Source organism: Camellia sinensis, chromosome 4 (genome assembly GCF_055761805.1).
Source record: "Camellia sinensis isolate YWXY chromosome 4, ASM5576180v1, whole genome shotgun sequence".
Taxonomy (NCBI): Eukaryota; Viridiplantae; Streptophyta; class Magnoliopsida; order Ericales; family Theaceae; genus Camellia; species Camellia sinensis.
This window is the reverse complement of record NC_138964.1, coordinates 157,611,896-157,683,984: the sequence shown is the minus strand read 5'-3', so window position 1 is coordinate 157,683,984 and position 72,089 is coordinate 157,611,896. Positions and strand designations below refer to the sequence as shown.

Here is a 72,089-nt window from a genome sequence, read left to right as displayed (position 1 = left end):
GTCCCGAACCGAGGCACACGGCCGACGGCTCCGAAAATCGGAAACTGGGCTCCAAACGGGAAAAATGGCCTACGACCACGAAACGTAGCCTATGGCCACTGAGAGATGGTCTACGAGACCTCTCCCTCCCTTCAGGAAGAAAAAAAAGAGAAAATAGGAACTGGTTTGCAAACCGAGGCAAAACACAAAAGAGACCCGAAGTCCGGAGGCAAGGCTCGCAGCCAAGACTCTGAAACCTCAGAACGAGCACAATATGCATCATCACCGAGCGCTCAATTGGTGACGTCTGAGTCTTAAGGTCGGTCAAAAATGGGTTGTCTACAGTTGCCCCTCTTTGACAGAACTCGAAAGTCATAAGTGACGGGAGTGAATGTCAAAGCCCAAAGACGACCCATTTTTGACAAGGCCGAAGACTTAGACAAATAGACAAGATAACACAGATGTGCCCGCAGACATGGGGCAAGATGCAAAATGATGTGCACGAAGCCGGACGTAACTCATGATCATGCAAAGCAGCAAGCTGTAATGAAGCGCATACGAAACAGTTTTAAGCAAGAATGCAAAGCAACAACTATATTTCATGCAGTTTAAGAATGCGGAGAATTATTCAATTCTCGCCACGTCTCACACGGAGAAGATACAATACCTGTGCGATTTGTCTGGTTACACCAGCTTCAAATGAACCGTACATACAATATCGTGCCTGTAAAAGAGAGAAACTTAACAAGCACAACATAGTTAGCAACACATGTTCAACGCTACATCGAATGCAGACATACAGGGCGCCGATGGGAAAGTGCATCGCAATGCGAGAGACACGTGCGTGTCAATGCAAGCTAAGCGTGAGGGTATGACAATACCAATGAAATGTGCACAACAATGCAAGTGGTATGCATGAGAATGCAAGTGACGTGCATAACAATGCAGGATAAGTGCAAATTCGAATACGTGTTTGACGCGAAACAACGAGCAAAAAAATGCAAGTTTCGACGAGTGCAACTCAATCGCGACCTCCGGTTTACCTCCCGGAAGGGTCATAACGTGCTCAAAAAGGATACATTTTGTTCTTGACGAGTGACGATGAAACACGCATCGAAAGTTGGAGTTGAAGTTCCCGCGAAGGGATTTCGCAGCGAAAAGTGCACTTTTCTTGTACTTTCTCGGGTGCCGGGGACTCCGATGACTACCAAAATTTGCAGAGACCTTGGAGACCCTCTTGGGAACACCACTGACCAGGTCTGGAGTCCACTGGAGGCCACCAACTAGGTTTGAGTGTAGGGGGTGGTTGGCCTACCAGAAAAGGTGGCCGGCCGACCACCTAGCCCAAATCCGGGGTAATTTGGTACTTTCACACTTGGATCTTTAAGTATACTCGGCCAAAGCTCTTTTTGCTCACATCTTTAGATCCGAAATCACCTTCTCCTCCTTCCTAAACTATTTTCTCCCTCAGATCTGCGCTCTATACGCGTTTTCCAACGCCCCAAGCCAAGTTATTTCGCGAAAACTTTCAGTTCTCTTCACTTTGAACCGATTAAATTTTGATTTCGGAGCTTCTTTTCTCATTTTCACCACTTGAGGTAAGTTTGTCTCAACATTTGGAAGATTTTCTCGAGAGTTGACTTTTATTGACTTTTTCCAATTTTGGCTCATTTCACTTATTTTGGCTCATTTTTGCAGATTCCCTGAGATGGCGAGTCAATTTCCCCATGGCGGAGGTTCTCCAGATGCTGGAGGCGATCCAGATGTCATGTCTCTGCCACCGAGGATTCGGCCATTCATTCTCGAGAGGTATGACCCTCTGGCACACGTCCTTCCTCAGGCGGTTTTCTATCACTTTACCGACTTCGATCCTCGAGCTCCTGTGGATCTGTTACTGCGGGAGCCGGAGTCTCATCTCTCTCATCAGGGACGAGAGGTACGTACTTCACTTTTTTACATTTCCTGCCTTAATTCTGCATTTTTCGTGCATTTCATGCTGTGTATGCTTATTGCTCGTTCTGAACACATTCGCATGCCATACTTCTGCTCATTTTGAACACGGAGCCCACACTATTTCCGAAATTTGAACACACAGCCCAAATTTGTTTGTGAACACACAGCCCACATTTGTTGAAAGTTGAACACGCAGCTCATATTTGATTTCTGAACACACAACTCATATTTGTTAGTGAACACGCAGCCCACACTTTAAATTTCTGAAATCTGAACACACAGCCCAAATTTGTTGAAAGTTGAACACGCCGCCCAAACTTTGAATTTTTGAAATCTGAACACACAGCCCAAATTTTAAATTGTAAACATGCAGCCCACATTTGTTGAAAGTTGAACACGCAGCCCAAACTTTAAATTTCTGAACACGCAGCTCATATTTGTTGGTGAACACGCAGCCCACACTTTAAATTTCTGAAATCTGAACACACAACCCAAATTTAATTGTGAACACGTAGCCCACATTTGTTGAAAGTTGAGCACGCAGCCCAAATTTTAAATTTCTGAAATCTGAACACACAGCACAAATTTGTTGAAAGTTGAACACGCAGCCCAAACTTTAAATTTCTGAACACGCAGCTCATATTTGTTGGTGAACACGCAGCCCACACTTTAAATTTCTGAAATCTGAACACACAACCCAAATTTAATTGTGAACACGCAGCCCGCATTTATTGAAAGTTGAACACGAAGCCCAAACTTTAAATTTCTGAAATCTGAACACACAGCCCAAATTTAATTGTGAACACGCAGCCCACATTTGTTGAAAGTTGAACACGCAGCCCAAACTTTAAATTTCTGAACACGCAGCCCACACTTTAAATTTCTGAAATCTGAACACACAGCTCAAATTTAATTGTGAACATGCAGCCCACATTTGTTGAAAGTTGAACACACAGCCCAAACTTTAAATTTCTGAAATCTGAACACACAGCCCAAATTTGTTGGTGAACACGCAGCCCACACTTTAAATTTCTGAAATCTAAACACACAGCCCAAATTTGTTGGTGAACACGCAGGCCACACTTTAAATTTCTGAAATCTGAACACACAGCCCAAATTTAATTGTGAACACGCAGCCCACACTTTAAATTTCTGAAATCTGAACACATAGCCCAAATTTGTTGGTGAACACGCAGGCCACACTTTAAATTTCTGAAATCTGAACACACAGCCCAAATTTAATTGTAAACACGCAGCCTACACTTAAAATTTATGAAATCTGAACACATAGCCCAAATTTGATTGAATTTGATTTGATTTGCACACAGCTCATATCTTTCATTTACACGCAGCTTATTCATTTCATTTTGAAACTAAATACATGTGTTCATTATGAATGCAGATGTCCTCCCGCGTTACACGGGGATACGGTTCCATTGCTGCGAGGGAGTGGTATGCGGAGCTCCCGGAGGCCGTCCGCGATTGGGTTGACCTAGCAAGGTTCGGGCCCTTTTGTATCGGGATATCTCGCTATCCAGCTAGCAGGACGTTGATGGGCGCCCTGGAGGAGAGGTGGTGGGACACCACCAACTCCTTTCATTTCTCATCTGTCGGGGATATGACTATGACCCCATTTGACTTCGCCGTATTGACAGGCCTCGACGTGGGAGGCTGGGCGATCCCCTACGATGAGGATATGGGTGAGTGGGAGGCTGCCTGGGTTTATCTATTGGGAGCTCGCCCACCGGTCGACCGACCTTCGGGCCGGGTCTGATACACCTGGTTTTCTACACAGTTCAGGCATATTGAGCCCGAGACTCCTGAAGAGATTGCACAGTACGCCCGAGGGTTTTTGATGTTCCTCTTCGGGACCACTCTGTTCGCCGATAGGGGGAACACCGTTAGGCTATTTCTGCTGAGTGCCCTGGTCGACATCTCGCAGGTTAGTCACTATGACTGGGGTGGCGTCAGCTTGGCTACCCTCTATTGCTACATGAGCGCGACCTCCCGCGGACGGGGGAACATAATCGGCGGCTACTGGAGAGCCTGGGAGGTACCTTCTGCCCTCTTGACTTACATTTCTGCTTTTCATTATCTGTACATTGCATGCACGGCACACTTTACATTCTGTACTCGCATTCTGCATTTAGCATTCTGTATTCTGATGGCTTTCAGCATTCTGTATTCTGATGGCTTTTGCCCTGTTTTTCACAGTTATGGGTTTTTGCGTACTTCCTGACACTAGCCCTAGAGCTCGAGGTGGAGGCACCCCTCATGACCCCCTACTCGCTCATTTTCGAGGGCCAGTACCGGCCGAGACCTCGGGAGACCCTCCCCTACCTGCGACAATATTTCGACACGGTGCGGCCGACAGAGGTATCAGAACTCTCAGTTCTCCATGTTTTCATCCTTGATTTATTTTGCACATCTATGATTTCTAATCGGCTTATGCATTGGTTATTTGTAGATTACATGGCAGCCTTGGGTGCCTTTGGGTGGGGACCTCCGATTTCAGCTTGCCGAATGATGAGCCGCCTCTCGGTATAGGATCCTGTTTGAGGGGCCGGTTGGTAGGGCTTGGTTCCTGGGGGAACGTTTCATGCGCCAGACGATGGGCTACCCTCATCAGGACATCCCCTCAGTACCTCCGGTCGACATGCGGACTTCTGGGAGGCTCACTCCCCAGGAGGTTACTAGTGCCATGCTGGGTACTGATGTATTACTACATTTGGAGGAGGGGGAGTACGCGACCTATCGTCACACATATTTGATGCCTCCATTGGCAGGTGTCGTACTCCCATGAGGAGGTCCACTGGCATGCCATCCTCGAGTCGCACCTGAGCTAGAGACATTCCTTCGACCAGTAAGGCTGGTACATCTAGGGGTGGGGCTAGACTGGTCCCCCCGATTCCCCCGACTTATCATTATACCGGATGGCCAGACATTCCAACTGAGGTGATGGGTTAGCGATACGGGACTTCCTACCCGATTTCGATAGAGCCTCCTATGCCTGATCATCGATATGTCAGTGATCCTGACTCACCACCGGTATGCCCCACTGCTTTTCATTTATCACTCAGATACTTAGACACTCATTTATTCATTGATGATTTGAGCTTGTATCTGCAGCCACCCAGAAAGTACATGGAGGGGATGCTCGGATTGGTGGCCTCACTCGAGGGTATGGTCTTGCGGAGAGAGGCGCGGCTATCCATAATGGGTGTCTCGGTACTCTTTAGTTTTCTTGTATTTTATCATACTTCTGATGACATACTGAACTTGATCATTTCACTACATTGAATGACTGTATATGTAGAGCATATCTGACACACACCACATTCATGTACTATATCCGCATACATCCACTCCATGTAGCTTTTTTATCTGTGCATCTGATATACATATTTTGGCTGATGCATTCGAATTGCACTCTTTCTTTTCAGATGCCTCCGCTATATACGGAGCCACAGGCCGGGCCATCTGGGCCTTCCCAAGGAGCTGGGCCATCTAGGCCTTCTCGAGGAGCTGGGAGAGGGGAGTCGTCTCGCAGACGAGGTGGGCGCAGAGCATATATCATCGAGGAGGGGTCCAGCGAGGAGGAGGAGTTCGCGCATCCTCAGTCAGAGACATCCGCCGGCAGAAAGGATGACTCTGAGTCCGGTTCCGAGGGCGGAGGTGATGCCGAGGAGGGTTCCGAGGACAGCCGCTTCGATTCAGATAGTGGTGCTGATGGGGATAACGCAGGGGCGGTTCCGCAGAAGATGACGAAGAGGGCCTCTTTTTCTCGTTCTTGAGAGCACAGATGTTCCTGCTTTATTTGCCCTTTTTTACTAGTAGTTGTAGCACATTGCACATTATTAGGCAGTTTTATTTTCTGTAAAACTTGTACCCTTATTGTAAAATGTTGTAACAAATGAAGCATGATGGAATGAAACAGCTTTTGTAAAAGTGTTGTATTTTATGTTCTTGCATCGCATCGCATCATTTTGCACAAAATGAGATTTGAATAAAAATTGAGCATCGAAAATTTGCCAAGTCAAGTAGTGAACCAACGCAACAAACAAAACAACTTATCTTACTAAGAAACAACAAAACCTTAGCAAGTTTACAACTCGATAAACAAGACACAACAACGTTGATTAAACAGAGAGTAACAACTCGATATACACAACTCGTCAACTCGACAAAACTTAATACCTCGATAAACTAAACAACTCAATAAGCAAAACAACAACTCAATAAGCAAAATAACAACTCAATAAGCAGGATTTAACAACAACTCAATAAACAAATGCATTTCGGACGATCTGGGTGACGGAACGCATCCGAAACAGAGGAAAACTCGCACCTTCAACACCCCCAATGCATGGAAATGCTAGGAACTTTCTTCTAGAAGCTAGAACAAGACCAAAGCCACCTTCCTCTCTATGACCGACCAGCTTTTTTGCATTGGAGGGGAGAGGGGTGGTCGGCCTACCAGAAAAGGTGGCCGGCTGACCACCTAGCTTGGCAGCCACTAATTTTTCGACACGTGTCCCCGAGCAGTGCCTCATCCTCTTTAAAAGCTCCAGCCTCATGGCTCTCTCATTTCATCTTAGTTTTGCATCAAAATGGAGGCGTTCTTCACCCAAAATCTCAAAGCTTGGATTGCTTCTCTAGACGGCTCGGAAAAGTTGAACTTCTGGGGCTTCGGCTTGAACGCACTATTCACGCTGGGCTGTACTCCGCTACATCTTCCTTTTCTCTATGCCGCGGCGAGGTTTTGGAATTCGGTAACACACGTCTTTAGCTTTAGCGGGCAAGCGATGTGTCCTACTTTCGAGGATTTCCAAGTTTTGATGGAATCCGAATGCAACGAGAAAATCTTGCCTCAATTCCGATTCGGCCACGTCCAAGCCTTAGAACAAATGTGCGGCCTCAGTTTGCATGATGCTCGATCATTGATTCATGATGGGGAGCTGGACATCCCAAGCTTGGTTTGCCGGTTTTCTGATGCTGGTGACTGCGGCGACCATCATTGGCAGGGCTATCGGCAACACGCGCTTTGCCTATGCTTGCTATCTCATTTCTTACTTGCCTCAGGTTCTAGAGGATCCAGTGTCCGGTTGATCGAGGTTGCCCAAGGTTTGAAGGAGGGCAAGAGCTGCATTGCTATGACATTGGCTGAGACATTGATGGGCTTAGACGCTTTTCACCGCCGGGAGACGGCTAGGCTTGCGGGGAGCCCACTACTATTACAAGTAATGTTTCCCACACAATCTCACACATGTATTGCTCACATCACTCGGCCCTCAGGCTCGGTTTTTCTCGCAAAGCCCTTTTCTTACTTTTCTCTCATCGTACATCTCTCTATTCTTTATTCTCTCATTTTTCAATCCCTCCACAGGTGTAGTTGATGGACAAATTACAGATTGTGGAGTCTTGCCCTGCATACTCAGCTCGCGGCTACTTTTTCCGACAACGCCTGGTCGATGCCCTTGATGAGGGATGGTGGTACAACTGGATGTGCAATTTGTCTGCAAACCGCATTGCTTAGCGCTGCTCTTGGCTCGATCTGCCGGCAATAAGTCACAACATGACTCGTCAACCTGGGATTCAATTGATTGACATGACACATTGTGTCTTCTATTTTTCGTTCCGGTTCCTGCGCCAATTTGAACATGATCAAACTTGCCCGCCAGAGGGGATAGAGTATCCTGCTGCATTCCCGGTTCGAGGCGCACAGCTTGCCCGGTATGCCACAGCATGGAGGACTAGAGAGCTCCTGGCCCCTGCTCCCACTTTCAGCTACACTTTGTCTGATGAGTGCTTGGATTGGCTCAATGAAGAGGCACAAGAAGGGCCCACTTTGGCATCAGAGGCTTCGACTAGCTCTGGGAGAGGGTGCAGGAACACCTGACCTAGCTATGCCTCGGATTTATTACTTTATTCGTACTTTCAATTTTTCTTTATGATTGTAATAAAAAACAACTTCAATTTGTATGCAAGAGCAGGAGAACTCTGTATTGAAATCAATGAAATTGAAGGTTGTGGGTACTGAAAAATTTCCACTTTGGTCAAAAAATGGTCTAAGTTGTAAAAAGATTAATCTTGAACAAAGTCAACTTTTATTAAAACTTTTCAAAACCATTTTCGATATGGATCAAAACTGGGCATGCCTGAAATCTGTCACTGAGATGCACAACCTCGGATCCCAGCAACTGGAAAGTTGCCCCTAGTCTGAATAGTACCGCAGCACTGCACAGCAACGGAAAGTTGCCCCTAGTCTGAAGAGCACTGCACTGGAGATCATAACCGAACTCTTGAATGCTGAATAGACAAAGAGGGTCGAGATGATCAAATGGACAAAGTTGATCGGGAAAAAGTTTATGGCTGAACTTCAGGATGAAGTTGCCTACGTATTCCAAAGATGGGAATCAAGCCTTACGTAGTTCAGGCTTAGGTTCACTCGAGTATTTTCACTCTCCTTTTACGCTCTAACTTTTGCCAAGGTCGCCCTTTGCGGGTTTTCAACCTTGCGAGCTCAGTTTTTATATTTTTCAATTTTTCAATGCTCTAACTTTTGCCTAGGTTGCCCTTTCGGGTTTTCGACCTAGCGAGTCTCTCAGGGATAATATTTCTTCAACTTGTCCATGTTGATCAGTTGTGAGGACTCTAGGCCATCTAGGTCCATTATAACCACAGCTCCACCTAACCAGATAGCTTTGATGATGTAGGGACCAGTCCAATTGGGTCTGAACTTGTCCCTTGGGTTGTGGATGGGAGCTCGGTTATCCTTGAGCACCAAATCTCCTTCTTTTAGATTCCTGGACTTAACTTTCTTGTTAAAAGCCCTGGTAATTCTGCGTTGATAGCCTTGAACATGGTACAGTGCTTTCAGTTTGCGCTCGTCAAAAAGCATGAGTTCTTCAAATCTGTTTTGTTGTCAATCTGCTTCGGCTATTTGACACTCAGCCAATACTCGCAAAGACGGAACCTCAATTTCAATAGGTAGAACGACCTCCATCCCATAAACTAATGAATATGGAGTCGCCCCAGTAGAAGCTCTAATTGAAGTCTGGAACCCCAACAGAGCAAACGACAGCTTGTCTGGCCAATCCTGGTAGGTTTCCACCATCTTCTGCAATATATGTTTGACATTCTTGTTGGCAGCCTCGACCGCTCCATTGGTTTGCGGCCGATATGTAGACGACTTATGAAAAGCCACGTTGTATTTCTCCAACAAGTCAATCACTTCCTTCTTGAAGTGGGAACCATTATCTGAAATGACCTCGTTTGGGACCCCATAACGACAGATGATGTTGTTTCTGATGAATTTTGCAACATGTGACGCCTTCAACACCGCATAGGATTGGGCCTCAACCCACTTCGTGAAATAATCTATCGCGACCAGGATGAACTCATGCCTGTTAGACTGCTTCGGAGTGACAGCACCAATCACATCGATTCTCCAAACTGAAAATGGCCATGGCGAAGTCATATTGTACAACTTCGACGACGGGATGTTCATGCGGTTTGCATGGATCTAACATTTGTGGCATCACCGAACAAAGCTGATACAATCCTCCTCCATGGTGGACCAGTAGTAACCCTGTCTGAGGATCTTCCGTGCCAGTATTACCCCATTCATATGCGCACCGTATTCCCCTCCATGGATAGCCTCCATCAGGCGTTTTGATTCTTCAGTTTCAACATACAGCTTGTGCATTCCCAGATGACCTCTCTTATACAATTTACCTCCACAGATGATGAATTGAACGACTATTCTTCTGATTGCCCTTTTATCCTTGGCATTTACCCCTGGTGGATATGCTTCATTCTCCAAGAAATTCCAAATATCGTAATACCAGGGGTTCTCATCTTGAACCTCATCTATAGCAGCAATTGACTCGTAAGCCGGTACAAACTTCTGATCAATGATGACTGGACGCATCCGGACTCCAAATGGGATGTCTATCATGGAAGATAGAGTTGCTAGTGAATCTGCGAACCTATTGTTCTCTCTTAACAGGTGAGCGAAGTTTAACTTCTCAAACCGAGGAATTAACAAATCCAAGGTCTAGTGATACATCGTCATTTTTTCTTCTTTGACTTTCCAATCTCCTTTCGCTTGAGATACAACAAGGTTCGAGTCCCCGATGACGTCCAACCGTTTTGCCCCTAGTTCCAGGGCTGCTTCTAAACCGGCAATGCATGCCTCATATTCTGCTTCGTTGTTCGAGACTTTGAATCGGAGCTTGAATGCTAAAAGGATACGGGAATTGTCGGGTGCTATCAACAACACTCTTATCCCATACCTGTATTGATTTGACGCTCCGTAAAAGTACATTATCCAAAACTCGTCGTCGATATGCAAAATGGCCTCATCTAGGAATAAGTACTCAACTGCTTCACTTCCTTCCATTGGATGATCGGCTAAGAACTCTGCTACCGCTCTTCCCTTGACTGACTTGCGTGTCACATATTTCAGATCGAATTCGGAAAGCAAAAGCAACCAACGAGCTAGCCTACCCATAAGTGCTAGTTTCTCGAAGAGATATTTGATGGGATCTAATCTCGAAACCAACATTACAGAGTGAGCTAATAGGTAGTGCCGCAGCTTCCTGGTAGCCCATACCAAGGCCAAGCAAGCCTTCTCCAATGGTGTGTAGCGAGTCTCATACTCTAACATCTTCTTGCTCAGATAGTAGATGGCCCTTTCCACTTTGTCCTCTGATTCCTGCGCGAGCATGCAGCCCATTGTGGTCTCAGTTACCGAAAGGTACAATATCAATGGTCTTCCCGGTTCTGGTGGTGACAACACATGTGGGTTCTGTAAATATTCCTTGATCTTTTCAAAAGCAGCTTGGCATCGGCCGTTCCACTGGAATTTTTTTCTTTTCTTCAGGAGACCAAAAAGTGGTTCACAAGTAAGGTTAATATTGAGATAAACCGTCTTATGAATTGCACTTTACCTAGAAAGCCTCGCACTTCCTTTTCAGTCCTTAGTGGTGGCATTTCTAGGATGGCCTTGATTTTGGAAGGGTCGACTTCGATACCTCTCTGTGTAATGAGAAACCCCAGCATTTTCCCTGCTGTGACACCGAACGTACACTTCTGAGGATTCAACCGTAACCGGAATTCTCTAATCCTTCGAAAGAACTTTTGCAAGACGGTGTAGTGGCCCTCTCTTTCCTTGGACTTGACAATCATGTCGTCCACATACACCTCAACCTCTTTGTGGATCATGTCGTGCAATATTGTGGTCACGGCTTGTTGATATGTAGCTCCAGCGTTTTTTAGCCCAAATGGCATCACTTTGCAGCAGTAGGTCCCCCACGAGGTGATGAATACAATCTTTTTCCGGTCTTCAGGTGCCATCACTATCTGGTTGTAGACCGAAAAGCCATCCATGAACGAAAGCAAAGCATGCCCCGCTGTGAAGTCCACCAACTCATCGATATGCCGCAAGGGGAAGTCATCCTTCGGACTAGCTTTATTCAAGTCCCTGAAATCCACGCATACCTAGATCCTGCCATCCTTCTTCAACACTGGAACAATGTTGGCCAACCAAGTTGGGTATTCGGATACCAGTAGGAAACCTGCGTCAATTTGCTTGGTGACCTCTTCCTTAATCTTGAGAGCCCAGTCCGGGCAGATCCTTCTGAGTTTTTGTTTAACGGGTCGAGCCTCGGGGTCAAGAGGGATCCGGTGCTGTACGATCTCAGGATCGATTCCAGGCATGTCTTCGTAGGACCACGCGAAAACGTCTTTGAAATCTTTTAACAAAGCGACTAAGCGCTCGCGTTCCTCCAAAGACAACGTGGACCCGATCTGGACCAACCGCGGGTCCTCCTCAGTACCGACATTCACAGTAGTGATTTCATCCATTAAGGGTTTAACAAATCTTTCCTGCTCTTGTTCAATTAAGCGTTGCAAAACCGGAGGAATTTCTTCCTCGTCGTTTTCATCAAAATTTTGAAAGTCTGAATTAATGCAATAAATCAAGGGCACAGAAAAGTACTCAGAAATCATAACAAAATCATTCTCATTAAGCACATCCAAATCGTCCGATTCTTCGGTTACAACAGACTCAAAAGAGAAAGAAAAAGACGACCTGGACAAGACTGTGGCATCCGGGTTATCATCCCCAGGAATACCGGACTTAGACTCAGTCGAGCTAGAACCTGATTCCGACTCAACAGACTCGGTGGATTCAGATTCCGGCTTACTGGCTGACCCGGTGCTGCTTGACAAAAATCCCTCTTCATACTGCTAGATGAGAGAGGGTGCGATAGATACATCCAAAATGTTTGCTGGTAGGCCCGCAGCCGTTCCATTCCCGATTACGCATACCGAGAAGTTATCCCCCAAGCATTTCTGTTCGATCGGAGGATCTGAAAGTAGACACGCCAGCACTACCCCCATCTCACTTTCAGCGTCCTCAGACTCCATTTTCTTGCTCTGCTCGACCTCAGCTAATGGGTCTATCTGCTCTTCGGCAACGTCATCCTCGGGTAACTGCAGGTCAAAGAAGATCTTAAACCCTGGCACGCGCTTCCTCTCCGCGTTCAGCCATGGCTCTGGGAAGCCACAAAACAGAAAGTCTTCCCCTTCCCGGACGAAGCGTCCGTTTAGGGTACCCTGAATGGGCCGGTGCATTAAGTCAAAAGGCTTCCCCGCCTTCGTTGCTCTGGCTCTCCCAGCCATTTCCTTACCCTTCCTTATCCAATCCTCTTTGGTGGGCAGATAACCCAAGCCAAAGGTATGTGGGTTATGTGGCACCTCGGCCAATGCTGCGATGCCCTTCCGGCCGCTCTTTCCCAATCCCATCCTGGGGATGTGTTGAAGCTTGTTCATGAGGTATACTAATTAAGCACTGATATACACCCCCTCATTAACAGCTAAGATGTTCTGCACGACCCGGGCCTCAGCTAGGGTAAAATCGGATAAGAACATATCCTCCATACCGTGCTCAATTTCCAAAACTGGCGTAGATACTTCCGGCGGTGGATGGATCGATGAATTCCCAAAAACAATGGCTACTCCCTTTCCATGGGGGTATTTCACCATTTGATGCAAGGTAGAAGAAACTGTCTTCACTTGATGCAGCCACAGCCGGCCCAAGAGTAGATTGAAAGTGGCGGGAACCTCTAGGACGTGAAAGTCAATTTCGTGCTGCCCTGGCCCAACCTTGGTCTGAATTTTCGCTGTCCCCATGACTTCTCTGCTTGTGTTGTCGTATGCCCGAATCACCTGGGCTGTTGGCACAAAGTCCGCAGTCTTTAAACTGATTGCATAAGTAGTCCTCACTGGACACACATTGATGGCGGACCTTGTGTCGACAAGCACCACGAGTATCCACTTGTTTCTGTACTCCACGGAGATGTAGAGTGGCTTGTTATGGTTCGCACCCTCAGGTGGCAGTTCTTTGTCAGAAAAGGTCAACATCGGGGTAGCTCCTCCTGGAAAAACTAAACCTACCAGCTGTTCGGGCGTGGTGTCTATTGAGAGCTTGGCCTTGTCCATGGCCGATAAGACAGCTTGTCGATGCACTCGCGATGCCATAAGCAGTCCCCAGATGGAGATGTCTGCTTGTATCTTCTTTAACTGCTTCAGTGCAGCCTCTTCTTCGACTTGCTTCTCTTTTTGTCTCTCAGCTTCCTTATCCTTCCCAGATGCCTCCGGCTGGTCTAGGTGCGGGGGCTTGAAATACCACCCACTTCTCGTCATATGATCGACCTCACCGATATACTAGGTATCATCTGGCTGATTACTCCCCCAATCCTCATCCGTGTGGGCAAGACATAAATCATCGTCCTCCCACCATATTCCGTCCGCAGCCAACAGACACCTGTCTGGCTCCGGTTCAATTGCACTTGCAGTACTCTCCGTCCACATGCTCGCAGCATTCTCTATCTTCGTGCGCACAACACTTTCAGTCCCCTCAGGGCCCTTAGCTTTCCTAATTCTCTCGGCATCCTCAAACCTTTCTTGTTCCAACTATGTCAGTACAGCTGGCTGTTCAACAATTCCCGCATTCATAATGCCCAAGTCTCGAGCGAAATTCTTAGCATCGGCGCTCTCCGGCGATTCATTCTGATTTCCGGCCCTTCCGGTCACCACTGATATTCTTGCCCCTACCGGGCCCTGTTCTAACTGAGTTTCGTCAACAACGTCTAGCAGGTCATCAAGCCACCTGGTGACCTCTGCTAACTCCTCAAAGTCTGACCAATTGACCACCATGCCCTCTAGCTCCTGTTCATTGAAAAATTGGAGGTTGGCAAAGTCCTCTTCCACAGCCGTCAAACCATCTGTCCCCTGCTCAAATCCATCCCCTCGGATCACACACAGCTCTGCCCTCTCTGGCAATTCAATATTAGGCTCAAACTGACCTGCTGGCATAATGTAATCACTCGGATCGTAGGCTTCCCCAGCGACACTCCCAGACTGCTCAAACCCTGATTAAACAATTCCATCCTCCTCTGAAATCTCCTCTGTTCTGTCTTTGCCAGTCACCACTATTGGCTCGGGTTGGGTTCTGGAGGTGTCCAACATGCACAAAGAGTCAATGCAGTCAGGAAAGAGCACCTCCAGCTTAGGTAGGTGGGAAGGAGTGATATATATGCTGGGATCGTGAGACACGACCCCAGTCTGGATGAAGTTGATTCTTTTGGGAGGTGAAGCTTGGTTGTGCGATGGGAGAGGGTTTGTTGTGACATTGGGTTTTTCTGGAGGTACAATCACTTGCTTGTCAATGAGGTCTTGAATCTCATGACGTAATCTGAAACATTGGTCAGTGTCGTGACCATGTTGTTGGTGATATGCGCAGTATTTTGCTGGGTTATGAAAAGGAGGGAGTGGATTTGGCAATGGCCTCGGCTCCAGGGGCTTTAAGTGCCCTTTCTTGATTAATACCTCTAGAGCCTTGGACAGGGGCATATACAGTGGGGTGAAGGTTCTTTAGCCTCTGGGTTGGAATCGGGTGGTTTGTGTGTTGCTTCCGGATGCGTCGGAGAAAAGTGTAACTGCCATGGGTCTGGGAGGGGGGATGGCGGTGACCACGCTTACTTCTGAAGCTCTAGCATTTGTGGCATTGCTGGCGCCTGTGTTGTTGTTGCGGTTGAAAGTTCTTCGGGGTTGCTCTCTATCTTGGTCAATCAGACCTTGTTTCATAGCATCCTCTATTTGTACTCCCATCTCGTGCAAATCTGAAAAGGTTGGGAAGGGGAGCACAATCATTTTCTGCATCAGTTTTGGCTGGAGATTGCGCACAATCATCCGGATTTGATCTTTATCTGTAGGCCTTAAGGTCATCATTAAGGCCATCGCCCTCCAACGGGCCACAAAATCCGAAAAGCTCTCCTTAGGCTCCTGCCTTGTTGTCTCAAGATCACGGGTTGTAATCTCGATTTGAGTGTCATAGGAGTACTGTGTAATGAAAGCCTCGGCCATCTCGTCCCAGTTCCGCTTAACATCATCTTTTAATTTTGCATACCAGATAGCGGCCACACCTGAATGAAAGCTTCTGTGGTCTGGTGAGGCCCATCGGTCGCAGTATATCTGAGAACAATCGAAGATGGACCATGAGATCCCCGGATCCGTCAAAATGGTCGATTTGTGGCATTTTGAACCTATCTGGCAGCGTCACAGCCACATCGGTATATCCGTCCTCGATGTCTGGAATGGACTTCACCCCCTGCAATTTCTTGAACAACTTCTCAAGCTTGCTCAATTTCAATGTTGGGTGGTCTACCTTAAACTCGAAGGGAGAGTCCGGTTGATTGACAGGCGTAGGTGCCTTAGATAGTTGGGGCAGAATTGGGGGCGGAACTGGTCTCGTTGGGATGTCCGTATCTACCTGGACATTTGGTACCTCCCCAGGCGCCGGAATTCCTGGTGGGGAAGGAACTTGGTGGGAAGTAGATACCCCAGTTTGTTATTGTAACCTAGTAATTAATTCTGCCTGCTGGGCCATGATCTCGGCCTGTTGTTTGGCAAACTCATCTCGGCGAGCAGCGTCCTGCTGCATGGCTCTCATGGTCTCCTGCATTTGACGCATCATTTCCTCAACTCTTGTCGGTGCTGCCACACTGCCCTGATCTGTCTGAACTACTGGCAGGTCTATCTCTATAGCAACAATTGAGATCTCAGTCCGACTATCCACTGATAGGGTAATCCACTGCTCTGGCGACCTCTGCTTGGATACACTGCGTCTTTTCGACCTCCGTCTGATAACCGGGGTTAGAGAGTGAAACACTGGTTGTCCGTCGACTAGATCCTCAAATCGATTGAGTCGGCGACCTCTTGTCCAGAGTGCTTGGGGAATATCTGCTTGGTCTGAAGCAATTGTGCTAAACTACCTAGCAAAAAGATAAATAAAGCAATAATAAAGAAATAAATGAGCAGACAAACGGACAGTATAACGGCGTAAATAAACACAACACACAGTCGGGTATAATTAACACGCAATTGATACACCGTTCTCAAAGACTGATCATTATTTCCAAATCACTGTTCCCAAAGTTGAATCTGATACCTGCAGATAACTGATTCCGCAAATACTGAACTGGTGCCCGCAGGCCTGATACCCAAAAATACTGAACTGGTGCCCGCAGGCCTGATGCCCAAACTTGCAAACTGATGCATGCATTTGTATAGAGACGCACTATAAAAGCACATAACAAATAAGTGAGAGCCAAAACACCCCTATGTTGGGGTAAGGTTTCCCTGTCCTATTTTGTCAGGAGCTAGGGTTTCACTACGCACGCAGCGGTTTCAAACAACCTATAAACGGGTAAGCAACCTGTCCTAGTTTGGAATGGTCACTATGGATTCCGAATATGCACTAGGTCGAATGGTCAAAAAGGGTGCCCCGGTAAAACCGGGGTTTGTGTTCCCGTCGTGGCAGAGCCCGCAACCGGTCAGCCTTATGGCACGCTTCTCGAAGCGAGCCTTCAGCAAACCGTTCAGGAATAGCATACGGCAAACACGGTATCCTAGGCACACCAATGCAAATGCAATGCAAAAAAACACACAAGTGTAGTCTAAACCAGATATCACGAGTTCGCGTCAAGTTCTTTAACTCCCCAGCAGAGTCGCCAAAAACTGTAGACGCGCCCTTGGGCCTCACTACAGTTCGAACTCAAAAGTCACGGTCCTGTATCTAATCTCGCAGAGTGCAATGCAAGACCAATGAATCATCAAAGAGTCCAAATCTGGCAAATCATTTTTGAAAATAGATTTTTTGAAAGAAGTGCCAAACATGAACTGCTTTGCCAGATACAGAGTCGCCACCTAAATATTTTATTTTGGGAGAATTAAGGAAACCCTGACTCGTGCCTAAGGCCACGTGTCTGTCATCACCAAATTTACCTCGGCTTGGGAACTTGGATACGATTAGGGAAGGTCACTTCGTGAGCACTCCCGCTCGCCCGATCAAAGATCGGCCTCTACTAACCATGATATCTAGTTTTGAAAACATTATGCGTTCTTATTCTGGTTATTAGCCTAGATTTACTATGTGATGTGCACAGCATACAAGTATAGACTGGATCGCCTGAATTGGAACAAAACATTTCATTTTGGTTTTTGAAGCGGTTTGCTACTCGCAAGTAGGCTTGAAATGCAGATTTTGCCACCCTCGGGTGGGCTTAGAAAAGATGGTTTTGCCACTATCTAGTGGGCTTAAAACTCACAGTCAATGCATTATTCCAATTCAAATAACCCAACCATCACCCACAGGAATTCGGGCAGTTATATCACATAAACAATTAGCCTCATGGCAAGCATGCTATCATGGCAGTCACTCACACGCATGCAAGGATGCTAAAGCATAAGTACTTACCGAGTACTCCAAGCCAAAACAAAAGCTAATTGGAAATTCATGCATGATCCTAACTATACAGAAATGCCTAATGCAACACATGCAAAATGCAACTATAGTAGGCTCGGCTATTCTAAGGATGGCATGTGAAATGCTACAACTAACAAGTATTCAACTCGGAATTGAAATACAAATGCAGTTAGTATGATGCGCCGAGCCCGGTGCATGCAAGACAGATGAATAAATGCAAACATGCTATCATACTGTATGCTAATTGAAACATGCCCTAAATTAACCATCATAAGCTGGTAAATAAAAGGGAGAAAGACGTGGGGTTGGAAGACATACATCACACACACGCACACTTATTACAACATTGCCCTCGTTCGGAGGGTCCGAATAAATAATATACAGTCTGAATAAATAGTACAGTCCGAATAAATACAAAATCCTAATTAATTAACAAATTAATCTAGGAAAGGAGGTAAATTAGCATGCAAATCCATGGACCGCCTCAGCTCTGTTCCAAATGATGAATGATGCATGCTTGAGTTGCCTTGCGCGGAAATCCATTACGATGCCCCAGTTTGCCTCTGTTTGCAATTGTTCTCGGAATATTGCGCAACGCTCCAGAAGGCCGCTAATTTTTTATTTACTACAACAAAAAGCAACAAAGGGGCATGGCAAAGTATTTTCACATATGTATGCATGACTACTCTTCAGGGAGTGTAGTCCTCGATCCTCGTGCCACCAATCACGCATATCGATGCATGATGGCCGAGGAGTCGAATTGCACAACTCAATATGAAATGAATGCACATGAAAACACAACAAGACCTAAACTCCATCATGGGTAATCCGGACTATCGGCGACAGGGAATTGAGACACGTTCCGTCATTCGGAGTACGAAACGTACCTCGTTTCCCGTGCTTGGGCTAACTCCTATCCCAAACACGATGGAAATGAGATGGCATACACAATGCGACTAACATACAACCTAGCATACGCAATGCTATGAAATGGCATACACAATGCTCTAACATGCGACCTAGCATACGCAATGCTATGGACCGAAATAGCATACACAATGCACGATGGACTTATACCAACATAAGTGGCCCTCAGCCACACTCACGTCAGTGGCCATGTGATGGAAATGAGAGAACCGAAATGCGTGCACACGTGCACGCATACCGAGGACCGAACCTAAGGCATAAAATGCCACTCTACCAAAACATGGCAAGAGATGAAAAATGGTATACAAACATGTAATTCCCAGCACTGAAACATGATGCTAAATGGTCCCGAAACATGGAAATATGGCACCCGATGCATGAAATAAGCCCCGAAACTCAAAGCTAGGCACATGTATTGAATTATAACTATGCAAAGCAAGCATTATTTGGCCATAAAGTACAAAGACAGAGCCAAGGCAGTCAATCCCAAAACATGCACATTTCTTGTTTAAAGTATGGCCAAAAAGTGCTAACATGATGGACTAAAATAGCATGCAAATTTGGCTAGCAAGCATGGTTTACATGGCATGTATATGAAGCGCATGAGAACTCATCAAAACAGCTAAAAACAGTGAATAAAACATGACAAAATATGCCCAAATAACCACTGAAATGCATCCAATGCATGCAAAAATGATGAGCTTCTTTGGAGGGTCATGCAAGGGGTTACTCAACACATACAACAAGGACACTTAGCATGGCAAAACCAACTCTGAAAATCAAATATGACAAGCCAAAAACTCACCAAATTGGCCCTGAAATGGGTCAATGAAGCATACAATGAAAGGCCCCCTCAAAAGGCCTTGAATGGAATTGTTCTGCACATGCATTATAGACATAAAATATGACCAAAGAGGCTCTGGACAGAGCTAAGGCAGGAATTGAAACTCTCCAAATTAAGCCCAAAAAGTGACTTCACAACATGCAAGTGAGGGTCCCTTTGGAAGGCCAACAAAGCTAGGAAAGAGAATGAGGGGTGAAAGGGTCACCCCTCTATGATTTTGAAGCTCAAAGGCACATCTAAGCCACTGAAAATCTGCTGGATTTTAGTGGCTAAAAGGCCGAATCAAGGCCAAAGCAAGTGCTCACATGCATAACTCAAAACATGAGGAAATAAGGCATGAAAGGGCGTAGATGACCCCAAAAAGAAAAAGTATCTTAAACAAACATGTTTATAAGGAAACTTTTTTTCTAGTTTATGACAAATCTCGAAAATGCTCACAAGTAGGACTAAGATATGATGCAAAATAGGCCTACAAAGAGGGATAAAACATACAAGGATGTAGGAGACCTCAAACAGAAAAGTGTCCTTAATCAATATTCAAGAGGAGCTCAAAATATGACACTTTTTAGTTTATGACAAAGCCCCAAAATATTTTCAAGTAAGGCTAATCAATGGAGAAAAAAAATGCAAGTTTAAGGGAAATAGGTGCTTACCCTTGAAGAGCAGCAAAGCTGGAGCTTTTTGACCAAGTTGGTGAACCTTCAACCCTTGCAAATCAGTCCCAAAGTGCTAGAATGGATGGAGGAGGTGTTGTGCTAAGGGTTGGTGTGCAAATGGTGCAAAAATATTAGGGTTTGGAAGCTCAAGTGTAGAGATATAGAGAGAGAGAGAGAGTTATAAGCCTTCAAAAGGGTTCAACCCTTGCAATGGAAGATTAACCTCCCCTTTATAGAGGAGAGGCTCCAAAATATCTTAAAGTGGCTTCACATATGGGTATGGAGGATGGTCCAATTGCTTCACAGCTGGCACAACTGTGATGTATTCAGAGAAGGCAAAAAGCAAAAAGCAGGCCGGCCAGTTCAAGTGGCCGGCCGGCCACTCCCACTGGTCAGCCGACTCGGGGTCAAAAGGTTCAAGAAGAATTTCTGGCCGGCCACCCCCAAAAGGTGGCCTCCCAGATGAGTGTAACACAGCTGTATAGTGAAAAATCAGAAAATGTGACCCAAGAGAGAGAAAAACCAGCTTTTTAGCAAGGTTCAAAAGGGTCAAGGTGAATTACTGGTTGGCCTACCCATATTGATGGCCTCCCAGATGAGCACAACACAATGGTGGTATGAAAAGTCAGAAATTGTGGCTCAAAAATGAGAAAACCAGCTTTCTGTCAGAAAAATTGGCTTTTGGAGAGAGAAAATGAGAAAACTGGTTTTTCAGGGAAAAAGGTGGCCTCCCACCATCCTACCACCTCCCTAGCAATTAAAATAGGGTCCCTACAAAAAATGGACCAAGACGGATGTAAAACGAAGGTTCGGGGGCCAAAACGTGCAGTTCAGGGCCTCGAAAACAGGCTGTCAGGCACCGGAAGCGGCATGTGACCACGAAGGTGGTCTCTCGGGCCATAGCGTCCCTCTAGGGAGAGGAAACAAGGTGTGTGCCAAAAACCGAAGCAAACGGAGGTAGTTAAGCGATCCCGAACCGACGCACACGGCCGACGGCTCCAAAAATAAAAAACTGGGCTCCAAACGGGAAAAATGGCCTGCGACCACAAAACGTAGCCTACAGCCACTGAGAGATGGTCTCCGAGACCTCTCCCTCCCTTCGGGAAGAGAAATAGAGAAAACAAGACCTGGTTCGCAAACCGAGGCAAAGCACAAAAGAGGCCCCGAAGTCCAGAGGTAAGGCTCGCAGCCGAGACTCTGAAACCTCAGAACGAGCACAATATGCATCATCATCGAGTGCTCAATCAGTGACGTCTGAGTCTTAAGGTCGGTCAAAAATGGGGTGTCTACAGGCTCCATTGATCTTCCCATCACCGTTGGGGAATACCCACGACAAACCACTAAGCTGCTCACTTTTCTCGTCGTCGACTGTCCCTCTGCTTATAATATCATCGTTGGCCGCACTGCCCTTAACGCTTTTCAAGTTGTCATTTCCACGTACCATTTGGCCATGAAATTCCCAACCGACCTTGGGGTTGGCACCGTGAGGGGGGAGCAAACTGTAGCCAGAGAGTACCACGTCGCTTCACTCAAAGACGTCAAGCTGAAGGAAACTATGATCATCGAGAGACTCGATGTCAGAGATGAAGATGAGTTAGTCAGAGGGGAACCAGTGGAAGAACTTGTTGAAGTCCCCATCGACCCCACCAACCCGACTAAAACAGCCAAGATCGACAGCTAACTATCCCCTCAAGCCAAGACCAATCTTGCAACCCTCCTGACCGAGTATAATGATGTGTTTTCCTGGACCCATTCCGACATGCCGGGTATCGATCATTCCTTCATCACTCATCATTTGAGCATCGAGCCCCATTTCAGACCTTTCCGCCAGAAGTATCGCATCTTCCACCCAGAACGCAACGCTCTAATTACTTCTGAGGTACTGGAGGCACAGTTTGTCAAGAACGTGGACTATCCAAGATGGCTGTCAAATGTGGTCTTGGTCCGTAAAAATAACAATAAATGACGACTCTGTGTCGACTACTCCGATCTCAATCAAGCTTGCCCCAAAGATAGTTATCCCATTCCTCGCATAGATCTGCTTGTCGACGCTACGGCTGGACATCAAATGCTCAGTTTCATGGACACCTTATCTGGCTACAATCAAATTATGATACACTCGTCTGACCGGGAACATACGTCCCTCATCACTGACTGGGGGACCTACCATTATCGCGTCATGCCATTTGGGTTAAAGAACGCCGGAACAACTTACCAACGGCTAATCAATGCCGTTTTTCATCACCAGATAGGTCGGAACATGGAAGTGTACGTCGACGACATACTAGTCAAGAGCATACTCTCCTTAGATCATCTGGCAGACCTGCGGGAGACCTTCGGCACCCTACGAAAGTATCAAATGAAGCTCAATCTGGAGAAATGCGCCTTCGGCATAGGATCTGGGAAGTTCTTGGGTTTCATGGTCAGTCAGTGGGGTATCGAGGCCAACCCCAAAAAGATCAAGCCCCTGATAGAAATGCAATCACCCAGAACGATTAAAGAGGTTCAAAGGCTTACTGGCAGAGTCACCGCCCTCAACTGCTTTATATCCCGCGTAACGGACAAATTCCTCCCCTTTTTTAAAGTTCTTCGGCAAGCTTTCGAGTGGACGACCGAATCTAAAGAGGCTTTCAAGCAATTGAAGCAGTGCATAGCCAACCCCCTTACTCTCTCAGGCGCTCACGGGTGAGCCCCTTTTTCTCTACTTAGCCGTGTTGAGCACCGCAGTCAGTGCGGCCCTCATCAGGGAGGACAGCTCAGTACAGCGCCCGGTTTATTACATTAGTCGGGCTCTCAAAGGCGCAGAACAGAACTACCCATTGCTAGAAAAAATGGCCATTGCTAGAAAAAATGGCCTTAGTCTTGGTCACCGCCTCAAGACAACTCCGTCTTTACTTCCAAGCCCACTCCATAATTTTCCTCACTGACCATCCTTTGAAGAAGATAATGTAACAACCAAAGTTGTCCGGCAGACTTATGCAATGGTCAGTCGAGCTCAGCCAATTTGACATCTCCTACCGACCTTGAACAGCGATCAAAGAGCAGGCTGTCGCTGATTTTATCCAGGAATTCACTAATTCGACTCTAGCCACAGCCCCTTTGCCCAAGCAATTCAACACTGAGGCAGAAGATCCCCATTCTTGGACCCTTAATGTCGATGGATCATCCCGCAAAGAAGGCAGTGAGGCTGGTCTTATCCTCACCACCCCCGAGGGTGGTTATTTCAAGTGTGCTCTCCGCTTCCCGTTTGATGCAAACAATAATAAGGCTAAGTATGAGGCCCTGATAGCAGGTCTTCACCTAGCTAGAGACATTGGTGTGAGCCAAATTCGAGTGTTCAGTGATTCCCAATTGATCGTCGGATAAATCACGAGGGAATTCGACGCCAAGGACGACACAATGCGAGCCTATAGGGATGTTGCACCCACCCTTGTTCGCCTTTTCAACACTTTCCACATCAAACACATCCCTCGGTTAAAAAACTCCAAGGCAGACGAAATGGCACAATTAGCCTCGGTTGACCAGTCCGACCTCAGCCACGGCGTTTGTCTTGAATACCTGGCCCACCCAACCACTTCGCCAACACAGCTGGAGGTCCACTTCCTACAAAATGAACCTATTCCATGGGTATCGGACATCCTTCTATTCTTGACAAATGGGGAGTTACCAGAAGACAAACAGCAGGCCGTCAAAGTAAGAGCCCGGTCATCCAATTACGTCCTCATCAGCGGCCTCCTATACAAACGGGGATTTTCACGCCCATACCTTAAGTGCCTCAGCCCTGCCCAAGCGACTTATGTGATGAGGGAAGTTCACGAGGGTGTATGTAGTAACCATTCGGATGCCAGGTCGCTGGCCCATAAAATACTCCGTACCAGTTTTTCCTGGCCTACTCTCAACCAAGATGCCACTGAGTTCGTGCTTAAGTGCGACAAGTGCCAGCGCTTTGCCAACATCCCTCATGCTCCGCCGACAGAACTGATTACGCTCAGCAGTCCTGTCACGACCCAAACCCACCCCTATGGGTTTAGCACCATAACCGGCCAGTAATCCGAGATTACCAAAGGCCTGCTTAACAGTAATACAGAGTACAGAGGCATAGCGGAAGCCAAAACAGTAAATAAACAATGTCCAATGAGCTGTGAGAGTCTGTATGCAAAAAGGCTTTTCATACATATATACAATCAGTGCAAAGCAAAACAGTATGTACAACATTTACAATCGTTTAGGACAGGGACTTAATCCCTATTAAAACAGTACAGTAACAATGTATACAGTCTATACAAAAACAGAACAGAAAGGGGGAAACTAAAACACCCCCATAGCCTTAGCTTGAACGGACTCGGAACCTCACAGTGAGGCACATAGGTTAGCTTGACAAAATTGGAGTTTACGCTGACGCTTTTAGCAACGGTCCGGGGCTTGTACACCTACATATATATATGAGCAGTGAGCTAAAGCCCAGTGAATAACATAATGCGTAAAGAGGTTAAGAATGAATGCCCTTACAGTATTGAAAACAGTCACTTCAATCAGTATATCAGTTATTCAGTCATTACAATCATATGCGGTACATCCAGTAGCAAAACAGTACAGTAGGTCTTATCAGACCGAACAGTCAGTTGATGGCCATCATATCAGTAAACAGTAGTGGTTCCAACATGGAAACCGACAGAGATCTCTGTGACAGTAGTAGTACAATACAGCAACAGTAGGTTGCTAAGGATGCCACAATACAGTTCACAATTAGGACATCATTCATTCAGTAACAGTATCATTTCAGAAAACAGTACAGTTCAATTGTTCAGAATATAATCATATTTGAACATATCTTTACACAGTTGTTACTCACTGAGTTCTGGGCTACAATTAAGCTAGAGCGCGTCCTCAGATGCCAACCCTACACAGTTACAGAGTGAACACACACTACGCTATACAGTTGGGAAAATATAACTTAATCCCTATCTTGACTTAGTGTGGTTCTATATCAATATCCTCATTAAGATACCTTAAACTAGGCCTAAGAATGCCTAGGATGGGATGAGGATGCAAAGATGCACTTTAAAAGCATTTTTAGGATTTTCAGAAAACAGGGGTCCCGCTCGAGCGTCGATTACTTCGCTCGAGCGGACATGCAGACAAAGGTTTTCGCTCGAGCGCAGACTTACCTGCTCGAGCGTACTGCAAAACAGTCAAAAGTGCTGGATAGGTGAAATTCACGCTCGATTGGGCGCTCGACACGCGCTCGAGCATAAGACACAAGGTCCCGCTCGAGCGTAAATTACCCCGCTCGAGCGGACCTCAAAACAGTGCAAAGTACTGGGAGCACAAATTTCACGCTCGAGCGCCAATCACCCCGCTTGAGCGTGAGTTCAAAATCTGGAATTCCCAGATTTGAACCTCAAGCTCAAAATCAAGTTTTAAAATATGAATTTTGATCCTCTTGGGCTAATTTGCTGGAAAACATTTGTAAACTCATAGAACAACATGTGTTCAAAGGTCAATTGTAAAACCAAAGCCCCAAAAGAAGATCAATTCAACTCAATTTCAAACCAAATTTCAAGAACATAACTTCAATTGAACATGCAAGACTTTAAACAACTTTCAAGCTTCAAATAATTGCTCTAATGAGCCAATTGTTCCAAAAACAAGATGAATTTATGAACCTTAGCTAGAATTTGGACATGTAAGTAACAATTTTCCATGAAATCGACTCAAATTTGAACAATGGAAGCATGCATGCATGATCTATGCTACAATTCAACACATTAAGCCAATTCTAGATTCAATCCCCTAATTTTGACATGAATCATGCAAGAACAAGCTCAATTCATAAACAAGAGGGTGATTATACTACCTTAGGTCTCCAATGTAAGATAAGGGAGCTCAATTTGCAATCTATACTTCAATTCTTCAAGTTCTCTAGCCAATTCTCCAAGTTCAACTCAATTCCTCTCACTCCCTCACTCTAGTCGGCTAGAACAGGGAAATGGCTGAAGAAAATGTTTTGGTCAAGTGTGTATGAGGCTCAAAGTGTTTAGTTAGTGGGTCACTAGGAATGGCAAAGTCGTGATTAAGTCCAAGTTTGCAATTTATCAATAATTAATCTAATTTAAACATACCAAATCAAATTTTAATTAGATATGCCATAAAATCACATAAATTCTAATAATCATAAATCTTCAATCAATTTCAGATTCGGCCGTCGATAAGGCCTTCACTTTGCAGTTTAAAGCATAAAACATAAACAGATAATTTAACAATCAACAGATAGATATGCATTTAAACTAGCACACTCAATCGATCAGTTCAGTATTTCAGTCGATTCAATTACTTATTATAATCAGTCTCAGTTTAGCAGTAATCAGTGGTTAATCGGTAAACAGTGGTGAGGGTTGTTACAAGTCCATACCCCTTCGCCAAGTGGGGCATAGACTTAGTCGGTCCATTGCCCACTGGTAGGGACCAAACCAAGTTCGCTGTGGTCGTCATTTATTACTTCACCAAATGGGTAAAGGCGGAACCCCTCGCCACAATCACCGAACGCAACACAACCAGATTCATCTGGCAGTCGATTGTATGCCGATTTGAAATCCCCCAAGCCATCGTATCAGATAACGACAAATAATTGGACAATGCTAAGTTCAGAAAATTTTGTGCAGAGCTCCACATTCAGCCATACTTCTCTTCCCCAGGCCATCCCCAAGCCAACGGGCAAGTCGAAGTCACCAACCGCTCTTTCTTGAAGATCATCAAAACTAAGTTGGAAGCCGCCAAGGGACTTTGGGCTGAGGAATTGCCAAATGTACTCTGGGCCTACCGCACCACCGCCTGAACCCCCACTGGGGAGACCATCTTTCGCTTGACATACGGCGCTAAGGCGGTCATTCCAGCGGAAATCGGCCTACCAACCCCAAGGGTTTTGCATTTGAATCCTGAGCTCATCGAAGAATTACGTCAGGTTGACCTAGACCTGATTGAAGAGCTCCGAGAGACCACTGCTGTCAAACGGGCCTTGTATCAATAGAAAATGAGAGCACATTACAACTGCAAAGTTCGACCAAGGGAGTTCGCTGTTGGGGACCTAGTTTTACGCGAGGCAACTCTTGCCACCAAAAACCCTGTCGAGGGCAAACTGGCAGCCAAGTGGGAAGGACCTTACATTATTAAGGCCAAGCCTCACCAGGGCACTTACCGACTCCAGGATATGGAAGGCCGAGACCTCCCCCACCCGTGGAACGCCGAACACTTGAAGCGTTATTTCCAATAAAGTACCATGTCCTATTTTTGTACTGATCAATTGTTGTATGACCATCTACACACTTGGTTATTTTTATCCTTTTTATACATTGTGTAAATTTCTGATCGATGGGCTACGCCCTAAATGACAATGAATTTGTATTTTCGTTAACTGTGTTGTGTTTCCATAATGATTCGTTAAACTGAGTTACTCAAAGCCTCAACCAGACTGAGCGCAAAGGGCTTAGCCAGACTAAGTTAATTAAAGCCTCAGCCAGACTGAGCATGAAGGGCTCAGCCAGACTGAGTTACTCAAAGCCTCAACCAGACTGAGCGCAAAGGGCTCAGCCAGACTGAGTTATTCAAAGCCTCAGCCAGACTGAGCACAAAGTGCTCAGCCGGACTGAGTTATTCAAAGCCTCAGTCAGACTGAACATGAAAGGCTCGGCCAGACTGAGTTAATTTAAGCCTCAGCCAGACTAAGCATGAAAGGCTCAACCAAACTGAGTTAATTAAAGCCTCAACCTGACTGAGCATGAAGGGCTCGGCCAGACTGAGTTAATTAAAGCCTCAGCCAGACTGAGCACAAAAGGCTCAGCCAGACTGAGTTAATTCAAGCCTCAGCCAGACTGAGCATAAAAGCCTCAGTCAGACTGAGTTAATTAAAGCCTCAGCCAGACTAAGCACGAAAGGCTCAGATAGACTGAGTTAATTAAAGCCTCTGCCAGGCTGAGCACGAAGGGCTCAGCCAGACTAAGTTAATTACAGCCTAGCACTGAGCACGAATAGAGAGTTCGACCTGACCATTCTTGTAATTTCATGATTACAGCATAGTTGCCGCACTAAAATCCAGATCCATACTATAACACTTTTAACTTTACATTTTTAATGCAGTTAAAATCCAGATGCATAATCGTCCAAGCCAATCCTTCATTTCTAACATTTTTGGCTAGCTACTCACTTCACACACAGGTCAAGTTTCACAATTCACACACAAGTCTTACTTTCATGCTCATTCTTCTCTTAATTCTGCTTTGTCTTTTTCATTATTTTTTAAGTATAGAACTCACAAGGCATAGCGACAGCAATACGACAAAGCAAAAATAAACAAAAATAACAATAAACAAACTCACAAACTGCTTTGTTTTCTTTTAATCCTGCTCTATTTTTTATTTACAAACTTACAATTACATACTATTCATTACAGAAATTACACATAACAAAAATAAACAAAACATACAAACAAAAAATCTTTACATAAATCAATCTCCCTCACTAGAGGCCAGGTCTTCCTCCTCAACCCCTTCGTTCAGGGGGGTCTGGACAACGTTGTCTTCGTCTATCTTTACACTGTTGAAATCCAAGTTTGGGAATAACTCTTCCGCTTTACATTTAAAGGTCTTCTAGCCGCTATCCTAGAACTCAGCCATCTCATGCTTGTAGAAGTCCGACCGCTGGAAGCTCTGAATCACTTTCCCTTCACTCCTACTTCCAGCGGCCGCTGTCGATGGCCCAGCCCCCCTATTCCCTTTTCTAGACAAGCTTTTGGCGACTACAGCATAGATGGTTATTTGGAATTCGGCAGAGTCCTTGAACTGCTACACCGCCGCCTTGCACAAATCGGGGTACGCCGCTTTCTCAGACGCCAGTCTAGCCTGTTCTTCTGCCAGCGCCTTCTCTAACTCAGCGATCCTCTAATCTGCTTCTTCATTTTCCTTGATCAACTGAGCGCGTAGATCTTCATTATAGGTCATGGCCTCATCCCACCTTTCGTTGGCGGTGGAGTAGGCTTTCTGGGCCTCCTCAAGTTTCTTCTGCTCGCCAGCCAACTGGAACTCAAGTGATATCACCTTACGACGTTCCGTTTCCAACTTTAACTTCGTCGCGAGAAGCTCAGCATTAGCACGCTTTGCTGATTAGCCCTGCACCAACGCCAACACTTCCATCTTCTTGGCTTTCTAGGCATACTCCAGCCCCCTAGCACACGCACTCCGCGCGGCCTTCCTTCAGCCCCCAGTCTCCATCCTTAAACTGTCCAGCTGGGCTTTCACTTCTTCCATCTTTTTCTTCAGTGGCTCTACTTCGCCTTTTGCACGCCCCGCTTTGCTCAACAAGGTTCCTGCTAAGGTCGTCGCCTCCATCTAGGCCAAGTAAAGCCCCCTTAGCAGTTCGGCCTCTGAAAAACTTGCCATCAAGCGCATGGCCGCGTACTCCACTACTCCCAAGAGCCGGTCTGCAACAGTCCTGGCCTCACCTCCTTCTCCCATCAATCGTCCAGACACTGCTCGCATGTGATAGATGACGTCTTCAACCTGGCCTCCCCTCTTTCTCCTTGAGGCACATGACCCCCTCGGGCGGTTGCTCCGTCCCCTGCTTAGGCCTAGTCGCCCCACTTTCCATTTGTGTTCCAAGGCCCATAGCACTCTCCACCCCCTCCATTGTCCCCTCCAACTCCACCTCGGGGGTCACTTCTGCCATTTCCTTATTCATCATCTTCAACGCTGGCCCCTCATCTTTCTCTACTCTCTTCTTCTTTTTCTTTAGCACAACCTCCATCTTCTTTTGCTTTTTCTTTCAGTGGATCCACTGGAGGTGGTAATGGCCCAAAACCACCCAGGTCCTTATCCTCTAGCGGCTTGGGGAGCGGTCAGACTTGCTCTCTCACGACTGGTTTAGGCGGACGGCCTAACTTCGACTCTTTGTATTAATCAGCCTTGGCGAAGGTCGTTCTATCCTCTGCCTCTTGCATCTTCCTCCTCGCTTCCAATTCCGCCTTTGCAAGGTCCCCGCCGGTCGGTTGAGGCCCCAACCTTGAGACAAACAAGGTTGAGGGCTAAACAGGGTCGTCCCACTTGGCGCCCTCATTCTCCCTCCACGCCTTCACCTTTTTCACCATCTCTTCTGCCTCCGCCTACAACCTTGGCTCCATTGACTTGGTTGGCACCTACCATATGTGCACACTCCCATTCCCCCGTTTGCTGACACGTAAAACTACCGTGGCCTCTACCCCTTCACTGACGATGGCAACCTCGCCCATTTCCTGCCGCCGCCTGTAAAGTGACCCAAGTTTCTTGCTGGCCCGAAGCCTTGTAGCATGCAAAAAACTCATCCACCATCATTGTAGCTCCCTCGTTCGCCCACGGCCACACACTTGCGCAGGCCAATAAAATTTTCCACGCATTGAGCATTAGTTGACCCGGAGCCACCTCCAGTCGATTTAGCACGTCCACTATTATCCGTGGGAGCGACAACCTCAACCCCCCCTTTAACGCCTCTTCGTAGAGGGCAAACTCCCCCGGTCGGGTGTCGGATGGCCTCTCCTTCGACGTCGGCAATTTTAACTCTATCTCTGCCGGAATCTAATACTTCTCGTACATCTCCTCCAACTCCTCCACTGTAAATGTCGAATTGTTGACCTTCGTGTACCAGTGGCCCGACCCTACTTGACTGATTGGCTTCACAGCCGCTATCAGCGTGGACGAGCGGGGTCGCCCCGCAGGCTCCCCCTCACTCCCTACCCGCTTTTCTGCCTTGTATTGCTCCGTTAACTCCACCGCGTCGTCGTGCCCCGACGAATCTAGTCCCATGGTTGGCACATCATCTCGAGCCATCTCTCCTGTATGCCTGCGTATAGTTTCAGATGCTAGTACAAGGTAGTTCGCAAAGTGTCGCAAAGGTGTATCACTCGACACAAATGAGTTTACTTCTGGGACGTTTTGGTTTTTTGCAATAAGATAGGTAAAGCGGATAATCCCAAACGCCCAAGGCTTGCCTATATTCCAAGGGTCAAGATTAAATTTTGCCAGTTCGAAAATTTTCAAAAAAATTTCCAAAACCGCCTTTTCAACGCCCTATATTCACCTATACCTTCGTTTCTTGCCCAACGTCGAACCTCCCCCATTACGGGATTCTGCCGCGTGTATGACCACGATCCACTGCCCCCTTCCCCTACTCTGTCTTTTCTACTTCACGCCACCACATACCCTGTCACTCCTCGAGCCCCATGCACCGTCACTTCTCCTTCTCACTCGGTCACCCTTTGCGGTTGGCCCTCTTCGCAGTCGGCCTTCTCGCCCGGTCACCCTTCGTGGTCGGCCCTCTTCGCAGTCGGCCTTTTTGCTCGGTCCTCTTTTGCGGTCGACCCTCTTCGCAGTCAGCCTTCTCGTCCGGTCACCCTTTGCGGTCGGCCCTCTTCACAGTCGGCCTTTTCGTTCGGTCCTCCTTTGCGGTCGGCCCTCTCGCCCGGTCACCCTTCGTAGTCGGCCCTCTTCGCAGTCGGCCTTTTCGTTCGGTCCCCCTTTGCGGTCGGCCCTCTTTGCAGTCGGCCTTTTCACTCGGTCACCCTTCGCGGTCTCTTCGTCGACCTCTCACAACTCCTATTTTCTTCCTTATTCCCTTTGCTGGACTAAAGTTGCACTCGGGAATTGGGAACTACTGACATTGGTGGGCCTATAGGAGCGTTTGACCCACCACTCAGAGCCCAATACACAATTCAAACACTAAAGCCCAACTTTGCTAAAGCTCAACATGGCATTGAGGACCAATGACATCCAGACACCTGTCAAGAATAGAACCAACCATATCAGCAGACAAAGATCCTGCAGAGTTATTGCACCACACATCAGCCATTAATGAGTTCCCTAGAACATTTATTGCAATAACCTCTTCATGACGGAACAGAACAACCTCACCACGAACAAGACAAGTTAGAACATAGACTTTCGGCTAGCGCGACGGCACGGAGTGGACAAGGAAATGATGAACAAAGGATATAAGCAGGCTTCTAAGACAGAAAGAAGGTTAAGCTTCCTAACATCAGTCTATCCCCATTTCCCATTACTTACTCTCTCTTCTCTAACTTGTTCGTCAGAGGGTTCGCTGGGGGACTCCCCATTCCCCGTCGAACTCCTTTGCAGGTTTCTCGATGGGCCCAACAATCAGATAACGACTTGACAAGCATGGACCAGTCTGACTCGCTCCATCGATGGCTAGCAGCATTATCATTATTAATACAAAGGTTTATAAGGTAAATTTTAATATACACTATTTTTAAAAAGATATACCATATATCTTAATTATACTATTTTATTCTTTAGTTATTACTAACTTTTTTATTTAGTTATTATATTATTTTAGTCATGACTTATGAGTCATTTAGTTATGTCTCATGTTATATTTAGTTATGACATTTTTTTAGTTTTGACTCAAAAAATTAAAATTATGTGATTTTATTTAATTATTTTTTTAAGTTATAAGCTGTAAGGCTGTTCAAAAATCCGTTTAAATCGGTAATCTGGACCGAACTAGACCAAATCGTACGGTTTGGTTCGGTTTTATTAAGAATTGGTTCGATTTTGGTTTAAGAAATATGAGAATTGTAAAAACGGTTCGGTTAATGAATTTTATGAAAAACCACGATTCGAACCGAACCGAATCGAATTTTAAAAGATATATATATATATATATATATAATATCAAGTTTTATTTTTATTAATTGATTTTTTATAATTTTAATGATATTAGGATGATATAGATATGTAATGTTGAGTAATACCTTAATATTATTAGTTTTTATCATGAGTTAAATATAATTAGGTTGAGTAATTATTTTGCTAATATTAATAATTTATTTTTGTAAATAGAAATTTTTAGAATCGTAAACCAAATCGAAACCGAATCGTTATTTCAATCTGATTCTGATTCTGATTCGATTTTACAAATATAATAGTCTGATCTGATTCTCAAAATTACAAAACCGTTAAAATAAGTTTGGTTCTTGAATTTTTTCAGAACCATACCAATCCGGATCATATAGACCCCTAATAAGCTGCATATACTGTGCATATTACCCACCTATAAAGCATATTGCTATTTCCAAGGCAGATCTAAGTTTCACCAAAAAAGAATGGTTGATTCCTAGCAATACACGATTGTACAAGCTCACATAAATAGCCATAAAATGGAGTGGCAATAGAACTACCTCTTTATTCTGCAAAGTTTCCTTTATTCTTACGCTTCACACAGTTCGAACTCTCAATACGATGAAACAATCCCTCAAACCAAGCTCTGATTATACATACATACATATATATTAGGGTTTTCAATCTATATATCTCTCACCATATTGTCTCACTCAATCATACTGCAAAACCCTTTTTAAATTTTCAACAATTTCGATTATCGTGCTCTAGGGTTTAAGTTTGGATCCCCCGAATTTCTTCACTCGAAATACATGGTAAGCAACACAACTATATATATATATATATACGTGGATTATATTGTTTGCGAGGTTTCAATATAAAGTTTGTTAATTGTATTTGATTTTTCATAATTTCTGCAAAATTTAATCCCCCCCCCCCCCCTTTTTTTCCTTGCTTGATTACTATTGCTGTAGCTACATACATAATTTGTGGATATTTAGACTAAAGTGGGAATTTTGGGAGAAATAAGAAATGGAGGTTCTCTCTCTCTCTCTCTCTCTAATATATATATGTGTGTGTGTATTTATTAAATTGTCTGTATGTATGTCTATGGCTATCAAAGTTGCCTTTTACTATATGTGTGCGCGCGTCAGGGGTGGACCAGAGAATTTTTTTTTGGGGATTAAATTTCATGAGGAAAAATTTCACTTAAAAAATTGAGTTTTGTTAGGTACTAAAAGGCCTTAATTGGGTTTGTCTGGTTGAAGATGTGTTGAAAGTTTGCCATTGATGCTTGTAATTTGCACAATTTTAACTCTGTTTCCTTACTAATGTGAGTTGTGATTATTTATTTGTTTATTCATATTAAACTACAAATAAGTGGAGTGGAAAAAACATGTTGCACATGATTGGGTTGTTATTCTTTGTGAAAGACCAATCATATGAAACAATTGAATTTTGAAGAACACTTAAAAATAACTTTCATGCAACAAAAATGTAAGTGATCCTAGAACGACTGTAGTTTTGTTTTTGTAAAATTTTCAACTCCTATGTATAGTGCGGTCTTCAAAGATTTCAGGCTACTATGGGATAATGTAAATTTCTTATGAGGACTATTGTATTAATTTGTTTGAAAACTGGATAAACAACAAAGCAAGACTGAGTGGATTTTGAAACCCGGAGGGGCCATGGCTACCCTTGGCTAGGTCTGCTCCTGCGTGTATGCACACTTGCAAGCGCATGCATTTTGAGTGAACATGTTGTGTATCATGAATAACATTTTTGTCTACCATGGAGTTTGGTCTAGAGGATGAACAATGTCTTCAATTGTGGTTTGATATTATGCTGGATTAGTCATGTGATAGACGGATATTTGAAGGTTTAAAGTAATCGATGGCTTGGATGGGAACAGGGGTTTGGTGATGTTAGGGGGTAGTTTTTGGAAAGTGCTGTTTCTGATGTTGTAGTCATGTCTGCAGTCTACTCAACCGTGACTTTCTTAATCAGACATGTTCGTGGCTTAAGAATTCATTATCTATACTTATTATATGATAAAGGCAGCAGCAGCTAATTTGGTGTCCAAAAAGCTCAATGATTTTTCTGCTTCCTAAATTAACCTGAACTTCTAATAAAATCATTCCACATATTACTTAATGTCAGTAAATATTTATGGGTTATACGGTAAATTAAAACTTTAATATAGCCAACTAATATTAAACCACTTGCCTCATGGCTCATGCCGATCTCTTTTCCAATTTCATGCTCCAAGAGTTTTGTGCAGTTACAAACTACTTCCATTGTCTTCTCTGCATTTTGCTGCAAAACATCACCTCAACCAATTGTATATACCCAGACAGTTTACTATACAATCCAACAGTTGTAAGCGTTGGAGGAGTGGTTATTATCAGTACCCGATCTTTCGCTTCTCCCGGACTGTAAGTGTTGTGAGAGTGTTGGGTTTCTGTCATATTTTCTTTGTTTTTAAAATTTTGTCCTTGTCCTTTCTTTAATGCTTAAATGCCTTGGCATATAATACTTTACAGTGAAAGCACATATTCCTTTTGTTTGTTTTTGTTTAATGCACCATCTGAAGCTTATGCAAGATTGTTGTTACTGCTGCCTATTTGGTGGGTTAATGTGGTGGTGCATTATTCATATTAAAGAAATACCATGTTCTCCTAGAAAATGGGATTGTACAGTGTTTCTTAAGAAAAGTAAACCACATTAGTAATAAACATCAAGTTTTAAAACCAAAACCAAATAATATGGAGTGCACACATAGTGTGTGCCAATCATTTTAGTTATCTTTATTTCATTCACCAAGGGTCATCCTAGTGGCTTAGGCCACATTTCCTAATAAAGAGACTCGTGTTCGAGTCTCCTTAACTCACCTGTCAAATATATATAGATCATTATTTTTTCCCACTTTATCTTTCCTCTGCAAAGTTCTGTATTACATTCCTAGCATTAATTGAAGAAGTTTAGAAGTTAAGCTCAGTTTATTGTGAAATGCGAGGAGGTCAATTTGATTTTAGACGAAGCTGGTAAGAGGGGAACAAAAACACTTCAGAAAATTCATTTAGGTGGGATAAGAAAAAAAAAAATTGGCTGCCTATGATTTAACAAACATTATAGTTTTTGCGTATGTTGGACGAGGGAAGAAGACTTCATTCTGCCTATGTCAAGTATTTTGGACTACAAGCCCCTCAAGTGTTTGGTTTAAGCATTGCAGTAATTATTGATTGTATTAATGCGTGCATGTTCATTTTTTTTAAAATTCTCTCCAATCTCCACATATAGAAATATTACCACACAAATTTCCTTTTATACTTGAAGATGAAAGCTGACGATTTTTATTTTATGTTTTGTTTCAGTGGCTCTTTGGACTCTTAAGTTGACTAATGTTGTTGTGCTGGCAAGGTTCTTTGAAGTAAAAGTTTGATTGATTTATTATTTAAGTTTGGCTGTTTGAGATGTATGGTCAGGGTAATTTTTCTCCTCAGTTTGGGCAGGGTTCCCATACACCCATGCCTCCATTCCAGCAGCGCCCTGTGGTTCCTCCACCTCCTCCTTTCCAAAAGGGCCATCCAACCTTACAACATTCTACAATACAACAAGGTCCTCCATCTATTCCACCTTGTGCAGGTTATTCTGGCTCCTTCGTATATCGGCATGCCCCACCTCCCACAGTTCAGCAAGGTCAGCCTGTTCATGGCCCAACAAGTGAAATGTTGAATGCAGGTCAATCCTACTTGCCGCCACCCCCTCCCCCACCCCCACCCCAACAAATCTATGGAAAAACCTCTATGACACATTCCTATCCAATTGCTCAGCAGAACTCCCAATGGACCCAAAATATGCATCATGTTCCGCCACCTGTCCCTCCTCCTCTTGTTCCACGTCCCACAGGTCCAAGTCCCCCAGAAATGTTCCTGCCGTCAATATCTCCTAGAGAAATACCTACACTTACTTCACTGGGACAAACTTCATATAGAGGCCTAATTCATCTCCCACAGCCTGGTAACGTGCAGGGTACTCAACAAATCCCACTGCCACTTCCACCTCCCCCACCCACTTCTAGTTTCTTTACTCCTGCTCCATTTGGATCTTTTGTGCATTCAGCACATCAAGATTCTAATGTGCTAGCGATGGGTCCCATGCCTCCACCCCCTCCACCCTCTTCTCCTCCACCCCCTCCACCTTCTCCACCGCCGCCTACCTCTCCCCATCCTTCTTTTGGATCCCTGTCTTCTACACCTCCCTTTGTTGCTTCTGACTTGTCTCACAATTCCAAGTTGGGTCCCATGTCCAATCGTTCTGGCTTTGAAGTGATGGCTTCTAATTCTGTTGATGAAGTTGTGGCTATCACCCAAATCAAAGATGATGCACCTTTGTGTAATGACTATAAAAATTTTGAAGGCAGGACAATCTGTGAGATGGGTTCCCCTTTGGAAGTTACGAATTTGGATCTTCCTCCACCTCCACTCAAGCCAGCAGAACAGAAAGTTGTGCAAAGAATTGAAGTTCTATGCAATTTTATTGCAAATAATGGTCCTGGTTTCGAAGACACGTCTCGTCAGAAAGAGTGTGGGAATCCAGAGTTTGAATTTTTGTTTGGTGGTGAGCCAGGAAGTGAAGCTGCAGTTGCACATGAATATTTTGAATGGATGAAAAAGAAATGTATTTTGGCTTGTAAATTGCAGCACAAACATAGTAATTCAGTCTTAAGGCCTTCTGACATGGATACTTCAAAACAAACCAATTGTTTAATGGGTGCAGGTGTACCTCATTCACCTTCTGATTCTGACATGGATATGGAAGGTTAGTGTAACTGGTGTTGTGGGATTGCTTTCTGTTTCTCTCTCTTTAGTTGATTGATGACTACCAACATGTTTATATCTCTAGATCTCTTCTTATTGTGTGGTGTTCCTTGAAGCTGTGACAGCCCTTGTTTGTCCTCTACTCGTTTTATATGTACATATTTTTTGGAGAAGTTTGAAATTTTGAGTTCTTTGATTGATTGCATGGTTTGAATGAAGTTGAGTGCATCATGTTTGATGTTAGCTGTTTCACGCATTAGCTGCTGTTACATGTCTAATCTGCAGTAAGTATTCCATTATCTTGGGTTAAATGTGTAGACAGTATTAATAAGACTGAAATTTCTGTTTTAAATTTTGGAAAGCATTTCTTGTGATTTTTATTATATTTTGTTGGCTGTCTGTATTATGTTTTATATTCATTGTTCAGTGGTGATGTTTCATATTCTGAAACCATTTGGTTTTCTTCTCATACATTTTAATGAATAATTTTTTTTTGTACTTTGCACATCCTTTGTTTAGGGTTGAAAATGAACATAGTCTTTCGTGAACAAGCTTGAGCTTGGCTCAGTAAGGGCTCGTTCGAACTCGGTTTGTTAATTTTTTTTTTGCGTTTGGTTCGAGCTAATAAACAAGCCCAAACATACGAAAGCTCGGCTCGATAGCTGGGGTTGTATAACATTTATTATTTATATATTAAATAATATAAAAATATGTATAAAAAATAATATAAATATATTATTTATATGTTTAAAAAATATAAATATAAATAATAGCTAACTATAGATAATATATTTATATAATAGTGGTGGTAGATATTATTATTTTGGTAAAATATTGACTTTTCTTTTAGTCTGTTTATATGTATTGTATAATCAAAGTTTCAATTGTAACTGTAGGCTCGTACGCAAGTATGAATTTATAAATTTTTTGGCTCGTGAAGGCTCGTGAACAAGCTCAAGCTCGAGTCGAGTAAGCCAACTGGGCTCGATCTCGGTTCGTTGAATTTTATTGAGCTCAAGTTCGAACTCGTTAAAATCTTAATAAACAAGCCTAAATATACTAAAGCTTGCCTTGTTTGCAGCCCTACCTTTGTTGTGGTCTTTTCTCAAATTTTGGTTACCTTTAGCATTCAAGAAGAAATGCAATTGAACTAAACATATTGCGTGAGTCTTACATAAAAGAGTAGATAACAAAATGCTCGTTGATTGCATTAGTTGACCTGCATTTTGGGATGAATGAAGTAGAGTACTGATGACAAGGTTTTTGTTTTTGTTTTTTTCAATATTACTTTTGTGTCATTTATTAAAAATTTATCTTGTAATGTTCCCATTTTGTGCAGCTTATGAGTGGTTATTATGTGAGTGCTTGGTGCCCCTCCCGCTTATAGCTTATGAGAAAAATGAGTTGAAGAAGTTGATTATTAAGAAGCTAGGGGAAGGATGCTTTTGGATTATGCGTTTAAATTATTGCTTTTAGCTTGCACTAATCTTCACCAAACCATGTCAATGTGCTCGTCATTTTGTTGGTTGTAGTTGGATCTTCTTTATTTTCATAAATAATGCAACTTTATTAAATATTCATGGATGCCGAAAGAGTGGTGTGCATACTAAAAAAAAAGTGTTTGGTAAAAAAAATGAATCCAAAATGTCTAACTAAGAAGCACAAACATAGACACAGGACATTACATGGATATAATATGTATGGACACATCGACAACGACAATCTTTAAATATATAGGATATGATAAGTGGGGGATATGCACAAAATATGTAGTTTTTATAATTTATAATGTCACATATATGTAATTTCATTCAAAGAGAATAAAAAGTTCAAACATATCACTAATCCCTAAAGTTTAAAGGATGAGAGACTAACATGTATGAATCTGTATTGTTTTTCTTTTATTCAAATAAATGTATTCTACATTAGTATTTGAGGCCACCTCAATTTTTCAATTACACTTGGCTATTTTATAAAAAAGTAGTTCTTGGTTTGTGAATTCCCTTGCATGTCTTTTTGATTTTTGATAATTGTTGTGCCACTTTTGATGATGTTTCAGTTAAAATTTGTGTAGGAGAGGAGCAAACAAAATGACAAATCTATTAACTTGTCTTGCATTACTCTTAAATGAGTTATGAGTAATCTGTGTACAGTTGGAATGCTGAAGCTTTCTCTTCTCTTTGTTTTTGTGTGGGTGGTCTTTAGATGATATCACCCAGCCTGATGAAGAGCAGCGAGTTTATAACTCATTTGAAGGTCTAAATCATGAGTCTGTTTTGATACCTAAAGAGCTTGATATTCGAGAGCAATTAAGTGCACCACATAATTCTGTTGAACATTGTCTTGCCAAGGATGCTCTATCTCGGTCCTCAGGACTGGTTGAACAAGAAAAAGGTATCTGAGCATTTCTATTCTCTTTCTTTAATTCTTTTTATGAGTTAGATAGTTGATGACTGTTTAGATTTTTAATTCACTTGTGCTTATGATGTGTTTCTTTTTCATGCATACAAATTGTTTGCTCTGTAATTGTCAAATGCACATGCCGCTTACTGGTATAACTGTCAAATAAAAAAGGTCATATGTAGTGTGCAAGGAGTGACTTGACCACATCACAAGAGGATGAATAATGATGGATAACACTTGCCATCATGCTACACATTGTTATATGGACTCTTCTAAATGTGTGATTGTGAAGTTGGACACTCAAAACTTGAGTAAGGATAGGGTATATGTGTTCAATTTGTCTAGGTGTATATTTATCTTACAATATGTCTACTAATTCGGATTTATAATATAAGTAGGGATGAAACTCCCATATAATGTATGAAAAACACATGGGCTGAGAATAATTTTACCTTGGCCCCGTTTTGTAAAATTTCTGGGTTTACCATTGTTTGTAAATATCATTTTATCCTGAAAGATTATTGAAGAATATTAAGAAATATTGGTTTTGTTTGGTTGAGTATTCAGAGTCTGTTTCTGAAAATTTTTCAAAAAAAATTACAAGCTAGTTTGACAAAAATAAATACTAAAAAATTTATTTTTGTATTTTCTAAAATTATTTTTGCCCAAAAAAAAAAAAAAAAAAAAGTAGAAAACTATATGAAAATAATGGGTTTTTTATTTTTTCATTTTTTTTACCAAACCAGTTTTTAAAGTTCTTTCAGAAATGGATTCTGAAAACAAAACCAATTTTTTTTCCTCCCCATGTTCTGCATCCTTAGGTTTGGGAATTAGATATCCAAATCAATGTAACACAGGTGCCAGGTCACACCTCATAATTATCAAATGTATATGCCAATTACTGGTATCCTAGGAGGCAGGGGCACTGGATATGCTTTAATTCTGTCTATCTATAAATCTTCCTTGAGCCCTTAGATTGTATTTATTGATCATCAGAAGATTTCAAATTCGTTAGGTATGTTCAATGTGTCTTACCTCGCTTAAACTCTGTTTTACTAGGAAGATAAGAAGATGTGTATTGTTGCTAAGCCTCTATTGGTTGTCCTGGTTTTATCCAAAAAATTGATTGACACTCTTTTTCTTTACCTAATTTAATCTCCGGTTTTTTTCCCAGGAGATTGGAGTGGGTGTTGGTGTAGAAATGTGTACTTTTATTCCTTGAATGTTCCTTTGAGATAAAATATGGCTTTTATGACTTTGAAATTTGAAGAAAGTGGGGAAGTTCCAATGCTATGTGTGGAGTTATTGATTAGTAGTCAAATTTGATATTCTCTATGACCAAAGCGCAAAGATGGCTTATAATTGCAGCACTTGGGACTAGTGGCATGTTCTTATGTTTTCCAAATCCCAAGGATAAGAGGACCTAATAGATGTAGGCTTAGGTAATGAGAAAAGACATGAAATAATATGTATTACTTTAAACTATGTCCTAAACAGAATGGACTTGCTTTCTGGGATTCATCTTAGTGCCACAAATAATTAGGACAACGTTTCATTGCATTGAGTTGTACTATTATTGTCTATTGAGACAACTGACTTGTTATCTCAGTGTTCTCCTCACAGCTCATGGTCTGTTATGCCCCACATTTCTACCTATAAGTGAAGTAAATATTCTTGTTGTCTAAAGTCACTTTTTGTGGCGCTTAGTGTTTAGTGTGTACATTATTGATTTTTTTGCAACACTTTTCACATACTGTCCCAAGGTAAAGACCTGGAGAACCGGAAACCCTAACGGGAAACCTTTCACCGCACTACATGATTCTTTATGAAGCAGGGTCCTTTGTGTTGTTTTGTCAAGGTTGTAAGTATTTTGAGTCTCTTTTTAATTGGTTTAGTTCAAGGACCAAGATTGATTGTTAACAGTGTTAGTTTCTTATGAATTCTATTTATATATTTATGAGATTTAACAAAGAGGAGTGACAATTTACTGTGGATTTGAGTTCTTTCCAAACTCTGAGGAGGAGATGTGATGCTTTGTTCCTAAAAATTTATTGCTCTTTTTCCTTTTTAAAGCTTTTGATACTTTTGACTTTGTTTTTCCAGTACTTTTAGCTGCTACGATAAGGTTTGTATATCATGATATTTTTCCACTTGAACTGATTTTTGTACTCAAAGCCCACTGGTAGAAACCTTAAAGCTTGATATTCTTTGGAAATCTTTCATCCAAATGTCAGGACCAAGTCCCCCATCAAGAAATGTGAGGTAGTACTAATGATGTCTGTGATTTGTCCAAGCTGGTAGCTTTGGAGATCAAGGTCAGATATAAACATATATTAGATTGTATGTGGCTCATTGTCCACAGCTTTAGTTACATTACCAGTTTACTGAAGCTATTTAAGTTATGGATCTGGACTGTGCAAAGTCATTCACATACATGAGAGCATGAAGTTTGCACTATGAGCTACCAGTTCAGATGGACATAGAAGATCCTGCTTATTCTACATTTGTTTCAGAAATATCTTGTTCCAGAATTTATCCTCTAATTTTTATTCTTTTCTGGCCTCTGCAGCTTTTGATATGATTACCTGTTTCTGTGTCAATCAAGTTACTGACAGTTATGAGTAGTTTTTCACTTGTTTACACAAGGACATTTTAGTGTATTTCTTAAAGCGAAGGCAACTTTGTGCGTCTTTCTGTAAATCCTTTTTTTGTTCACTTAAATTATGGATTTAAACTTTTCACTAGTGCGTCTTGAATTCTTGATTCCGAATGTTCTCTTAATTATGCATTTCACTTCTTTTATATTCACAATGTTGGAATGCTTGTAAATGTGTCTCATATTTGATGAGTTTGAAATGTCTTTGTTTTTACATGTATCTACAGGGTCCAAACTCTTTCGTGATCATGATCACTTTACCTATGGAAGGTCAGTTTTCAAAGTTGATAGCTCAGTCACAGTTTCGTCTGTTCCTGCCCCAGAGGATTTAAGTCAGTCCAATGCATCGACAGCTGCAGTAGGCTTTGGTTCTGAGAAATTTCCTAGTGAACTCATCAAAGGTGCTAGCCCTTTCAGACTTCTACAAGACTACGCTTCTGATGATAGTTCAGAAGATGATGTCAAGCCTTGTCTTGAAGAGGTCGGCCCTGTTACAGCCTCGATATCAACTACAGCAGGTGCTACAAGTTTGAACGGAGAGATATTATCTAATTTACAGATGGATCAAGGATTAATGAGTGTCTCAAGTTCTGAGATGGCATTTGGAACATTTTCCAAGTCTGTTGTGGCATGTTCTCCGAGCATGTCACCAAATGCTTTGAAATTTTCCACAGAGTCACAAAGGACTGCCAGGGAAGCAGATGTAACATCCATTGCAACTGTTAAAACTGAAGAACTTGTTGAAAATAACAGTAGAAATCAAGAATCTATTGACAATGCTGTTTCTCCCGAGGTTTTGCAACTGAAAGATACCATTGATGGTGTTCTTGATGCTGCTCCTGATAGTGGCAAGTCTCATTCTCAGAAGGAAGATTTTAAATATGCTTCTACTCTCCCAAAAGTGGACGAATTTGGGAGATTAGTCAGGGAAGGTGCTAGTGACAGTGACTCTGAGGACCCACACTATACTAGAAGGCGTGGTAAGAGAGGAAGAAGTTGGAGCCGAAGCCAATCTCCTCATGATAGGAGGAGGAGGAGGAGAAGTCCCCGGAGAGGAAAGGAGAAGCGAAGCCGGTCTCGCAGGTTTGCAATTTATTCAGTTTGTCATTTATGTTTAAGGCCAAGTATTTATTGATTTCTCTTATCTGATAATTCATAATGGATGGTTTTAGTAGCTTTAGATGGTGAACTCTTGACCTGCTTTTATATGGATTACCTGGAGTATGATTTTTGGAAATTGTAAAATTCTTGGTGATGTTTCAGCTTGTCTCCCAAGAAACGAAGAAGCAGGAGCAGGTCTCCCTCTTATGGCCATGGGGGTGAATTTGTTGGTCACAAAATGAGATGGGACAAGGATCAGCTTCCAGAGTGCTTAGACTTTCTTCGTGGCAGGTGCCACCGTGGAGCATTCTGTCGGTATTTTCACCCCGACTCCAATAAGAACAATAGTGGAAGCCGCAACAGGAGCAAACAGCAGTATGTGGAAGTTCCAACTGTTTCAAGGACTTCTGATTTCCATGAAGAGATTGATAAAACCCCTCCGAAAAGATCAGTTCACCAGAAGGATATGCCTGGAGACAGCGTGGGTGTGTTGAGGGATGGGAAGTTGGACAGGGAACAAGTATTAGTTTCTGTGCAGGATGCTGTGCAAACTATAATTTCTGATCGAGATGATAAATCATTGATTACTGATGTTGTTCTCTCTGAGAGGTCTATAGAGGTAACTGCAATCATGCAGCAGACTCAAATTATTAAAGAAGAGATATTGGAATCCTCCACCGTGCTTCCTGATAATCAAAATTGTCTGGAAATAATGGGGACTGTTCACCCCGTTGTTGGTTCTCCCTCTCGTCTAACTGATGCTGATGCCCCAAAGTCACCTGGTGATACTACTTGTGGCGTAGCTTCTTCAATTGAAAATTTGGTGATGCCACAATCTCAAGCTAATCCCTCTCTTCCAGTTCTTCATAATGCTGATCACCGACCTCAGCATGTGGATGGCTCTTCTACATCTGATTCTTCACCCCTTCAGATGTCATCAACCTTACAAAGTCAGCTTCCTGTTAGCGAACCTCATCTAAATAAGATCTCTTCAGTTCAGTCATATCCTGGTACGAGTTCTATTAGCCAATCATTTTTGTTTTCATCTCTATCTGGGCCTTCTAAGGATTTGACTCCATCCATTATTCCTGCTGTGGATTTTCTAGATCATTCCTCACTTTCACAAGGCAAAAGTACCTCTCCACCACAGCTGCCTGGGGAAATGATGCAACAAACTTCAAAATTTCCTTCTTTTTCTCCTCCTGTGGAAAACTACCCTCCCTCTCAAACTGCAATGCAAAACCAGCATTCTGATTTTGTCACACCACCAAACTCTTGGTCCCTGCCACCGCCACCACCATTGCTGCCATTTGTTAACAATTCAACTGTAACTGCAGCAACTGCCATGCAAGGTGTTCCTTCATTACAATCTCACCAGAATCAGCTGCCTCCAAGGAATGACTTCATTTCGCAGACTTTTGTGAGGCACTACCCGCCTGAATTACCTGCTCATTCTCAGGTTGGTGAGTTTCAGCATCGCAGATACTCTCTAATGCAGGAGCAGGAGCCTACTCGACCTTTATCGCATATGGAAGATTTCAGACGAAATCCTCTACCTATGGGCAACCCAATGAGTCAACCATTTGGAGATACAGGTCTTGTTGGAGATCCCTTCTCACGGTTCCCGCTACAGGGTTTAAACCCTCCAAATTCATTTGCTCAGGGAAACATACCCCTTCCACCTGTGTCTTCTCTGAGGGATTCAGCAGGAAGGAGAATGCAGTCTTTCTCGGGTGACGACCTGCCTTCAGTTGAATTTTCTACCTCGTCTTCTTACTTGCAGCAGCAAAGGCCACTCTATGGTCTGCAGCGGTCTGCAGCTGATGGAATTTCTGTAAATCAGGGTGAATTTGGGAATGCTAATTTTACCATGTCAAGATATACATCGGATATTCTTGACAGGAACCAGCCATCTTATCTTTCTGATTTTGGAGGGTCAAGAATTTCAAACTACTACAATCCTTATGCATCCACTTTTGATCAGCCACTAAGTTCGAAATTCAGCTCTAATGTTTTTAAGCAAGAAAAGGATTTGCCCTACAGTAATCTACACGATGCTTCTTTAAGTTTGAGCCATGTTCCAGTTGATGGACAAGGTATTGGAAGTCTTGGCTCAAGGCATATGACTTCCTTGCCAAAATCTGCCCAGGCTGCTGATTTACCTAGGCCAGGCAGTGACCAGTATGATCCACTTTTTGACAGCATTGAGCCATCTTCAAACTCATTCAATAAATTTGATCATGGTCAGAGGCGTGAAACCACATTGAGACTCAGTGGTTCTCATAAGCCATTAGATGTGGAAGAAAACAACAAGCAGAAAGAAGTTGAAGCTGTTGCTGTATCCACGTCTATAAAAAGTGAAAATGATGAATATGGTGAGACGGCTGATGCAGAAGTGGGTGATGTGGATAATGCGAGTGCAAGCAGCCCGCTTGATGAAGCAAATACAACTGGGGGAGAGATTGAGATTGATCAGGTTAAGATGCCAGGGAAGAGCAAGAAGAGTAAAGATTCAAGATCAATGAAACTTTTCAAAGTAGCCCTTGCAGATTTTGTGAAGGAGGTGCTAAAACCATCCTGGCGACAGGGTAATATGAGCAAGGAAGCATTTAAGACAATTGTCAAGAAGACTGTTGACAAGGTGTCTGGAGCTATGAAGAGCCACCATATACCCAAGTCTCAGGCAAAGATAAATCGATACATTGACTCATCTCAGCGGAAACTGACTAAACTTGTGACGGTAAACTTTCTTTTCACTAGTCATTTTATTTTCGATGTTTTTCTGAACTTGAACTAGGAAAGAGTGTCTCATTGCATGATGCAAACCTTTATGCATCTGTGTCTACCTTATACACTGAATGCATACAATTATGTCCTTGTTCTCAGAGTAAAGAGAAGTTTTTGTTACGAAAGATAATAAAAAAATTCATCTTTCAGAACTAGGGTGTTCTTAAGTACCATAACTACTCGCATGAAATTGACATGATACCGGGGAAGTCTGCTTATTTTGAATTTCTGATTTACAAATTATCTGTGTCAAGTTTTTAATTTGAAAGATTCTCCAAACTTGTATGTTTATTTTTGGTGCTTGTTGGTAGCATGGTTTGTTGTAGATGAAGATGCTATGGTCTCTACAACCAGAAATAATCTAGTAGGTCAAGAAGACCATGTGTTCATGTGCCCGACCAATGAAATGCTATGGTTTGTCCACCATCTCCTTGTTATTAGGGCCATGCATTCATTTAGCCCCTTGCTATTGGTTGGGCACACTGCCAACGTGGAATTCCTGGAAGATAGGTGTAGAAATTTAATGTATAAAGAGAAATAGAGAATTGTATTATTGATTGATTTATATTGATTTCAATTACAATGATTCATGATTCCTATATATAGAAGAGGGTGAGTGTGTAGTAGGTAAGGAGTAGGTGAAGTGGAGGTGGTAGTGGTGTAGTGGGTTAGGTTTAGTGGAGTAGGTGAGGTGGTAGTGGTGTAGTGGGTTAGGTTTAGTGGAGTAGGTTTAAGTGGGTGAAATAGGTGGAGAGTAGGTGGATTTTAACAGCCCCCGCAAACTCAAGGGGGATAGGAACTAACCAACTTGAGTTTGGAGAGAGTAACAAAACAAGAAAATACATAAAAATAAAAGAGGATAAGAGACACTGTATGGTCGTGTCAGACCATTGGTGAAGACACTGGATGGTGGTGTCATAACGTTGTAGAGGACACTGTATGGGGGTGTCATAACCATGTAGAGGACACTGTATGGTGGTGTCATAACGGTGTAGAGAACACTGGATGGCGGTGTCAGACCGATGTAGAAGACAGTTTATGGGGTCATGTTGGACCGTTGTAGCAGACAATGTTGTGACAGTTGTGGTGACAGTTTACGGAGTCTTGCTGGACCCTTGTAGAAACTAACCGGAATCAATGTTGGGACAGTTTACAGAGTCTTGTCGGACCCATAAAGGAGCTAATCGGAATCAATGTCGGGACAGTTTACAGAGTCTTGTCGGACCCATGAAGGAGCTAACCGGAATTAATGTCGGGACAGTTTACAGAGTCTTGTCGGACCCATAAAGGAGCTAACCGGAATCAATGTCGGGACAGTTTACAGAGTCTTGTCGGACCCTCAAAAGGTGTGCCCAATCTTTCAAAAGGCGTGCCATCAAAAGGCGTGCCCAATCCATAAAAAGGCGTGCCATCAAAAGGCGCGCCCACTTCATCAAAAGACGTGCCCGACAGAAAGCGTCGAGCCATCAAAAGGGGCGCCTGACACGCGGCGATGCACGTGATTGACAGAGCGCGTGTCGGCCTCGTCGTCTCTGTCTTTATAAACCAAAGCGAAGTCTGAGGCTTGGAAGCATAACAAACCAGTTGAAACCTCTTCGTTCTCTATAACATTCTGTAACCAACCCTTCTCTGAAACACTCAGCAACCCAAAAACATGGCTTCTTCTTCCCGTTCAGCTACCCAGAACATAGCCTCTTCTTCCCGTGGTCTGCTCACTCTTTTTCCCGACCTCAACGAGTCAACAAGAGAGATAACTGGTGTGGTGGCCTGTGAACCTCAACCAAACACCTCTGGTTTTGCTCCGTTGAACTTTCCGATGCGGTCGGTGGAGCAAAAAATGGCAGTGCAAACGGATATTGAAGCTAATCAGTATACATTGAAGTCCTGTGTTGAAACTATGACTGCGGTCACAAACTTGTCGCACCGGCTGCAGAGTAGGACAAATGAGGTGCAGCAGTTAAACGCCCAACTGGCTCTGCTCCAACGCATGTATAAGGATGCGCGAGCAGAGATAAGTGTGCTAAAGGCGGAAAATAAGGAGCTGAAGCGGAAGGCCACCGTTATGTTCCGATTTGGAGGTCCGCCATATGCTGTAGTGGAGGAGCAGGGTGGAGTGATCGTGCCCAGTGGAGTGGGAAACACGGAGGCAACACCGTCAAGGGCCGCCCAGGACGGAGGCAAGAAGAAAAGACCGGCGGAATAGGCGAAAAAGGGAGGTCGGTGGGTGGCTGTCTGCAGAAAAGAAAACAAATCTTGTGGTGTTGTGGTTTGTGTTGTTGTGGTTGTTTTTTTTTTTTTTTTGTTTTTTTTTGTTTTTTGTTAAAATTGTGATCGGGGTTGATCCCTGAGATGAATAAAAGATGGTTTGGTGTGCAAAGCTATATGGTATGAATGGAATTTGAAAAAGATTAAAAAATAATGTGAAAGAAAAATAAAGAAAGAAATAATAAAAATATATTTTAAATCAAAATGAAAGAAGGGGGAAATAAGGAAAGTGGTTTGGAGAAAATAAATAAAAATAATGGATTTTGAAATCAAACGGAGGAGAGAGAGGGGACAAGCCCATGTGAGAGAAAGAGGGGAAAAATGATAGCCGATGCACCCAAAAATAATCTAGCTGCTATCCACAGGCGCTTAGGGGAAGGAAATGGTAGCAAGAGACGGCCAACACCATATATGGCTATAGCAAAGAAATGGAGTATCAAGCTCAATGGGCTAGGATTTAGACCAGAGAGTAAAGCCACTGGTCCTGTTGAACACACACCTCCAAGGCTCAAATAATCAAAACATGCTTCACGCATTTCCTTCCTTGCTTGATCAGGAGATGCACAAAACACCTTATACAGGGCTCCAGTCATTCCTCCACCAGTTAAAGGATGACGCATGTTGAAAGCATCACCTATTAATAGTGCTCCAGGAGTAGGGTAAGGAGCAGCTGGCATACTTCTATTGGGCATTGTTCTAATACTTCCCTTATCAATTGCAGCTATAAATGAATCATGCAGCTCAGGTGGAACCTGGGGAGCCACCAGAGGGAAGCAAAGCCGAAGGCTGCTGTAGAAATTTAATGTATAAAGAGAAATGATTGTATTATTGATTGATATTTGTAATTGATATCTATTACAATGATTCATGATTCCTATATATAGAAGAGGGTGAGTGTGTAGTAGGTAAGGAGTAGGTGAAGTGGAGGTGGTAGTGGTGTAGTGGGTTAGGTTTAGTGGAGTAGGTGAGGTGGTAGTGGTGTAGTGGGTTAGGTTTAGTGGAGTAGGTTTAAGTGGGTGAAGTAGGTGGAGAGTAGGTGGATTTTAACAGCCCCCCGCAAACTCAAGGGGGATAGGAACTAACCAACTTGAGTTTGGAGAGAGTAACAAAACAAGAAAATACATAAAAATAAAAGAGGATAGGAGACACTGTATGGTCGTGTCAGACCATTGGTGAAGACACTGGATGGTGGTGTCATAATGTTGTAGAGGACACTGTATGGGGGTGTCATAACGTTGTAGAGGACACTGTATGGTGGTGTCATAACGGTGTAGAAGACAGTTTATGGGGTCATGTCGGACCGTTGTAGAAGACAGTTTATGGGGTCATGTCGGACCGTTGTAGCAGACAATGTTGTGACAGTTTACGGAGTCTTGCTGGACCCTTGTAGAAACTAACCGAAATCAATGTCGGGACAGTTTACAGAGTCTTGTCGGACCCATGAAGGAGCTAACCGGAATCAATGTCGGGACAGTTTACAGAGTCTTGTCGGACCCTTGTAGAAACTAACCGGAATCAATGTCGGGACAGTTTACAGAGTCTTGTCGGACCCATGAAGGAGCTAACCGGAATCAATGTCGGGACAGTTTACAGAGGCTTGTCGGACCCATAAAAAATACACTGTATGATGGTGTATATAGGCTGCCCAAATATATATATATATATATGGATATATATAGTGAGCCCTCAAAAGGCGCGCCCACTTCATCAAAAGGCGTGCCTGACAGAAAGCGTCGAGCCATCAAAAGGTGAGCCGGAGACGCGGCGAGGCACGTGAGCGACAGAGTGGCGTGTCGGCCTCGGCTATTTAACCAAGGTTGAGGCGGAGGCTGTGCAAACCAGTCTGAAACCGCCGAAAATCCTTTGAAAAAACTCTTCCGTTTCTGAGAAAGAGATTCTGGAACACTCTGTTGCCATTCTGTAACCAACCTTGTCTGACAGTACCAATCGGTAATCGCTGCTTCTCTGAAACACTTAGCAACCCAAAAACATGGCCTCTTCTTCCCGTCCAGCTACCCAAAACATGGCCTCCTCTTCCCGTGGTCTGCTCACGCTCTTTCCAGACCTGAACGAGTCCACAAGAGAAATAACTGGTGCGGTGGCCAGTGAACCTCAACCAAACACCTCTGGTTTTGCTCCGTTGAACTTTCCGATGCGGTCGGTGGAGCAAAAAATGGCGGTGCAAACTGATATTGAGGCCAATCAGTATACTCTGAAGTCATGTGTGGAAACCATGACTGCGGTCACAAACTTGTCGCACCGGCTGCAGAGCAGGACAAATGAGGTGCAACAGTTAAACTCCCAGCTGGCTCTGCTCCAACGCATGTATAAGGATGCGAGAGCAGAGATAAGTGTGCTAAAGACAGAAAACAAGGAGCTGAAGCGGAAGGCCACCGTGATGTTTCGATTTGGAGGTCCACCATATGCTGTAGTGGAGGAGCAGGGTGGAGTGATCGTGCCCAGTGGAGTGGGAAACACGGAGGCAACACCGGCAAGGGCCGCCCAGGACGGAGGCAAGAAGAAAAGACCGGCGGCTGAGTAGAGAAGAAAAATCCCACTGTGGGTGTGGTAGTTTTGTTTTTGTTTGTGTGGGTTTTTTTTTTTTTTTTTGATGTAAAAGTGTGATCGGGGTTGATCCCCTGATATGAATAAAATGACAAGGTTGTGGAATGTTGTTGGTGTTATTTTGTGGTATTGTTTTGTTTAATAAGAAAAATAAAATAAAAGAAAATAATGGATAAAGAAAATAGAGAAAAATATTTGTGGATGGGTGATAAGAAAAACAGCAGTGTGATTTATTTATTTTTTTTTTTTTTTGGTGGAATATAAAATAAATAATAATAAGAGAATGGAAAACGGGTGATGCTTACTAACAAGGGATAGGGAAAATATATTATAATAAAATATATATATATATATATATATATTAAAATAAAAGAAAAGGGTGAAAGAACGTGGATGAAATAAATTAAGAGAAAGGAGAGATATGATGAAAGTGGGTTTGAAAGCGGGAAAAGATGAGAGAGAGGGAGATAGAGTGGGTGCATGATGATGATGTTGGGTCCATGGAGAGAGAGAGAGGGATGTCCAAGAAGCTTGTGCTTTTGACAGTTACACATTACCCAAGCTGTATGTGAAGATGCATGTTACTGTCTTACACTTCTGCAGGCTTGGTATTCTTTGTGGGGCACTTGCAACACGTGACATTGAAAATTGTATTCGAAAATGATGACATCTCCAACATGAAACGTCTTGGAAGCAGCCCAGGCCTTGTAATCAATATTCCCAATGATGGTTCAACCAGCGGAGTCCCCAACCTTGTACACTGCTGCCATTGAAACCTTCAAGCCAGCAAACATGGCTACCAACAACAGAGCCACAACTCTACACCCCACACCCAAATCCATGGCTAAGAGAGAGAGAGCAAATCGGGAAAAAAACAGCAGTGACGAGCAGAAAAGCAGCGCCAGAAACGCCAACGACGACGACGAGTAAGAGTACAACCACGGATATATGAGAGGCGAGGTGAACGGCGATAGAGGCTAGACGATGATGCGGGTGCCGCCGCCGACATAGCGGAGAAGGGGTGTAAGAAAATGTTGGAGCCTGTGCTTTATGCTAAGGAGAGATGAGAAGGTGGTACGGCGGGTCACGGCGATGATGCGGGTGCCGCCGCCGACATAGCGGAGTTGGTTGTCGTGGGGCCGGGGAAGGATCTTGCCGCCGAAGCTGCACATGAGGCGTACATGTGGCTGGGTGATGGTGTCGATGCTCTGATCTTGAAGGTGAATGTTGAAGAAGTCAAGGTATGTGTAGAAAATAAGCGAAATAGGTTGAGGTCCGGCGGGCGGCCAAGGCGAGGTTGCCGCCCGCCGGTGAAGCGAGAAATACCAAGGTCTTAACCTTGCTCTGATACCATGTAGAAATTTAATGTATAAAGAGAAATGATTGTATTATTGATTGATATTTGTAATTGATATCTATTACAATGATTCATGATTCCTATATATAGAAGAGGGTGAGTGTGTAGTAGGTAAGGAGTAGGTGAAGTGGAGGTGGTAGTGGTGTAGTGGGTTAGGTTTAGTGGAGTAGGTGAGGTGGTAGTGGTGTAGTGGGTTAGGTTTAGTGGAGTAGGTTTAAGTGGGTGAAGTAGGTGGAGAGTAGGTGGATTTTAACAGCTGCTGCAAAGCCGAAGGCTGTAAAAGCGAAAAAGGAAAAGAAGGCTCCGGCTAAGACAAAAGCTGCTGCGCCAAAAGCTAAAGCCGCTGTGAAGCCCAAGCCAGCGGCAAAGGCCAAGCCAGCTGCGAAGCCAAAAGCTGCTGTGAAACCGAAGGCTGCCGTGAAGCTGAAAGCTGCAGTGAAGCTCAAGGCTGTGGCGAAGCCCAAACCAAAGCCGAAGGCGAAGGATCCTAACAAGAGGCAAATGAGCATGGAGGAGAAGCATAGATTGAGTGTTGGGTTGCAGAGTTTGCCCCAGGAAAAGATGCCACAGTTGGTGCAGATTATGAAGAAGAGGAATTCACATTGGCCTCAAGAGAGAGGATTTAGGCAGTGATGGGAAGGTATGTGTAGAAAATAAGCGGAATAGGTTGAGGTCCGACGGGCGGCCAAGGCGAGGTTGCCGCCCGCCGGTGAAACGAAAAATACTAAGTGCTTAACCTTGCTCTGATACCATGTAGAAATTTAATGTATAAAGAGAAATAGAGAATTGTATTTGTTAGAATTTCCCATCTTTACCTTCACCTACTCCACTACACACTCCACTTCACCTACCTCCACTTCACCACACACTCCACTTCACCTAACCCACTATCACCTCCACTACACCTACTACCACATTTTCTTCTATATATAGATTGTATAGGAATTGTAATTAATCAATCTTGTAATACATCAAGATATCCATCAATAATACAATTTATTCTCTTTCTCTCTCTATCAATATTTCTAACATGGTATCAGAGCAAGGTTAACAACCTACTCATTTTGCTTCACCGGCGGGCGGCAGCCTCGCCTTGGCCGCCCGCCGGACCTCTACCTATTCCATCTCTAAACAGTATTTTCGCTACATATAGATTTCCATCTCTAAACAGTACACTTGCTGCACATGCTCCTCCATTTACTCCCTGACTAAGAAATTCCTTATCAGTGTCCAAATAGCCGCTATGTATGGCTGCTTCTAACTGATCTTCTTCGTCTCTGACAAATTCAAGTGCTTTCACAATGTTCTTTCCCAGATTTTCAGCAACATAATCTGCTACCTTCTCAGAAACTCAACTTCCTTGAAAAGTGTTACCCGAGAAAAGCTGAGGAGACGTGGGGACATCCAATTTTCAGTTGTTGATAACCTGTCTGTTGCTTCTTCACCAGTAAGCCCCATGGATGCATCTGGTTCAAATCTTTCTGGAAAGGATAAACATCCAGAAGCTACTGGAATGGGCTTATTCTCTCCAAATTTGTTGGAATCACTTGGCAAGTCTGGTACACCACCCTTTTTATGCCCAGGATCTCAAGAACCTTCAATGGGCTCATCCCTTTTTTCTCCCTATTATTGTTGGTGCCCTCCTATGGCATCAATTTTTCAATACACAGTAAAACCTCCACAACTGCCTATGTCATTCACTGAATCACTATCTTTACCTCCACTTTCTTCTTTACTACCAGCTACAAGGTCTTCTAGTGTGTTGACACCAATATCACCTCTTAATGTGTCTGATCTCCCACCTCTGGATTTTCCTACTTTGCTGCCTGAGCCACTGGTCAGGTTGCCACTATCTAGATCAAGTTCACCCCAGATCCTACCATTCACACCTCTAATGTGTGACCCTATTGTTCATATTCCAGTCATTGATGTTTGTTCCTCAGGCCAGTCTATCCCAGTTGGTGGTCTTGCTTACTATGTCACTGCACCATCAAACTTGGCAGACATGGCAGCCAATCCCTTTCATGCTCTCTTCTATTTAGAGTTCATGCTGTCAGCCTGTGCACTGTTCTCAAAAAACTTGGATTGAGGTTTCTGGATCTTCTGCTAAAGATGTGGCCAAGCAACTTAAGGAGCAACAATTTTTCTGTTGATTTTTCTGCATTACCACACCTACCATTCGAGTTTGCACAACACCCATATTTTATTCATCTCAGGGATCAACCCCGATCACATTGTTACACACACACACAAAAAAAAAAAAAAAAAAAAAAAAAAAAAAAAAAAAAAAAAAAAAAAAAAAAAAAACAAACAAACAAACAAAACAACCACATCCACTGGCGGATTTTTTTCTTCTCTACTCTACAGCCGGTCTCTTCTTCTTGCCTCCGTCCTGGGCGGCCCTTGACGGTGCTGCCTCCGTGTTTCCCACTCCACTGGGCATGATCACTACTCCCTGCTCCTCCACTGCAGCATATGGTGGACCTCCAAATCGGAACATCACGGTGGCCTTCCGCTTCAGCTCCTTATTTTCTGCTTTCAGCACACTTATCTCTGCTCGCGCATCCTTATACATGCGTTGGAGCAGAGCCAGTTGGGCGTTTAAATGCTGCACCTCATTTGTCCTACTCTGCAGCCGGTTTGACAAATTTGTGACCGCCGTCATGGTTTCCACGCATGACTTCAGAGTATATTGATTAGCCTCAATATCAGTTTGCATCGCCATTTTTTGATCCACCGACCGCATCGGAAAGTTCAATGGAGCAAAACCAGAGGTGTTTGGTTGCGGTTCACTGGCCACCGCACCAGTTATTTCTCTTGTGGGCTCGTTCAGTTCTGGAAAGAGCGTGAGCAGGTTCTGGGTAACTGGACGGGAAGAAGAGGCCATGTTTTTGAGTTGCTAAGTGTTTCAGAGAAGGGTTGGTTTCCGGGTGTTTCAAGCTTTGCAGAGACAAGCTCTCCGAGCGTTCAGAGGTTTCAGACTCGTATGCACAGCCTTCGCCTCAACCTTGTTTTTAAATAGCCAGGGCCAGCCACGCGCATCGCGCGCCTCTTGCCAGCCGACAAACGGGCACGCAAGCCAAGGCGTCCACGTGCCTCGCCATCATGTCCGGCACACCTTTTGATGAATTGGGCACGCCTTTTGATGGCACGCCTTTTTATGGATTGGGCACGCTTTTTGATGGCACGCCTTTTGAAAATTGGGCGCACCTTTTGAGGATGCGATTTTTTAAGGGGTCCGACAAGACTCTGTAAACTGTCCCGACATTGATTCCGGTTAGCTCCTTTCTGGGTCCGACAAGACTCTGTAAACTGTCCCGACGTTGATTCCGGTTAGCTTTTACAAGGGTCCGACAAGACTCTGTAAACTGTCCCGACATTGATTCCGGTTAGCTCCTTTATGGGTCCGACAAGACTCTGTAAACTGTCCCGACATTGATTCCGGTTAGCTCCTTTATGGGTCCGACAAGACTCAGTAAACTGTCCCGACATAGATTCCGGTTAGTTTCTACAAGGGTCCGACAAGACTCTGTAAACTGTCCCGACATTGATTCCGGTTAGTTTCTACAAGGGTCCAGCAAGACTCCGTAAACTGTCACAATACTGTCTTCTACAACGGTCCGACATGACCCCATAAACTGTCTTCTACAACGGTCCGACATGACCCCATAAACTGTCTTCTCCATCGGTCTGACACCACCATACAGTGTCCTCTACAACGTTATGACACCCCATACAGTGTCTTCACCAACGGTCTGACACGACCATACAGTGTCTCCTATCCTTTTTTTATTTTTATGTATTTTCTTGTTTTGTTACTCTCTCCAAACTCAAGTTGGTTAGTTTCTCTCCTCCTTGAGTTTGCGGGGGGCTGTTAGAATTTCCCATCTTTACCTTCACCTACTCCACTACACACTCCACTTCACCTACCTCCACTTCACCACACACTCCACTTCACCTAACCCACTATCACCTCCACTACACCTACTACCACATTTTCTTCTATATATAGATTGTATAGGAATTGTAATTAATCAATCTTGTAATACATCAAGATATCCATCAATAATACAATTTATTCTCTTTCTCTTCACCTACTCCACTACACACTCCACTTCACCTACCTCCACTTCACCACACACTCCACTTCACCTAACCCACTATCACCTCCACTACACCTACTACCACATTTTCTTCTATATATAGATTGTATAGGAATTGTAATTAATCAATCTTGTAATACATCAAGATATCCATCAATAATACAATTTATTCTCTTTCTCTCTCTATCAATATTTCTAACAGTATTATTGATCGATTTATATTGATTTCAATTACAATGATTCATGATTCCTATATATAGAAGAGGGTGAGTGTGTAGTAGGTAAGGAGTAGGTGAAGTGGAGGTGGTAGTGGTGTAGTGGGTTAGGTTTAGTGGAGTAGGTGAGGTGGTAGTGGTGTAGTGGGTTAGGTATAGTGGAGTAGGTTTAAGTGGGTGAAGTAGGTGGAGAGTAGGTGGATTTTAACAATAGGATAATTACTTCTCTACAACAAGGTCTTTATTGGGCTTTTAGTTCTTGCATTAATGTTTTCCAAATGGAAGTAAAACTTCTATGCGAACAAGCTAATTGTGGAGCCATGTTTGTTCAATTAAAGTGGGTTTAAGTGCAAAATAGGCTATTTTAGCCAAAAAAAGCCACAACAAATTGTCACAGCAGTCTCTCTACTTTTTTGCATGTCTTTTTGTAAAAAGCCAAAAAGCCACCACTTAAACAGCCAATTCCCAAACGAAAAAAAGAAGGAAAAAAGGTATGCACTTTTTCTTGTGATTGGTTGGTTTTGTTTTATTTTTGGAATTGGCTCAAGAAATCTAAAAGTTTTTACTTAAATAAGAGTTTCTGAAGTGCTTCATGAACTTGTGACTTGCTTGTTACATGATGCTTGAATAAGATCATATTTTTTCCTTGTAGCAACATCTCATGACATTATTCATTATTCTGCAGGGCTATGTTCAGAAGTATGCTAAAGGATAAAAGTTTGCGCCTGCTGTGGTTTCAACCCATGATGGAAGAAAATTTTGATTCAACCTGTAAGTCTCTCTCGCTAGCACTTGCTAATATATATCTCAGCGTGTTGAAAATCATTTTAAGACGCCTGTTTGAGGCAAGGTGCTAGAAAATTACTTGGAGGATTAGAAATTAAGGCGTAGACTTTCTCGGCCTAAGTGACTGCTTAGGCACAAAGTGGGTGAGGCAGAGGAGTATTTCATTTTTTCCCCTTCCAGTTTTAATGATTTGCGTTAACAAACCACAATTAAAGGTTTGTCCGGTCTCCTAAAATTTGAAGACCCATTTTGAGCTGGAGAGGTTGTTAGACAGGAAAGACTGCTTTTATTTCTGGTGACTTCATTGGTTCCTTCGAGAGAAAACTCTCTTCTGGCATTTTTCCAGCTAATTTATACACTCCTGTTGTCATGATGCTGTTCTGCCCCATTCAAGGTTCTTTTCATTCACTATTTTCTTGTGTTGGCTCGTCTTGCATGCATGTTATTGTTATATATCAAATTGGCTGTGTTTGATCACTTATGTAATTATGTTATGATCAACAATTTTAGTAGGTCAATGCCCCTGAAATGTTTCCATAAATATATTTACTATCAGATATTCACATGATTTCTGTCTTTGATTTACATGTGGATTAATTTTTCACTAATGTTAGTGATTGATGTGTATTTTGATTTTAAAAATTTAAATAAATTTACGAAACTTAAAAAGTTTACATCTCAACGCTCTAAGGTTGTGTCACAAGACGAAAATACCTCATATTATGTTTTTACCTTTTAAAAATTTGTTTTGTATAAATATATGTATTTATACCTGTCTGTCACTATTTTCATTTAGGTTCATAGCTGTTGTAGATTATAGCTTTACACAACTTATTTTTGCTGGCAGACTATGGAAAAGAGAATCTGCAGTTGGTCTTGTGAGGTAATGTGAGGATGTGCTGTGATGTGTAAAGTTAGTAGCTGGTAGTACACTCATAATGTCATGGCACATTAGAAGATGAACTTAATGACAGGAGGATTGATTCCAACCTCAGCAAAAGGTCTGAGGAAGCTCCAAAACTTGTATGTAATGTGTTTTTTGAATTCGATCGATATATAAATATATATATATATTGTTTAACTGATGGTTCTGTCTATTTAGTAGGACAGCATGTTTATAAAGTCTCCCAGCTTTACAATTGTTTCTTGGCTACATATAGGATTCGTTTTCATTATAGTCAGTAGTAACAAAATTCTTGACTTTGGATAGCCTGTTGAAAAATTGAATTGGAAATGGAATGAAAAATTCTTTTTCTTCACAGCAATGTATTTTTTGTTTTTTTCTTCGTCTTTATGATCAAGTGCTGATCTCTCCTATGTTGTTATGATGCTCATTTTTGGGACATTGTTTATTGAACATATGTACTAAGGAAATGGAAAAGAAATTATAACGAGACATCAAAACAAAATTTTAGGTTTTGTATTTTGGAAGCCTTATGTATATAATTTTAAATGATCTTAACACCCCCTCTTAAATTAGAACTAATTAGTCATATTTCTCTTTGTTGCAGAAAGAGAAGACATTGTGGTATTCTATAGATGCAGTCTGTATGTAGTACATGGGGTGATTAGAGGGAATTTGGGCATATTATGATTTTGTGTTGATATAAAAGCTTTGATTTAGTTAATTTTCACGCTATGGAACTTACTAAAACACTGTGGCTCCAATTTATTTGAGTTTTGCATGAATCCTGCAGAAGGAAAAAAGATGTTGCTTCCTTGAATGTGCCCGTGTCCCCTGTGCCCGTGCTTGAATGTTCTGGTTTTTTTAACAGATACACTTATCCAAGTTTATATATATTTTTTTTACCCCAAACCTGAAGTACCTAAAATTATTTAGAGCAGCAAGGCGTGATTTTGGGCTTTTTTTTTTCCCCTTAAAGAAAAATAAACTGTTTTTTTACATTTTTTGTAAGATGATAAAATCTTGTTATTTCTTTATATCTGATCTATTCATAATGTGCCTCATTTCTTTCATTTTCTGCACATGTTTAAGGAAACACTTTTGTCTATAGTAAAATGGCAAATTATTTTGGATGGTGTCAATATATGAGTTTGGTGATTTGTTTGAGAACTTTCAGTGAAAAGAGACACTTTTCTCATGATTTTGTTGAACAAGAAAATGTCAATCTATGATTTATTTCTCAAGGATAAGATTAATTGGAGATAAATGTACAATTTAGTAAGGAAAGCATTTTAGCTAGTAAGGAAGGTATAGTAATTTGACATATCAGTTTTTCATGCTACTTTTAATTTACTATTAACTTGTGAAATCACGTGAGATCTTTATGGGCTTGCCTTTTAGGGCAACAATCTTCTTTGTAAGAGGTAAAATTTGAGATGCTGTGTTGTTGATGAGTCCCAAGTTTTGCTGGATTTTGAGAATTCAATTGCAGGCCGTATACATTCAATATTTTGCTGCAGAGGTAACTGGATTTCATCTTTTCATTCAGGATTAAGTTCATTAAATTTGTTGCTCTTGAGGATCACGTAGTTCTCTACTTTTATACTGTGTTTGGTTGAGGGATTTGAGGAAGGATTCGGAAAGGGAAATGGAAGAGGTAGGTAAAATGTGAATAAAACATACCTATATTTCATCTAGTTTCACACACATTTTCTCTTTTCCTTTCTAAATCCTCCAACCAAACACAGCGTCAGTGGTTGAACCCAGAGTAAGTTTTGTCCTAGTGATAAAAATTGATTACTTGATCAGTTTCGAGATCATATTGCTAGTTTTCGCAACTTAGTTGCTTCTTCTTGTTGTTGTTGGTGGTGTTGGTATTTTTTCATAATACAATACATAAAAAATATATAAAATAAATTAAATAGAAATGATAAAATAATTTTTAATTTTTATTTTTTATTAGAGGATGAAATACAGAATAAATGATACAACTAAATATAGAAATAAATTAGATTGTATTACTAAAAGAATAAATTATTAATATGGATAATTAAAGATTAGAATTTGTTGAGGTAAACTAAATTTTAAAAAATTAAAGAACAAATAATGATAAAAGAAACAAATCGAAGGTTGTGTGATACCATAGTTTCTTTAAAATAGATTCACTGCCTCTCGATGGGTGCAAGAGGTATGTCGGCATCTGTCTCTCAAGATACCACGGTCGAACCAATTAATGCAGAAGCACCTTCTGAATAGTTTCTGCAAAATTGACAATAACTACATTCTCTCTAACAAGAATCAAAGAAGAGGTTAATAAAAGAAGATAGAAATTTTTTTTCTTTGGTGTAAAAATCATCTTGAACTTTTTATTCCAAAACACCATCTCATTTTTCATCACAAAACCTCTCTAAAAAACAACCTACTAAGTTGGAGGAGAAAGACCTCTATTTATACTAGTAGAAGAGAACTTTAGCCATGAAAGCTAACATCAATGGAGTCATCAAATGTCATCAACTTTGGTCATTAGGGTTAGAGTTACAAAGGTTCAATACTCCAAAACCGTTATATAAATCATAATGTGTATATAATGTACAAGTTTTGAGAGTTAAACTATATGGATTGCAAAATGGATATGGGTGTTGAGTCACATTTCGATCTAAGCCCAATTTCAAATACATGCACAAACTAAGCCCAACACAGCTCAGCCCAAATCTCAAGATTAGGTCCAAGTCCTAGTCTAAGACCAAACCTAGCATATGCACAAGTGCAAGTCTAGGCCCAATTCAAACCAAAACTAAGTCCAAATCTAAACCCAACTTTATTTATGCCTATTTTATGAGACAATTCTCATTCATAACTTAATAGTTTCGGCTTATTATTTTTGTATTGCAATCTTCTTACTTAAGAGAACACAAAACCACTTAGACCCACCTCAACCAGAGGTTGGGTGCCACTTTAATTTCAAATTAAAGATGTTGAAAACCCATTACTTTCCAACAATTCCCCACATGAATAAAATTGGCCGAATAAAGAAAAACGGGCAACACTTAACAACAAAGATTTTGAGAGAGAGCACACAGAATAACTATGTATCAGAAAAAGTAGTTGTTAGCCTTGAACCTTTCGTAGTGAAAGCCTATTGAATTTACTGGCTGACTAGTGAACGTGATGTCTTGAACTGTTCTGCCGTTTGTGTAAATCGAAACAATAGACTTCACACAGGAATTACTCTAACTATTGTTCTTGTTCTCACTGGTGTGTCCAGTTTGGCCCTAGAACATTAGTCTGATTTAGTGAGTGTTTTAAAAGAATTCAGCCTTGCGAATTCTTAAAAAAGCGGTCTCACTTCGCATTCACATAGGTGACCTACATAAAGTATCTCGCTACACGACGGTTGACTATTCACAATACTTAGGTCATTAAAAGCATCAGCTTAACCTTCCATCCCACAAGGTGTCACTGTATAAAGGAATGGGTATGAGGATTTACCTCTACAATGACTCGTCCGTTACACGTAATTAGGTTGTCCCTTTGAACTTAGATCTTGGGATTTCTAGTAAACTAGGTTGAATTTTCCATTTCGGTAACATTCACTAAAGACCTTAACCCCATTCCTTTTGATGACTTTCCTACTAACTCTCAATTTAACCATTTGATTAACAGATCCGTAATATCGTCCTTAAACTATATATAGTCTATAGTGACACCACACGAGAGTAGTAGTCGTATGGGATTATGTCTTCAACGAAATGTCTAGACCTTCTATCTGTGCCCTACCAATACTTGATTAGTTGTCGCAAAGTATACAAAATTTCTAGCACAAGTTTTGATCAACATGAAATATCATTAAGAAAACAATAAAGCCATTCAGTTACTTTAGTAACTTTATTTAACGCACTGAATTCCGATTCCATCATTGATCTCGTGATACACATTTGCTTGGAAGATCTCCAAGACACAGTTGTAGCTCCAATTTAGAGAAAACATATCCACTAATAGATTCATAGTCTTTGTATTAGATATCCAAAAGGAGCCTTTGTACCCTTTTAGTATAACTGGATATCAAGTGTTATACAACACATAATCCCGGGTGTAGTGCAAATACCTTAGTACCCACACAAACGCCTTCTAAAGATAGGCGCTGGGATTACTCGTGTATCTACTTAGTCCGTTTACTGAGTAGGCTATACATGGCCTTGTACACCTCATCAAATACTTTAAACTTCTAACGACTCGAGAATATTCTAGTTGAAATACATTTTCACCATTATTCTCGGCCAAATGTAAACTCAAGTCTACTGGTGTCCTCGACACACTTGTATCTAATTTACTAAATTTCTCAAGTATCTTATCAACATAATGAGACTGAAAAAATATAATACTACCGGATGTTTTGGTAATCGCATCTATAAGGCCCATATCTTTCATGTCAAATTTAGAATTTAACAACTTCTTGGTAATTTTGAAAATCTTCTCATAATTACCAATCATACAGATACAAATTGACATAACCTCTGTCAGTATCTTTGACATATACACATTTGTGAATATCCACTTGACAACATAGTGTAGTCAAATTTCTCATGCCATTGTTTCGATGCTTATTTCAAATCATAAAATAATTCTCAAGCTTACAGTCTTTCCTTGTCCTGAAACTGACAAACCCTTTGGGTTGTTCTATAAAGATTTATTCAACTAAATCTTCATATAGGAAAACTATCTGAACATTCATCTTGATGTATCTTCAGACTTCATACAATTGCGATCACACTCACTAAAACTGATGATTAGGTATCAAAGTAATCTAGGCCTTCTCTTCGTCGGTATCCTTGATAACAAGCCGATCTCATCGGCTTTCATTCACTTGCATTCCAAAACTTACAACTTATGCAAGATAAAGCTAAATTAATAACTTTTTATTTATTTATTTTTATTTTTATAGAGAAATCACAGCTTCAAAGAAGCTTTTAGCCTCACTAGCTTCCATATAAGTTTAAAAAGATTAGACAGAATAATTTTAAAGTCCTACCCTTTTAATATCTTCTAGGCTAAACTTTTTCCTCATGAAAATCATTTCCTCAATTCCATGATGGTATTCTTGCGTAAATTTGAATATCAGATTTGTCCACAAGAAAATCGATATGCACTACTATATTGTACATAACCGTTGAACACAAAGTCAACAGATTTTTAGAGCTATCCTACTCGCTCGGGTTTAGGTATTGCCATATTTTGCATGACACCTCCACATTTATAGAATTTATACAAAGGCTTTCGGTCTTTTCCAAAATTTATACAGGGTCTTTAAACAATTCCATATGTCACAATGATTATGAAACTCTCAAAATTATATCACTAAAAATATATTCCCAGACCGTCATTAACTGAATTAGGTTTTTCTCGAATTCAAGGCACCAAAACAAGTTTGATTCAACATGTCAGTCTGAAGCCAATAGTCCTACTATTAGGAAACACAAATCTAGTATTCAATAGTCTACTATTCGAAACTTTATAACATGGCTAGTAGTCTTATCATTAGGAATCATTAATTTCTCAGTATGCGGTCAGTAGACTTTCTACTACTAGGAATCACAATGTTTTGACCTAAGATCAGTAGTCACTTTACTATTAGGAATCACAACATCCTGACATAAGATCAATAGACTCTTACATTACTAGGAATCATTATATCTTGACATATGATCAGTAGCTTCTTTACTATTAGAAACCATCATGTCTTGACATGTGATCAATAATTTGTTCACTATTAAGAACCACAATCTCATAACTGTGTAGCCAGTGGTCTAACACCTCTTAGAAACCACCAGCTTTCTATCTTTGTGATCAGTGATCTTGTATTCACTCGGAGCCATCAATATAAGAATATATTTAGAATTTAAAAAATTCAAAAATATATTTACACATCCTAACGGGTTGTCTTATCTTTGTTTTTAAGTAAAGTCACATAGTAATCATACATGCTATAATTTACACAAGGATAACATACTAATTGCCTCTAATTAATTCAGAGATATTATCATGTAATCTTATGATTTCCTTTAATCACAAATCTCTCTAGATCTTCCTTTAAGAACCTCGCAAAGCTTAAAGTTGTCAAATGGAACAACATTTTCTGTTGTCACCTCTTGAATCCATTTTTGAAAAATCATAACATAATTTCACTATTCTGTTTTTCCAGAAACTAAACTTAACACTAGAAAATCCCAAAGTCTGAAATTTAATTCAAAACTAATCTCAGCACTTACCTTAGAATCGAACATGGTCAGGAAAGTTTCCAGGAATACTAGAGGGGTCACATTGGTCCCACTTAAGACCCAGTTAGCCTTAAACAAAACTTTCAAGAGTATGTTGATTCCTAATCCATGAGAAAAAAAATTTAAAATTAAGTTTTTAAGGAGATAAACTAGATTAAAACAAACCAAGTTTACAAAACTTATAAGCAATTCAAAATTGCTATCAGAATTATAAAATAATCAAATTATAAACAAAGATTTTCTCAAAACCTGGTTTCCTACCACTTTGGGAATAAAAAGATGAAACTTAAAGATTTCTTCTAACCACAAAGATTTAAGACCAAATCAATCTTAGTTGCCATTTCTAAACAAATTAGAAATACTCTTTAGTCAAAACTAAACTTTGGTTTCTATTACAAAAAAATCAAAATACTTTGGGAATAATAAAATTAATCCCCAAAGTTTATAATTTCTTTCATTCTCCATTTCCTTTCATTATGGTGAAACTATTACAAATTAGAAATTAAAACCACTACAAATGGAAATAGAAATGCAACTACAATTGTTACAATTACAAATTATCTAACTCTGCAAAATGTAGTTCATGGTTGCATCTGAAATCGTCTATTTAGTCAAGAATACACTTCTTCACTTGTAATGCTTATCTTTGTATAAAGCACATTACAAAACTCTATCCTCGTTGCCGTTAAATCTCCATACTCACTGTTCATATATACACTTGGATGCAAGATGAGTTAATGAACCAATAAAGTGAATATTACACAAGTAATTTCGACTATAACTTGCAATGTGTAATTCAAAGGCTATAGATGCATTGCAGTTATAAGAATGTTATGAGTTGCATAGCTATAAATCAATTATACATAAAGAAATATTATGGTCATAATGTTAGCAGCAAATATACATAACAATAGAGTTAAACTCCCACTTATCATTCCATGAATACAAAAAAATATTTTGGAGTAATTTCCTTGATTACACATCAAGACATGAAAGAACTCACAATTGGTACAACAAAAAATAAATAGAATAAATAAGAGTTTTAATATCACTATAATATCAAGCTATACCACCGTGCAATAATGCAACACATTCATAATCAAACTCAGAAATAAGACCAGTATATAGAAAAACTGAAATTATTTTACTAAATTTTCTCCCAAAACAAACCTGTTTAGAGATATTCTATACCGTCGAAAACCTCTAAACTAGCTGAATCTCTTCGCATTCTCAAAATTCAACTCTTTGTTTATTTGTTTTTTTTTTTTTACAATTTAATTAATCAAATTAAATTAAAATTGTGACCAAACTTTTAAAACAACATATGGAATAAATCCGAAATTAAACTGAATTTTAAAGTGAATAATTAAATTCACTAAAATTCTGAAGGTCCAATATTATTCTTTATTCCACTCAAAGGTAATCATGTTCAAATAAACAATTAGTAGTCCAATTTACTAATTTCAATTTATTTTATTTGTTTGTATTATACATCATCCTTTCTCGCTTAGGTAAACCTGTAAAGAAAGTTAGTTACAAAAGAAAACAATCAAACAAAATAAATAAAATAGTAAGAATCTTAAATAATAAAATTTTTATTTTTATAAACTCCTACCAACTTAAACACTAACAATCAAATAACTCATGCAATAACAACTAATTAATATAAAATAAATTGCATGAATAAATTATTAGAAATAAGCAACTCAAAACAATATAATAACTCTAGGCAATTAATTAATTTTAATTCCAAGAGTTACTAGAATAAATTAAAATAAAAGCTAAATTGTTTTTTCAAAAACTATTTATAAAAAGTTTATTTTAAGATTGTTAGTATTTTTTCATAATATAATACAAGAAAAATATATAAAATAAATTAAATAGAAATGACAAAACAATTTTTTTTTTTATATTAAGGGTTGGTTTGGGGTACACTATATAATTCATCTTTTTATCTTTTTTTCATCACATCACCTCTCTACTTTTTTGCACATCTTTTCGTAAAAAAACAAAAAGTACATTTTTTTAGGACACCTCAAACTAACCCTAAATGATGAAATATAGAATAAACGACACAACAAAAAATAGAAATAAATTAGATTGCATCACTAAAAGAATAAATTATTAACATGGATAACTAAAGATTAGATCTCGTTGAGATAAACTAAATTTTGAAAAATTAAAAAACAAATAATAAGAAAAGAAGCAAATCGAAACCTATGTGATACCACAATTTCTTTAAAATAAATTCACCGCCTCTCGATGGGTGCTTGAAGTATGCCGGCGTCTGTCTTCCATGATATGATGGTCGAAACAGCTAATGCAGAAGCATTTTCTGAATAGTTTCGGTGAACTTGACAATGTTTGTACTCTCTCTAACAAGAGCCAAACAAGATGCTAACAAAAGAAGATAGAAATTTTTTTTCTTTGGTGTAAAAATCATCTCTAATTTTTTTATTTCAAAACACCACTTCATATTCCATCACAAAACTTCTCTTAAAAATAGCCTACTAAGTTGGAGGAGAAATGAGATGATTAACATTAATGGAGTCATCAAATGTCATCAACTCTAACCATTAGGGTTAGAGTTACAAAGGTTCAAAACTCCAAAACCATTATGTAAATCATAATGTGTATATAATGTATAAGTTTTGAGAGTTAAACTAGATAGGTTGTAAAATGGCTACGAGTGTTGGGTCATAACCCAATCCAACCCCATTCTCAAACACATGTACAAACTAAGCTCAGTACAGTTCAACCCAAAGTTTAAGACTAGATCCAAGTCCAAGTTTAAGACCAAACCCAGCACATGTACAAGTACAAGTCTAGGCCCAATCCAAACCAATAGAAAGTCTAAATCTAAACCCAACTTTATTGATACCCATTTCATGAAACAATTCTCGTTTACAACTCAATAGTTTCTACTCATTATTTCTGTATTAACAGTTTCTCACTTAACATAATAAAAAATTACTCACACCTATCTGAACCCGCAGTTAAATCCTACTTTAATTTCAAATTAAAGTTATCAAAAACTAATTATTTTTCAATGGTTGTGTGGTGTTGTGCGTCTTAGTTAGCGAGAGCGAGAAATAGAGAGGTGTGGATGCTTGATGATTTTGTAAGGTCGTCATTTACTTGTGCACGTAGATTTCTTGCATTTTTATTTTCCCTTTGTTTATTTCTTAATGTGATTAGTGATCTCTTAAAAAATATATATACATATATATATATATATATATATATATATATTGTTTTTGTTGCAGAGCACCAGAATGTTTACTAGTTTCCATGCTCGCGTGATAAATAGAAAGTGGCCTTTTTTGTGAGTAAATAGTTTTAGGAAAATCTTTGCAGTCTTAAGATTTGTGGAAACTATTTTGATGGAATTTCATACCGAAACTTATAATGAAGCTCCCAATGCGGAGATATGACACATCTACATTCATTTATTTCAAATAAAAAAACTCATCAAAAGAGTTTATTATTCCAAAAATGGTACAGTTACATCATTTTGGTTAAATTTTCACAAATTCTTTTTCAAATTGTTAACTTGCTTTTAAAACCTGTCTCCCACACCACATGTGCTTGGAAATTGGAATTTTGAATTGATTACAAACATTTCTTTTTGATTAATTAGAATTTTAAAAATAATCTATCATATAATATAAGTATAATATGCGTCATGCTAATGACAATTCAAGTTCGATTATCATATATAATATGCATCATGTTAAATGTTAATGGCAACTCAAGCTCGACTATCATTAATGACAATTCAAGCTCGATTATCATATATAATATGAGTCATGCTAATGATAAACTCAAGTTCGATTATCATTAATGCTAAATGCTAATGAGAACTCAAGCTCGACTATCATTAATGGCAATATACGGTTAAAAATTTTATTTCATAAATTATAAAATATTTTTACACGTTTTTATACCATTTTTTTTATACATTTTAATTTTAATATTTGTTTTTACATATTTTTAAATATTATTTTAGCATCCATATTTTTATGATTGCATTCATATCCCCTTTCCTTTATGCGAAGATTGTAAATGAGAGGTGCACAAATTTGAACCTTTTTTTCAATAATAATGCTATAAATCCAGATATAAAATTTAGAAATTATTTAGAATTTCACATAAATGATTTAGATTTATTTCATATATAAACTTTACACTTCATCAATTTAATTTTTACCATTCAAATCCAATTTTGGATACATTTGTAGTCTCAAATTCTAAGTCCTTAGTTTTTTTGTTTTTCCAAATGAAATCCATTTTTGTTTTGTTTTGAACAAACACTCCATTTTCTTTGGACCCTCGTTTGGGAAGAAGGTAGATAATGAAAACCATAGTTAGAAGCTGACTAAACCCAAATCTCATGTTTTGGGAGGTGTTTGTTTGGATACAACTTGAACCCTCTAATCATTATTACCATTCACGAGCTCTGTTTCCCAAACCAGTTTTTGACTTCTCTCTCTCTCTCTCTCTCTCTATCTAATCAGTCTCTGATCTGTCAAAACTCCCAAATCGAGTCCTGTTTGTCTCTCTCTGATCTCCCTCGCTGAGATCGCGTTGTAATTTCCAATACGCAGAAAGTGGTCTATCTCTCTCTCTCTCTCTCTCTCTCTCTCTCTCTAGATTCAATTCACCGGTACATATCTCTCTCTTTGTCTCTCTTTCTAATTTGAATTGTGTTTGTTCCGGATGTTTAAGTTTCTCTGTCTCTCTGTCAAATTGAATTGTTGTGTTATGGAATGGAACTGGATTGTTCTCTGTTTCCTTTGATTTGTGGTGGTGGTAGTGGTGGTGGGTTAACCTCTTTGTTGGGTTTTCTGGGTATGTTTTGGATTATGCTAGTGTTAATCTATTAGGTTGATTTTAATTTTTTCTTTTATTTTTATTTATATTTCATCCATAAATTATCAATTTCATCTATTTGAGTTCCCAAAAATTATCTGATTTTAGAGACCATTATACAAATCAGTAACTGTTGAAGTCTAAATTTGATAGAAAAAGAAAAAAGAAAAGAAAAGATTATTTCAGAATTTGAATAACTTAAGCCATACAACAAAGCACTCATTTTTCTTTCAATTTTGAGCAAACATCCCCACAACCAATTTAATGGGGGTGCTTTGGTTGTAGGATTTTAGTTGTCCAAATTATGAACTTACATTTTTGCCTATCAAATTAGGTTACAATTGTCTTTAATTGGGCTATATGAACAAAAGTTTGAAACTTTAGGGATTGAATAGATTAAATTCATAGTTTAGGGGTGGAATAGAAAAAAAATGGTGATAGTCAAATGTGTTTGTCCCACATCGGTCTGAGACTCATCCACAACCCACTTAATAAGTTGACTAACAATTCCTGACTAACTCTTCCTAATTAGCTTGAGGCCTTTTTTAAAGAAGAATAAAACCGTTAGGCTTCAGTCAAAGCAGACAATATTGTGCTAGTGGGGTTGGGTTGGCAGCTTCATTATTGTCCGCTTTGGCCGAAGCCTCACGGTTTTGTTCTTTTTAAGAAAATGCCTCATTCTAGTTCGGAGGAGTTAGTCAACTTATTAAGTGGTTTGTGGGTGCTTCTCAGACCGATGTGGGACAAACCCATTTCGGGTTCCCACAAGGAGTTAAAAGTGAAATTAACCCATGTTTATTTTGGTGAATGAAGTAATTTTGCTGAAATAATATTTGTTGTGTAGTGATAGGATAGGACTGTGACTAGAAAGAGCAGCAGACATGATTCATGTGCAACAATATGATGTCTAATAAATGACAAAAGGTGACTTTTGTGGTTTTGGTTATGATCAATTCAAGTGTTGGTTATGACTCGGTTATAACTTATTGTGGTGTTAGATTATTTTGCTTATAGTGTTTGGTTAGATACCTTATATGGTGTTTAGTTATGACTATATATATATATTTTTAATTATGACTATATATTTTTTTTTAGTTATGACTAAAAAGGATCTAGTTATGACATTTGTGGTAATCAACACCACAATTGTCATAACTTGGACATGGTATAGCATGACCCCTTTTATATATCCAATCAACCAATTTGTCCTAAAATTTTAAATTTTTCAACAACTCTAAATTCATTTAAAAGTCAAGTTATAAATTTATAAACAAATTCACATCTAAATCTAAAATCTTTACTAAATGCACACCTTTTAAAATTTCCAATTATTGAAATTTGATCTCAAATATCTGTAATGCTATGTTTACTCTTCTTATTTTTTCTTATTTTTTTTAAAGATTCAGTGGAGAAAAAGAGAGACAAAGAAAAGAGTTGGATTACAAAACATGAGGACTAGGTGCTATCATAGTGAAACCCAATAATCTGCGATTAACAGACTTCTGATGGAGTCTGGAGAGTCATCTCCAATTCCAACTCCTTGCTTGGATATGGCATCTACTTGTTGCTTTCCCTAAAGATGTGGGAAATTGAACATTTGCTTCTCTGGAGTAGGAACCTAGCATATTTGATCAGTGCGGAGAGTTCAGATCCATCCCTGATGAGATTCACTGCCATCTCCTATTCTGCTTCAATCTCCACCTCACTGAAACCCTTTTGATGATGATGGTTAGTCCTCTGTAAAACAGCCCAGATCTCAGCTTCCAGGCTAGTGCAATTTTTCCAACTAACCATTATAGCCAAAGATCCAGCTTTCACTCTCATCCCTGAATATGCAACCATAGCGTGCTTGATTTGCATCACCCCTAGAGCTTGCATCCATGTTGAGTTTGAGTTTGAGTTTACCTGCACATGGGAAACACTATTTAATGAAGTGGGTGCCTTTATAGTGAGGTGGAAGAGGGGAGTGGAAAGCCTCCAGGATATCATTGTCAAAGATGATGATCAAACCAACACTTTTACAAGTGGGTTGGGATTGACTATCAAAAACCTTTTTGTTTGTCTTTCCAGATTTGCCAAATAGTAACAATGAAAATTATTGTCCAAGGTATGTTAGCATTACATTTC

The 72,089-nt window shown here is 41.2% G+C and overlaps 2 protein-coding genes across 24 annotated transcripts in view; both read left to right on the top strand.

Annotated features, from left to right (window-relative positions):
- Window positions 1-33,406: 33,406 nt before the first annotated feature.
- LOC114262915 (uncharacterized) lies at window positions 33,407-59,727 on the top strand. Of its 8 annotated transcripts, none has more exons than XM_082866671.1 (8): window positions 33,407-33,668; window positions 36,228-37,674; window positions 39,879-40,067; window positions 42,960-43,815; window positions 43,996-46,573; window positions 57,811-57,896; window positions 58,759-58,912; window positions 59,423-59,727. In XM_082866671.1, the coding sequence occupies exons 2-6, from the start codon at window positions 36,327-36,329 to the stop codon at window positions 57,838-57,840; spliced, it is 5,001 nt and encodes a 1,666-aa protein (XP_082722797.1). In that variant the 5' UTR covers window positions 33,407-33,668; window positions 36,228-36,326; the 3' UTR covers window positions 57,841-57,896; window positions 58,759-58,912; window positions 59,423-59,727. The 8 variants fall into 8 exon arrangements, with proteins under 8 accessions (XP_082722797.1, XP_082722796.1, XP_082722799.1 ...); XM_082866670.1 differs by having other exon boundaries at window positions 58,759-58,934; XM_082866673.1 differs by having other exon boundaries at window positions 57,811-58,305; window positions 58,759-58,934.
- Window positions 59,728-69,136: 9,409 nt separating this feature from the next.
- Window positions 69,137-72,089, top strand: part of LOC114262914 (uncharacterized) — a 9,004-nt gene continuing 6,051 nt past the window's right edge. For 4 of the 16 annotated variants that reach the window (XM_082866664.1, XM_028203363.2, XM_082866660.1 and 1 more), the window contains exons 1-3: window positions 69,368-69,756; window positions 70,807-70,886; window positions 71,363-72,069. The gene's annotated coding sequence lies outside the window, so the exon portion shown is untranslated. Of the gene's footprint in view, window positions 69,757-70,806; window positions 70,887-71,362; window positions 72,070-72,089 lie in introns of all 16 variants that reach the window. The other 12 variants (XM_082866666.1, XM_028203364.2, XM_082866662.1 and 9 more) reach the window with 7 other exon arrangements.

Bases quoted from the DNA above. Each gene is read 5' to 3' on its own strand.
- LOC114262915 (XM_082866668.1), top strand. From the start codon at position 36,327: ATGTATGGTCAGGGTAATTTTTCTCCTCAGTTTGGGCAGGGTTCCCAT. The intron at 40,068-42,959 runs GTATCTGAGCAT...ATGTATCTACAG, and splicing joins ACTGGTTGAACAAGAAAAAG to GGTCCAAACTCTTTCGTGAT. The intron at 43,816-43,995 runs GTTTGCAATTTA...GTGATGTTTCAG, and splicing joins AAGCGAAGCCGGTCTCGCAG to CTTGTCTCCCAAGAAACGAA.